General features: G+C 45.8%; 1 long non-coding RNA gene and 3 pseudogenes across 2 annotated transcripts; all 4 read right to left on the bottom strand.

Annotated features, from left to right (window-relative positions):
- Positions 1-18880: 18880 nt before the first annotated feature.
- On the bottom strand, positions 18881-26768 carry LOC144299110 (uncharacterized). The gene is made up of 4 exons (XR_013365890.1): positions 26490-26768; positions 23739-23794; positions 20471-20676; positions 18881-20256 (listed from the first exon to the last, which is right to left on the bottom strand). It is a non-coding gene; the product is annotated as an uncharacterized LOC144299110 (long non-coding RNA).
- Positions 26769-30788: 4020 nt separating this feature from the next.
- On the bottom strand, positions 30789-66951 carry LOC144299601 (immunoglobulin lambda variable 1-40 pseudogene; annotated as a pseudogene). Its single transcript, XR_013366284.1, has 3 exons — positions 66767-66951; positions 33088-33422; positions 30789-30890 (listed from the first exon to the last, which is right to left on the bottom strand). The product of XR_013366284.1 is annotated as an immunoglobulin lambda variable 1-40 pseudogene (transcript).
- Positions 45466-46056, bottom strand: LOC144299542 (ATP synthase peripheral stalk subunit d, mitochondrial pseudogene; annotated as a pseudogene).
- LOC144299541 (large ribosomal subunit protein uL11 pseudogene) lies at positions 48836-49455 on the bottom strand (annotated as a pseudogene).
- Positions 66952-72089: the final 5138 nt, after the last annotated feature.

Genomic DNA, 72089 nt, shown 5'->3' with positions numbered 1-72089 from the left:
ATGAGGAGGTAAATATTAGAATTTATTGATCCTATGGTGTGTTTTTACCAAGTTCATGCTTATGTAAGCAAATGACAATTTTCCTGGTACCTGGTTTGGTGAATTGTCAGCAGATGGTCATACACCTGACCTGTATGTTGTAGTTCATTTGCTCAAGGACATTGTCTTCAGTGCTCAGAATATGCTCTATGATCCAGCCACTCCCTCTGGTTTCTTCAATCAGCAGCTGGAGGCTAATCATGTCCTTTCTTCTTCCCTGCAGGAACCCATTTAATCCAGTCCATGGGACTGTCACCTTCACCAAGAATGAAGTCTGTGTTCTTCTCTTGTTCTGTCCTAATATCAAGTGCTTAGTTCCCAACACTTATTTGATCAATTCAGCCCTCCAAATATGAAATGTTCCACAAGCAGAAGTCATTGTCTTTGCCTTAGATCTATTCCTCTTTTTTTTTTTTAAATTGAAGTTCGATTTGTCAACATATGGTATAACACTCAGTGCTCATCCCATCAAGTGATCTATTCCTCTTCATGGGAATCCTATTCCGGTGAATTCACACATTCATTCAAGAACCTGGTGTTGACTGTTGGGGGTTTACCCCAAAGATTCAGGTGCAATGAAACGCCGGGACACCTGCATCCCGATGTTTATAGCAGCAATGTCTACAATAGCCAAACTGTGGAAGGAGCCTCGGTGTCCATCGAAAGATGAATGGATAAAGAAGATGTGGTTTATGTATAAAATGGAATATTACTCAGCCATTAGAAATGACAAATACCCACCATTTGCTTCAACGTGGATTGAACTGAAAGGTATTATGCTGAGTGAAGTAAGTCAATTGGAGAAGGACAAACATTGTATGTTCTCATTTATTTGGGGAATATAAATAATAGTGAAAGGGAATATAAGTGAAAGGAGAAGAAATGTGTGGGAAATATCAGAAAGGGAGACAGAACATAAAGACTCCTAACTCTGGGAAAAGAACTAGGGGTGGTGGAAGGGGAGGAGGGTGGGGGTGGGGGTGAATTGTTGATAGGCACTGAGGGGGGCACTTGACGGGATGAGCACTGGGTGTTATTCTGTATGTTGGCAAATTGAACACCAATCAAAAATAAATTTATTATAAAAAAATAGAGACTTGTTGAATTCGTCCTTGGTGTCAGGCTAGGTTTTGAGCTTCGTGGATACAGTAATAACACATATACACAAAAGGAAAAAAAATCAAATGTGGGACACACAGCAAAGACAGTCACAGAGAAACATCTCCACGTAGGTGGTATTACCCGACCAGTGATCATCCTGAGTATCTGGAGCCCACTGACTGCTTAGAACCCCTCTCCTCCTACAGAACATCAACAATGACCTCCTCCATGCTCTCTCTGCAGCTTACCCTTTGCCTTCACACGTCCCTGCTCCATTCCAGGTGCCTGAGTGAAGATGTCCAGCCCTGCTCACCTGGTGTGGGTTTCCAACGCTCTAGGGGGCTTCGCAGGTATGAGCAGAAATGTGCCCCTGTCCTCAAGGGAACAGAGACAGGAGAAAGAGGAAGGCTACTCCAGGTCAGCAGATGACTAATAAGCAAAGGAGGATTGCATACAAGGCTTGTGTTGGTCAGCAGCAAGACAAATAGATCCTCACACACATCCACTAAGTCTTATGTTTATGAAGATACTTTTACTATGTTGAGGCCTGTGTACAGCATATAAACACCACATCACTGTTTCAAGGATACATTCTTGGAGCACACTCTGGGAGCAGCTAAGTCAAGCAGAACCCACCATCCACAGACAAGGACAGAGTTGAATTACCTCAGAGTGCCTGAGTCCAGCTTCTGAATCAGTCTGTGATTACAACTTTTTACAATATTCCCCAGCAACTGGCAATGCAGTGTTCGTCCTGTGTCCTGTCTACCAATTTCTCATTTTATTTTTAATTTATTTATTAAAGATGTTATTTATTTATTCATGAGACACACACACACACAGAGAGAGGCAGAAACACAGGTAGAGGGAGAAGCAGGCTCCATGCAGGGAGCCTGATGCAGGACTTGATCCCAGGATTCCAGGATCTCGCCCTGGGCTGCATGCAGGCGCTAAACTGCTGAGCCACCCAGGGATCCCCAATTTTCTCATTTTTAATCTGTTTTTAGGAATGTGTAATTAGGGGGTGCCTGGGTGGCTCAGTTGGTTAATCATCTTTCAGCTCAAGTCATGATCCTGATGTACTGGGATGGAGTCCTGTGTTTGGCTCCCCACTGAGCAAGGATTCTGCTATGCCACCTCCTTTCTCTTCATCTCTCTCACAAATAAATAAACAATAACTTAAAAGGAAATAATTTCGTATTAGGGCTCCAGTTAAGAGGCAGGTGATAAACTGCTGGAAGCGATGGTACAGGGGTAAGGCCTGGAAGAGGCTGGTTCTTGGGAGACAGTGACCACTCTTCTCACTTGGCCTGTGACTACATGGAGGAGGGAGACAGGATTCCGTCCATGGTGGAGACACCAGCTCTTGGGCCTTCAGGACCCACCCGAGCCTTGGATCCCAGGTCTTATACCCTCCGCACAGTGTTGAGATGGACTGGCACCTTCCTACCCATCTGCTTCCTCCAAGGTTGGTATTTAACAAGAGTGGAGGTGCAGACTGAGAACTCAGTTCTCTCAGATTCGCAGCCTGTGCTTCTCCCTCATGGCTGCACACGGACTTTATCTCTCACATGCAGACATGGCCTCCCCAGGTGCCTGCACCAAAGCCTGTTTATGGAGCTCACCTGCAAGTGCTTGAAAGTCCTCAGGTCCCACTTCTGATTTCTCAGGTGTCCCCCCAGGACTCCTGCCCCTCTGTGTCCCACCACGGAATGAAGCCCCTGAATCCACTATCCTGGAGTCTGCCCAACGCCCTGTCCCAGATCTCATCTTCCATGGAAGAGTCCTTCAGCTCAGACTCAACAGACACCTACGATGTACCTCCCTTGGTCCAGTCCCCATCCTTGGCTCTGGGGTGAGAAGGGAAACAGAAGACCCAGTTCTGCCCCATGAAGGCTCAGTTCTTCCATGGACTAACTCCATACAACTAGCTCTTCATGTGGAGAGTTGCCCTTCTCAAGGAGAGGAGACATTTCTGGTCACAGAGGAGACCCCCTTCTCTGTGCCTCTCCAGACAGGCCCTGATGTGGAACCCCAGAGGTGGCAAGTGTGACTGTGGACACGCTGCAGGCAGAGTGGTTCTTTCTCACTGTCCCTGTGCTCCAGCTAGGGCAGCAGATATAACTGATCACAGATGTCATCAGATCACACACCTGACAGATCTGAGCAGGATCCTGACCCTCACAGGCCTGTGGGGACATTGCCAGCATCCCTCAGGATCTTGAACCTCCCAAACCCATACTTCCCCCTGATGGCAGGAAATGTGTCCACTCGACCTGGAAGGGCTCCTGCCTTGAAGCCAGAGCCCAGGGCTGCTTTCTGCAGACATTCCTGCCCTCTTCAGAGCTGCTAGTCTCGGTTTCCAATGCAGGGAGTCCCGTGGATTTGGTTTGGAAACATGCCAGTCAGGAAAGGCAGCTGTAGTAGGTGAGGGGATGTTGTGAACAGGCCCGGGACTCAGAGGGAAGGGAAAACATATGAATTCCACTAAAATATCATTGTCACTGTGGGTGACACCATTCTTACTAAAGAAGACTCGCTGTCCGGGCTTATGCTTGAAAATTTAAAAATCGCAGAAGGATAAATGTAGTGGTCTGACGGGCCTGCCATAAGAAGATGACTGTCCACACGTTCAACCCCTTTTCCTCCGTAGACCCCAGGGATGGCAGATGTCTGCCTTCTCTTGGAAGATTTGCCTCTTCTAAAATGTGATTAAACTGTGATCCTACAATGAACATATCATGTTTTATATGTGGGCCTCTTCCTGGGTAACATCTTAGTTGGTCCCAGCTTTGGGTGATTAGATACAAACTTGGAATTAATATCCACATGTGTATTTCTAGGCACTTGCAGTTTTTAGTGGTTGTGAATGAATCTGCTGTAATTATTCACATGGAGGTTTCCCTATGGCAAATGTTTTGGATGTATTTATTTAATTTTACACTGACATCTATTTAGAAAACACCCCTAGATTAGAAACTGGTCAATGCCAGTTATACTCATGTAGATAATAATATCAGATAAAATAAGGGCTGACTTAGTCTTCAAGCACTTCATGGGTACCGCTGAGGTCCCATGATATTTTCAAGTGCAAAATAATTTCTTTCATTTAATTCAAATCAAAAAGAAAAAAATGAATATAAATCAGCATAGAAGTAAGTGTTCCCCAGCTGATAAAGACAAGAAATTTTTGTTTTCATGAAGCATCTTTGTCTACAAATGGGCTGCTATGAGTAGCTTTGAGGACAGAAGGGACAGGAGGAGCCTCTTTTGCATGTGGTTCCCCTGGATGGGCGTTGGTCCATGGCATCAGTAGCAGGAGCATAAGAAGCAGAAATACAAAAAATAGGCATTCCCCTGAAGACTAATGGGAGGATAGCATAGCATTGAAACTTGAACAAATAGGTAAATGACCAAGCATAGGAACCCCAGATTCCTCAGATGTCAGATGAGAGATGAACACAGTGGGCTTACCACTCCCTTGTCTCTGAATTGAAGTCAAAGAGATTCTATGTCCCAACCAGATGGGAGACATAGCGCTTCTGTGTCTTCTGAGACCCCTTGTCTAGGTAGGGGCTGCTATGAGTTCTGGGGGAAGTGAGGGAAGGAGGAGCCCTCATTCCCACATGGTGTCCTTAGAAAGATGTGATGGTGGCAGTAGCAAGAGCATCAGAAGCAGAAGACAGAGGATGAGTCTCGCCAACACCTGGAGACCCATTCTGGCAGATGAAAAAAGGGTTCTGATCTCAGTTATGACAAGCCAGGGGATCTTCATGAACCCTGAGATGCTGGCACAGGAGCTATAGTGGGGGGCCCTTCATCCTCTGTTCTCAGCCCACAGATGGCCAGAGAGCCAGAGTTGCTGTTGACCAGGTGCTCCAAGGGTCTAACCACCATAGTAGATGAGAATTTGGGGGCCTATTCTTGGGAGCTTTCGGTCTCAGGATGTCTAACATATTAGACATTCCTGATGTTCTTGACTCAGATGCAGTTGAATTCTGTGCCCCTGGTTCTTCCTTTACATCCTGGACTTTGTCCACTGTCTAGATAGTCCCTGGCACCAGGAATGTCAATTCATTTTGATAAAATTCCCTATATGTTGGTGCCAAGGACAGGGTTGGTAGATAGATTTTAAGCCAATGGGGACATAACTGTATGCAAAATTCTCTGCGGTGAGCCTCAGATCTGGATTTCAGCCAAAGAGAAAGGAAACAGCTGACTTGGCCAGGAAGTCTGGGCAGCATAGGGAGCCCCACTGCTGTGGGAATAGCAGGTTTTTCTCTAACAGCCCCACAGGGCTGGATCACTGGAGAAGCACTAGTAATCAGCCCATTTTTCAGTCTGGAGCCCGTAGGTGGTCAAGGAGCCAGTGATGCCAAAACCAGAGCCAGAAAATTGATTGGGGATCCGAGGATCAATTGCTATTGCCATAGATGAGGAGTCTGGGGTCTGTCCTTGCAAGCTGCTTGTACCATTTCACACCATAATCACCAATACTGGGACTCTGCCAGGGCAGGAGAGGGTGACCCTCTGGCCAGGGCCCCAGGCCCTAACAGTGGCTGAGTCAGCACAGACTGGGCCCACGACCCTGCAAGGAGGAGGGACATAGACAGGGTGTGCAGGCATGGTGAGCAGACCTCGGGGTGGGTGTGGTCGTGTAGGGGGGCAGGAACCTGAGTCGGGACCCTGGATCCCCTCCCCTAGTGCAAGATGGGGGACAGGAGTCCTGCAGGCCTGATCCCTCAAACCAGGCTGGCTCCAGGGGCTTTCCCTGCAGCGTCCCTGGAGCATGTGGGGTAGTGAGTCCTCCCATCTGCTGCGAGTCCCCAGGGGTGAGCCGTGTGTCCAATGAGTTGAGACCTGCCCCTCTTCATGTCCCGCAAGGGAATTTTCAGGGAGGATTGAGGACAGTGAGTGTGTGTTGGGAAGGATGTTTGCAGACCTTCAAACCCCAGGGGGAGGAGGAGTCACGGAGGAGAACAAGCTGAATGTCCAAGGTCAGGCTGTAGTGCCTGGACATCAGGTGTCATGAAGAAGTGGGGATGGAGATGAACCCCAACTTTCGCACCCACCTGCACACCCCCAGGTCCCCAGCCACAGGGAGGCAGAGCTGGGGGTCTCGCTCATCCCTTCATCCCCCTGGGGAGGAGCACAGCATTCTGGTCACAGCTCCCCACTCTCACACAGTGTCACACCTCCTTGGATCAGTGGATGGGATGATGTCACCCTGTGCCCCATCACAGCCCCCAGAAACCTAGATAACATTGTCTGCCTGAACAAAGGTGCTGTTGCTCTGGGGTACAGTTTACTGAGCTGTGACAGCACAGCAGTGTGGTATGGCCGTGGTCACAGTGCCGTGGAGGAGAGTGACATCACCATAAAAATAGTCACTCACACACTCACCTTCCTCCTTCCTCCACCTGCTGTCAATCCCTGGCCTCCTTACCACCTCTAGATTCCTGTCTCTTCCAAAACACAATGAATTCCAGTGATGTGGAATGTAGCCTGTGGTATGTTCTTCTACCCTATGAAATGTTCCTTTAGAGGATCCCCAGGTGGCTCAGCAGTTTAGCACCTGCCTTCGGCCCAAGGCATGATCCTGGAGTCCTGGGATTGAGTCCCATGTTGACCTCCCTGCACAGAGCCTGCTTCTCCCTCTGCCTGTGTCTTTGCGTCTCTCTCTCTCTCATGAATAAAAAATAAATAATAAAAAATGTGCAGTTAATACTCATGCATATTTTTGAACTTCAAAACTTATTTCCTTTAAATGCTGATTAATATCACCCTTTATAAATATTCATAATGATGGAGGATGGTTTTCTTACCTCAAGTCTGATCATTTAATAAAAAGCTGGTCTAAGAATTTTGTGCAGATATTTATTGCTTTCACCTGAGGTGAATATGAAAAAAATTTCCATAAAGAAGCACATCAGGATTTTTCTCTAGAAAGATTTTTTTTACTTTATATAATTTTCAGTATGGCATTGATTTATGTGTTCAATACAACATCAAATAATGAGAACTGGTCATCTGGTTGAAGCTAAGGGAATAATGGTCCCAGCTGCACAGAGCGCTTACATGTGCATCTGCAGAGCAGGAAAGGGGCTGAAGGACCATGATAGCTTCGTGACTTATGAGTGTTTCATTTACTGAAACATCAGTAGATGATAAGTGAATGTTCACTAGTCTAGAAGAAACTGTCCCAGCTCATGAGGAAAAAATTTTCGGTATTGTTTAAGACTCGTTGTGTACAAATGGGGCTAATCTGAGTGACTCTGAGGTCAGAGACGATGAAGGAGACTCCATTCCCAGGAGGCACCCCAAGGTGCACCTGGACCCGAGCATTAACTGAAGAATAAGCAAAAACCCAGGGGGAGCCTAAGCAGGCAGCTGCTGGGGTGCTCACACACTTTGCCTATGGGTAAGTAGGTTTTTGTCTCACTTCTCCACAGGCCTGGAGCACCGTGTGAGCATTGAGACTGCTGTCATAGGAAGAGCAGTAATAATCAGCCTCGTCCTCAAACTGGAGTCCAGAGATGGTCAGGGTGGCTGTGCTGCCTGATTTGGAGCCAGAGAATCGATCAGGAACCCCAGAGGGTCGAGTATTGGTATTATAGATGATGGTTCTGGAGCCTGTTCCTGGGAGCTGCTTGTACCAGCCCACATAATAGCCATAGCCAACGTTGGAGCTGCTTCCAATGCAAGAGATGGTGACTCTCTGGCCCAGGGACCCAGACACAGAGGCCGGTTGAGTCAGCACAGACTGGGTCCAGGACCCTGCAAGGGGGAGAGACACAGAGAGGGTGATGCTGGGTCCTGGAGACAAGAGAAGGATGCAGGACGGCATATATCCTCCCAGGCCCCCTTCACGGTCTCCACATCCATTCACCTGTGAAGTGAGCAAGGAGGGTGAGGAGCAGAGGGGACCAGGCCATGGTGGAGGTCTTCACTGATCCTGCCTTCTGTGGTCCCACAGCTGAGCAGAGCCTCCCCTCATCTCTCCCTTCCCCTCTTCATCCTCTGGGAGAGGGAGGGGCCCTTCCATGCAAATGAGACCCCAGTTGTCTGGTCGGTCCCTCAGTGGCCCTGGGTCAAGTCCCTCTGCCTGGGGATGTGAAGGGTGTGGGCAGGGGAGGGGAGGGGCTGTGTAGAAACCTGAGGTAGGGAGGTCCCAGGTGTGAGCCCTCAGCAGAGGGCACAGGCAGTGCCTGGTGGCAGGTCCAAGTTATAATCACCCTGAGTCTTCATAAACGGACCCCATCACCCCCTGGTGTCCAATCCCAGATACACTATTGTGTGACTTGATGATCAGAGCCCATCTAAAACAATGGGTGCCTCCCCACTGCTCTGTCCACTGCTTTAGGGCCAGGACAGGAGTCCCCTTATGTAACCTCCCATTTCCAGAGGAAAAACTTTCTGCTTCACTTAGATTTCTCATGGATATGTGTCCATAGCTTCTTGGGTGTTTTTCCCTCAGAACTGAGGTGGTATCTATACAAACTCTTCTTGGATCAGGATCAAGTCCAGAGCATTGACGGGTCCCTATGCACATTTGGAACCTTCTGTGCAAGATGCTGTGTTCTCTCCTGTTATGTGACTCCTCCCTGAGTTCTAGAGGATTCCTTCCTCGGAGGTTTGTACATCAATGAAGAGACAGGGAGAAATCTGGCCACGTTTTGGGTAGAAGCTCTTGAATTCATTCCTAGTAGATAATATACTGAGAATCTTCGTCACCTGTCCCTACTTACACTTGGTTGTCACAATAGTTTCCCACACACTGTTGGCAGGGATTCCCTCCTAGGGACTCTCTTCCCAGCACATGGTCACAAGACTGCAGGAGCCCAGCCTCATGAGGTTGCGAGTGTCGCTGACATCAGAGCAGAGGGATAAAGATGCTGGAAGTTCTTGTAAGACAGGAGTGACTGCTGAAGTTGCTCTGACAGAGACCAAGGGACAGAGTGATGTGTGAGTCACCAGTTAGTCAACTGTGCATTTAAAATGGATGTGGCCTTTTTACACAATGTTCCTCACAGTAAGATTTATTTAAACTCAGTGACAAAGTCATTGTGAGGCTGCAGGTGGAAACACTATACACCTGTCCCAGATCTGCGCTTAGTGAGAGGGAATATGGATAGAAACTCTGGCCAAGAAATTGGATGCAAAAACAACTGTAAAAGATGGCCTTCTGTTCTTGGTTGAGAGGAATCAACAAACTTTTTATGAAATCGACTTTCTATTTTTGGTTGTAGGTTTAGTATTATGAGTTTTATTCTATAATCAGGAAAGTCCAAAGTGATGGCTAAGGAAGCTCAAGGAGAGCCTATGCCTACAAAGTTCAGAGCCATGTCAGCCACCGAATCACCAAAGACATACAGAGCTTCCAGGGCAGAGCAATCTGAGGTCAGACTTGACTCTGGGGTGGACACAGCTGTAGTCCCTCTGCCTGGTACCCAGCATGTTCAGGACAGATTTCTTGGTCATTCAGCCACCCGTGACTACAAGAAGGGATTTCTAATACCCAAGGGCAGCTGCACCCAAAGTTTCTGTCAAAGGTCCCACATGTGAGTGGTGGACACATGGAGATAAGACCATGTGGTCCAGAGCTGGGAAAGAAGTTTTCTCCATAGAAGTCCAGCCTCTTTGGAGGTGTCAGGGGAGTGACTCAGTGTGTGAAAGCCCAGTCCTGTGAGTACTGGGAGTGTGTGTTCCACGTCACCATGGACTCTGAGAACCGTGGGAATAGTACTGATGCTGGGCTCCAGAATCAATGTATTGATTGCCTCAGGTGCTGACTGGAGCCCAGGGATGGTCAGGGGATGATCTGCCCATAAGGACAGAGATGCCTTTGGGATTCCTGAGAATCAGCCTTGTCCCAGGAGATCAGGTGTTCAGGGCATGTCCTGGCTGCCCCGCTGACAGGAACCCAGTTATACAGGATGTTGCTGGTGTTTCCTGGTGACTGGGAATCTGCATTCCAGAGATTGTGACCTTGAGGATGGTGGGTGAGCACAGGGTTACTCTGAACTCTGGAAGCACAGAGAAATTGAGAAACTGCAGAGCCAAGGATATTGTACAGAGAAGAGAGAGAGGAGGACACTTTGCCCCTTTTTCTACTTGTGACTTCTGATGGATGGTTCTCCCTGGAGCTGATCCTAGAAATAAAAGGCATGTGTCTGAAAGATCATTTCCTGGAGGGGAATTTGTTTCTGGTGGTGACGAATCATTTGAGAGGAGACCTTGCAACAATCCGAAGTCCAGGTTTATGTTGGGTGACATAAATCTGTGCATTTATCTCATCTGTCTCGATCCACTGTATCCCATAAGAAGGACTTAGAGCAAAATCCTAGAAATGGAGACTTTGTTATTTGACCCAGTGGATCTCCAGATGGTTTTATTTATTTATTTTTTTTTAATTTTTATTTATGATAGTCACAGAGAGAGAGAGAGAGAGGCAGAGACACAGGCAGAGGGAGAAGCAGGCTCCATGCACCGAGAGCCCGACGTGGGATTCGACCCCGGGTCTCCAGGATCGCGCCCTGGGCCAAAGGCAGGCGCTAAACTGCTGCGCCACCCAGGGATCCCCAGATGGTTTTATATTGTCGCCCAAGGTATCTGGAAATTACCTATGCAGTGAGGGAGGGATGTGAGGAACAGGGCAGAGACACACAGACCTGGATCCTGAGCCTCACGTCCAAGCCTGGGCCTACCAACCCATTCTCTGTGCTCTCCTGATACTCACATTTTGGGGAAGGTTTCTCATGCAAACTTTCCTCTTTTCTAAGGTTATACAAGCTCCTCCTTTGACTTTAGTTAGGGCTCCAGCTTAGCATAAGAGAATATAGGAGTCGGGGTAGGGCTTCACCCAGAAGTGACACAGGAGCACCTGCAAAATGCCCAGAGACAGACACTCCCAGGGGATGTACAAGGGAGCACCACTGCTCTCTGGTGGTTGCAAGAGACATGTGGACCTTGGGCTGATCTGGTGTCCAGGGGTCCTTTCCCCCATTCCTCCATGCTCACTGATCTAGTCTCTTCAGATTGGCTTCTTTTACTTAGAAATATACATGGAAATCTCCCCAATGTCTTCCTCTGCCCTGAAAATTTATGTCTTTGAATTGTTGAATCACATTCCATGTATGGACATACTAGAATATCTTTACCCATTCACCATTTGCAGGACATATTTGTTGGCTTGGCAATCATCAATAAAATAGGAATAAATATTTAGGGACATATTTTGGGTGAACACAAGTAATTCATTTATAGAATTACCTAAGAGCATGGATTTTGTATTATATCTCTAAGATTTTGTTTAGCTCTGCAAGCAACTGCCCAGGCATGTTCCAAAGTGGCTGGGGCATTTGGTATCCACCCCCAGCAGTGAAGGAGAGTTCCTGCTGCCCCACATCCTGGGCACCATCTGATGTTGATGTGGTATTGAATTTTCGTCATGCTTATGGGAGTCTGGTGCTACCTCACTGCTTCAGTGTGTAATCTTCCCGTGAAACATCATGTGGGAAATCTTTACACATGTGCAATAGTTCTCTGTGTACATTTTTTTTCTGTGTACATTTTTTTAAATGTTTATTTATTTATGATAGTCACACAGAGAGAGACAGAGAGGCAGAGACACAGGCAGAGGGAGAAGCAGGCTCCATGCACCAGGAGCCCGACGTGGGATTCGATCCCGGGTCTCCAGGATCACGCCCTGGGCCAAAGGCAGGCGCTAAACCGCTGCGCCACCCAGGGATCCCTCTGTGTACATTTTTGTAAGGGATCTTTTCGCATCTGCTCACTGGGAAAACATGACCCAGCACCCATGAATTCTGGAGCTTGCAAAGCTCCAATATGAAAAGAAAGAGAGAAAATCAATATCACCAAGATTCCAGGACTCAGGGAATTCTACTAAATTCTTAGGAATGCACCAGGGGATAGGCAGGGCCTGGGCAGAGGCCACATGATTCTTCTGTGTCACACAACTGGCCTTCTTTTCATTGCAGCCCAGCAACAGTGGGGTCATATCGGTTCTGAAATCCACATAACTATTTTTTCATTGGGAGATGAATATGTTCAAAAGGAGGTATTTTCATTAACATTTTACACTTAAAAAAGTCTGAACTATCAATCATTCTCTTTCTTGCAAGATACAAAGCATTTGTAGCCCGATTCTGAGCCTCTGTTGGTCACAGGCAGGGACAGGGGAGTGATGGAATAAGACGTGGAGGATAGACGTTAACACACGTCCCCAGGAAACAGAAGTTCTCTGAGTGATAATGGTAGTATGCTGCTCTACAGCAATGATGACCAATCTCTCCTCAGGCAGCAGCCCAAGGTGGTCGAAGGTGTTTTTGTCAACACACCCATACCTGGAAAATCAGACTTGCACCCCTGGCTGGTCATTCAATGCTGTTCTGGGTCACAATGTAGGATCTCTGCCTGGGAGCTGTGGTACCAATGCCAGGGTAACCTCTGTGTTTCTACTGTTCTCGTGCAAGAGAAGGGGACCTTGGATATGGGCTCATCAAGAGGTTCCCTAGGGGAGGGACACATGTACACATGGGAGCGTTCTTACTCTTGACATCCACAGCCCTCACATCCCTGGATTATGGAAAAGCTACAATGGGACTAAGGAAAGAGGGAGACAGAGTCAGTACTTTTGGGCTAAGGACACCCACTCACAAGAGTCTCCATTAACCTGTTGGCAGCTTTAGCAGATGCTCATTCACACACCCACATCACCCAAATTCACTGATGCACGCTGAGCATTTTCCCAGTAATGGTGCAACATCCCCCAAATCTCATATTCCATAAAATGGTTCATGGTCCCAAATTCCCTCTTTGACTGAACCCTTCTCTTCAATTGCACAATGGAAGCCTCAGGTGCTGAGCAAATGATCCCATCCAGCTCTGAGAATGGAATTTCCCAGGGCCTGTGTCCTCACACAACATCCCAGATCCTAGTGCTCAGGCCTAAGACACAGTGAACCTTGACCACTTCTGAGCACTGGAGCCTGGGAGGGAAGGGAAGGCTCTGCTCTGAGCCCTGGAGGTGCTGAATCCATGCTGGGGAGGACAGCACCCTCTGCTTAGATAGTCTAAGACCTCTGAGGGGGATAAAGTCAAAGAAAGGCTCTTTGTCCTCATTTCAGGAGAAAAACATTTACCAGCAGAGAATCCGGTTTTATGACATTTGGAAACCCAGGTAACATGAATGTTACAACATATAAGTGTTTTGTTTTATTTTTGTTTTATGTTTTTTCTAAGGACATAGAGACACTGATGAGATAATTGAGAATAAACCCATTATGAACCAGGTGGCACTTGTAAGTATGCAATATATATATACAACTTATTTTACAGGTATAAATTTTCATGAAAGAAGAATCTGAAGAGATGAAGGATTTTGTCCCATGTCCTGATTTGCCACTGTCACTGTGAGAAGCATTATTGTTTCTGATTAGACAGTGAAGGTCAGTCTAGTCCTCAGGCTGTAGCCCAGAGATGAGGGAGCCCTGCCTTTCCTGAGGCATCCTTGGATCAGGGGAAGTGGCTGCGGTCCCCAGAGCCCTGGTGCTCATCTGAGTCTGAGAAGTAGTACAGGACGTACCGGGGAGGGCTCCGTGGCTTCTGCTGGAACCAGTGTTTGTAGTAGCTGCCAACACTGGGGCCACTGCTCTGGGTGCAGATGAGTCTAACTGTTGTTCCAGGAGATTCAGAGAGGGAGGGCACTGGGTCCGCAAAGGTTGGGACAGGGACCTGCAAACACAGACACTGATGGGTAATGGAGCAAAGACCAGAGAAAACTTCCCAGTAGCTGAGCCAGAGGGGCTGATGGAGCCTAGGAACTGGGACCTGGTATGTGAGGCCTGTCTGTACCTGTGCACTGAGAGAAGTACATCAGGAGACAGGAGTCCAGGACATGGTGACGGTCCCCACACCAGGTGGGCTTCTGCAGATGCCTCCTTTTACCCCCATTATTTTCTACCAGAGGGTGTCCATGCAAATGAAGTCCATCTAGTGATTTCCCAGCCCCTCCCTGAGCCCTGGTGCTGGAGCTCAGCTCACACCCCATTGTGGAGGTTGGGAGTTAGCTTCCCCCCTGGGGAGAGCCCTGGAGGAAGAACCTGCTGAGACCACACGCAGTCCCTGCTCAGGGGACTCTTCCAGCCTGAGAGGACACAGCTGTTGAGTCCCCATCAGTGAGCAGAGGGCTCAGCACACAAACCCAGGCTTCCTTAAGTGAAGGTTCCTCCCTGAATAGTTATGTAGGGTCCACACCTACAGGTCCACAGCTCCCCCTGTTGGTCACACACCCACCCCATCTGGGATCAAAGCCCTGGGAGCCCAGGGGCTTTCACCAGCTAACCAGGGCCCTGTCCACACCCCCATGTCTTATCTCTAGATACCATGATTTGTATACACAGCACACGATTACTCTGGTCTCATTCTGTGAAGTGATGCTTCCTTATCTAAAGAACAACCATGTGCACAAATAGCCAATTAATGTGTCACCAGAGAAGTTATCACAAAAGGTGAAAGTTAAGCGTGTATCATGTCAAGCATCACTGATCAGAGGACAGTGGAGCTGGTTTAAAGGGCTGGTAGGTGCACAGGACACATTCATAGATCAATATTTAACAAGTATTCCGAGATATCTTTATGGAAGTTAGTGTTCAAAAGCATCTATTACTATATTTTTGAAAATTTTTAAATTTTTAATTGGAGTTCAATTTGCCAACAAATAGCATAACACCCAGTTCTCATCCCGCCAAATGCCCCCCTCAGTGCCCATCACCCATTCACCCCCACCCCCTGCCCACCTCCCTTCCACTACCTCTTCTTCATTTCCCAGAGTTAGGTGTCTCTCATGTCGTGTCACCCTCACTGATATTTTCACACATTTTCTCTCCTTTCCCTTTATTCCCTTTCACTATTATTTATATTCCCCAAATGAATGAGACCATTTAATGTTTGTCCTTCTCTGATTGACTTATTTCACTCAGCACAATACCTTTCAGTTCTATCCACGTTGAAGCAAATGGTCGGTATCTGTCATTTCTAATGGCTGAGGAATATTCCATTGTATACATAGATCACATCTTCTTTATCCATTCATCTTTCGATGGACACCGAGGCTCCTTCCACAGTGTGGCTACTGTGGACATTGCTGCTATAATCATCGGGGTACAGTTGTCCCCGCGTTTCACTGCATCTGTATCTTTGGGGTAAATCCCCAGCAGTGCAATTGCTGGGTCGTAGGGCAGATCTATTTTTAACTCTTTGAGGAATCTCCACACAGTTTTCCAGAGTGGCTGCACCAGTTCACATTCCCACCAACAGTGCAAGAGGGTTCCCATTTCTCCACATCCTCTCCAACATTTGTAGTTTCCTGTCTTGTTAATTTTCCCCATTCTCACTGGTGTGAGGTGGTATCTCATTGTGGTTTTTTTATAATAAATTTATTTTTTTATTGGTGTTCAATTTGCCAACATACAGAGTAACATCCAGTGCTCATCCCGTCAAGTGTCCCCCTCAGGGCCCGTCACCCATTCCCCCCCACCCCCCACCCTCCTCCCCTTCCACCACCCCTAGTTCGTTTCCCAGAGTTAGGAGTCTTTATGTTCTGTCTCCCTTTCTGATATTTCCTACCCATTTCTTCTCCCTTCCCTTCTATTCCCTTTCACTATTATTTTTGATTTGCATTTCCCTGATGGCAAGTGATGCGGAGCATTTCCTCATGTGCTTGTTGGCCATGTCTATGCATTTCTGCTGTTCATACACACCTCCCCCCTTTGTAGGGAGTGGCCATGATCTGTCTGAAACCTGCAGAGGAGTCCTTCTTGCCTCTCCATAACTGTAAGAAATTTGAGGACAAATTTTGGGGATCCCTCTCTGCAGCTGCAGAACCACATTCTTTGTCTCCACCTTCCCACGGATCCCTGCTTGTCTCCATCTGACTGTCATGGTACAAGCACAGGAATCAATTGAATTAGGAGGCCACCCCACCCCCTTAATCACTGCATCTGTACTAATTACATCTGCAGTACCCGTTTTCCATATAATGTCACATTCGAAGTCCTGAGCTCTACAATTTCAACATATGTTCTTTGGTAGATAGAATTTAAATGAGAATGTTAGGAAAGAAGAATCCTTTCCCAAAAGATTTATAAGTATCACTATTTTATTTATTTATTTATTTATTTATTTATTTATTTATTTATTTATTTATTTTAAAGTTTTTATTCATTCAAGAAAGACACACACACAGAGAGTCAGGGACACAGGCAGAGGGAGAAACAGGCTCCATGCATGGAGCCCAAAATGGGACTCGAATCCAGTACTCCAGGATCAAGGCCAGGGCTGAAGGCAGGAGTTCAACCCCTGAACTAAGCAGGCCTCCCTTTAAAAAAAAATTGCTATTATTATTTTTAAGTATGCAACACAGTTTCATTGCACTGAAATGCAACCTGATAAAGGAAGCATCAAGAAAATACTAAATGGGGATCCCTGGGTGGCGCAGCGGTTTGGCGCCTGCCTTTGGCCCAGGGCGCGATCCTGGAGACCCGGGATCGAATCCCACGTCGGGCTCCCTGCCTGGAGCCTGCTTCTCCCTCTGCCTATGTCTCTTCCTCTCTCTCTCTCTGTGTGACTGTCATGAATAAATAAATAAAATCTTTAAAAAAAAAAAAGAAAATACTAAATGAACACTTCTCGATTTTTCATTTTTTTCTGTAAAGGAAATGTATTTAGCCTCAATCTATAGTCCTGATCCAACAGACATTTTGTAATACAAAATATCTGATTTTGGGTTTTTGTGAACTAATGCCTCCTGAGTCACTCATATACTTTTCAATGTTAGCATTCACCCAGGGATGGAAATCAGACCAGACCCTTCCCAATGCCCATCTCCCCATGACCAGTCTGCATTTATAGTGCTCTGGGCTCATGTATTTGGCCATGAGATGTCAGTAATCACATGATACTTGTATCCACACTTGATGAAACAAAGTGTATGTGTCCCTTCCTCATCTTGGTTTCTCACTGGGCCCAGCACCACTATAGTGTAGCCCCCAGGGGTACTCATCCTCGTCCTCAGGCTGGGCACTAGTAGTTGGTCAAGTCAGATTTGTTCCCAAGAAGGGAGCCTGAGAAATCAGTATTTATTGTTTTTATTATAAATAAATGCTCCAAACTTGGCCAATCTTTGCCTAGATCCAGTATGGATAGAGTCCTGTGCTGGAGGCATTCCTGAAAGTGACTGTCCCTCCTGGGGACACTGCCATGAAGTCTCCTGAGTCACCATGATCTAAGAATTGGTCCCTGAAATGAAAATAGGCACATGTTAGGAATGAAGAAGAAAGGTGGATGGATCCCTCCTAAGGATGCCTCTGAGATCCCCATGAACATGGGAAGTGGCTGAGGAAGGGGAGAAGAAGGAGAGGAGTCAAGATCATGCTGTGGAATTTCCACAGATTCCCTGGCCTTAAAACTGGCTCTGGTCTCTGGGATGTCTCTTTTTTATTTAAGTTTTTCTTTACATTTCAATTATTAACACAATGTGTAATAGGAGTACAATTTAGTAGTTCAAGACTTAAATAAATGAGACTGTGCTCATCACAAGTGCACTCCTAAACCCCTGCACCACCTTTGTAACCCATCCCTCCACCCACCTTCCATTTAGTAAGCATTAGTTAGTTCTCTAGAGTTAAGGGTTCGTTCTTGTTTTCCTCTCTTTTTCCCCTATGATGCATTGTTTCATTTCTTAAATTCTTCATGAGTGAAATTATATAGTATTTGTCTTTCTCTGATTGACTTACTTCACTTAGCATTATATTCCCTAGCTCCATCCACATCTTTGCAAATGATAAAATGTGATTCTTTTTATGGTTCAGTAATATTCCATCATATATATGTGTGTGTATATATATATATATATATATATATATATATATATATATATAACTTCTTTAACCATTTATCAGTGGGGCTCACTCTGGTATTGCTCAAAATGCCACTATGAACATCAGGGAGCATGTATCCCTTTGAGCTATTATTTTTGTATTCTTTGGGTAAATACCAGGAGGGTAATTGCTGAATCACAGAGTATTTCTATTTTTAACGTTTTGAATATCCTTCAAATTGTGTTCCAAAGGATCTACATAAATTTGCACACCCATCAATAGTGCAAGACGTTTCCCCTTTCTCCACACCATTGCCCACACCTGCTGTTTCCTATGTTGTGTCTATTAGCTGTTATGACTGGTGTGAAGTCATATCTCAGTTTAACTTTTATTTCTTTTGGGATGTTTTGTTTATCTCCTCCTCAGCTCCAGGGATGAAGGGTGCGCTTGGGGGTATGTTGTGTAAATAGGAGCCCACAATTCTATCTGATTCTGGACCCTCAGCCCAGCTAGTGGCTTCCATCCATGGTGGATTTCTGGGGTGGTGAGAGCTATGGGTTTGTCCCCTGGGAGGAGACAGCTGCTGTCATCTCTCCCTCTGGCAGTAAGCACCAGTGCAGGGCCCAGGCAGGTGGAAACTTTTCAGTGGGTTTCAGGCCTGGCCAGCTCTGAGCAGGTGCACAGAGCCCCCTGGTGACAGCCTCAGCAGATCAGTCAAGGAGGAGGGAACTGTGCAGGAGGAATGGAGCCCATTATTGGTTTCAACAAATAAGCAAGAAAACAAACAAATAAGAAGTGTTAAAAAAAAAAGAAGTGTTACCTACTGTTCAGTCCCTCTGGAGAGTTTCCTTTCTGTCAATGACTTCTGTTATCTTTTTCAGTTCTAAAATTTCCATTTGGTTTGTTTTGATGATTTCTCTTTAATTTCTGCATTTCTATTTTTTCCATTTGTTGTAGAGTGCTTGTAATTTTACACCACATGGGTTTTATGAGAGTTGCCTAAAACTACCTGTCCAATAATTACAGCATGTGAGTGATCTCAGTGCTGGTGTCAGTTGATTCTCCTTTCTTATTCAGGATTTTATCTTCCTGGTACTTGACATGTCATACTTTTTTATTGGATCCTGGGTATTATGGCTATTATATAATGATATGCTTGATCCTCAGTTATTTTTCTTCAAACAAGCGATCCTCCCGCTGAGGTGCAGCAGCAAGGGGAAGGGTGTTCATGTCAGCTTCCAGGTGGCTCAAATGAAAATGTTTACCACTCTGCTGCTTACTCTCTGCTGGAGAAGGTGGGGCAGTGATTGCCACTTCCCAGCTCTTATCAGGTGGGGGTGTGGGACAAGCTCTTTGCTGGGCCCTGTCAACACCATGGTGGGATGCACAGGACTGAATGGAGCTGCTTTCCTTCAGGGAGTGGATCCTCTGCTCCCCACTGCATTCCTTGCCCTCACTGACACCAGGGAGTGGAGGATCAAATGCAGGTCCAGCTCCCTTGCCTCCTGCATCATACTTTAGTGTTTTGAGGCCCAGGGAGAGCCCAGGCTCAGTTACCCAGTGTTCAGACCACCACTAGCAATGGGTTATGGCAATAAACCAGCTTTGCCATGTACCACTGCATTCATTCTCCCTGCTGAGCGAGGGAGTTCATATGATCTCCCCAGTATCTGCCAAAATCATGGGTGAGAAAACCTGGGGTGCAAACTAGTCAACTAGGCCTGCCTTGCCCAGAATTGATGATGTTCCCATGCGATGGAGGCTCAGCTATCTCCTCAGTAGCTGACACCATGGCGGATGGGTATTGGGACACTGCCTGCTTCTGCCAGGAGGATATGGACACCATGTCTCTGCTGAGCAATAATTGAACCCTGCATGAGGATACCCTTTGGGGATTTATTAGTGTGTGCAAGTCATGGGCAGGTTTGTCCAAATATTTCCTCCACTCAGGCCAACTTATCTACATATCCTCTGACCAAAGGAGTTGCTGCTTTTGGAGATTTAGTGTTTTCTTTCTTTTCTTTTCTTTTTTTTTTTGAGATTTAGTGTTTTCTGGTTTGATTTTCTGGATCTCAGCCTTTGAATGTTTCTTGGTTGGAGGAACCTACAGGATCTTGTCTTACATGTAGGGGACCTAACACAAGAAAAGGAACCAGGGTACGCACTTTGGCATTTTCCTCAATTTGTTTGAAGTCTTCCTTCTTCCTCTTTCTACCTTCAAACAATTTTATTTATTTTTTTTAAATTTATTTATTTATTTATGATAGTCACGCAGAGAGAGAGAGAGAGGCAGAGACACAGGCAGAGGGAGAAGCAGGCTCCATGCACCGGGAGCCCGACGTGGGATTCGATCCCGGGTCTCCAGGATCGCGCCCTGGGCCAAAGGCAGGCGCCAAACCACTGCGCCACCCAGGGATCCCTCTTTCTACCTTCAAAAGTCTTCCTATACTTGTTTGTTGTAGTGTGTCAGGACATTTCAGTTGTAAGAGAGAAGACCTGCATGAATGGGAGCACTTCCTACTGTCCAGTGCTGGGGAATCTCATGGTGCCCATTCTGAATTCTTTCTTCCAGGGCTAGAATGGTGGGGAACCTGCTGAGCTGCTGGAAGGGAGGAGATTTATCTTGACTCTCAAGCTGTGTAAATAAAAGACAAAGAACCTGATTGTTATTTTTACATTACTCTTTACAGTGTGAAGAAAAACAAATACATTCCATAACCAAGAACTCAATGTGAAAAGTTTTACAGGCCGGCTGGAAACCAGTAGAGCACAAATATCTGTCTTTCTGTTCTTAAATGCAGAGGAGTGGAGAGAAGAAATTTTTATTCCTTTTTTCTTTTATTTGTTTGTGCATAGAAATTTTATTCTGTAATAAGTTTACATTTATGGAAATAAATACAAATATGGGATAGAGATCTCTATGTTTCACCCAGCTTTTTCTAATGGTAACATTTTGTGTTGTTATGATATGTTTATAAAAATAAGTATTTACCAGTGGTGTGATAATCCTGAAAAAATTGCAGACTCAATCTGGATTTCAAAATTTGTTTGTTTGTTTATTTATTTATTTATTTACTTATTTTAACACTGCTTTGCCTAAAATCAATCCAAGTAATAACATTGCATTTATTCATAAGGACATACTAAAATCCTCCAATGTATGAGTTTCAGGCTTTCTCTGTTCTTGATTTTGGGAATTTGGAGACAGCTGGTGTGGTATATTGTAGAATGTTCATAAGGACATACTAAAATTCTCCAATGTATCAGTTTTCAGGCTTTCTCTGTTCTTGATTTTGTGAATTTGGAGACAGCTGGTGTGGTATATTGTAGAATGTCCCAGAACATGGGTTTATCTGATTTTTTTCTCATGATTACATTAATTTTACGGATTTGGGGAGAAATAGCACAGAAGTGAATTGATGTTCTTAGTGCATCATTGGGAAGATGTGTCATACTAACATGACATATCATTGAGAGTATGGGTGGCGACAATGCATATTCGGTGCTATTTTATTTTATTTATTTATTTTATTTATTTTTTTGAAGATTTTATTTTTATTCATGAGAGACACACACACACATACACACACAGAGAGAGAGAGAGAGAGAGAGAGAGAGAGAGAGGCAGAGACACAGGATGAGGGAGAAGCAGGCTCCATGCAGGGTGCCTGACACGGGACTCCATCCCTGGTCGCCAGGATCACACCCGGGACTGAAGGCACTGCCAAACGGCTGAACCACCAGAGCTGCCCCATTTGGTGCTATTTTAAATGATTCTTTTTCTGTTCATAATCTATCTTATGTCAGTCTACTGGATTTTGGCCATTCTGATAATTGTGCAATGGTAGCTCATTCATATTTGCTTTTGCTTTTCCCTAATGATATATAGTATGGAATAGAATATCACATGTTTATATGAAATCTCCCTATCTCCTTCTGTGAAATATCTGGTAATGTCTTTAACTTACTTTTTAGCCACTTTTTTCTTGTGCTTCGTTTGAGAAATACATTGTATAGCGTTTTTCCTTCCTTCCTTCCTTCCTTCCTTTTTCTTTCTTCCTTTTTCTTTCTTTCTCTGTCTTTATATCCTTTCTTTCTTTCCTTCTTATATATATTTGTATCTGTATATTTATGACTGCTCAACTCTCCAGAAGTTTGGCAATTTATCTGAAATACATTCTGTCTCTGGTTTATTGATTTTGTCTGTTAGGTTTTATTTTCGTCATTTTTCAGGGGAAATGGGACACATCTTCTCTAAGAGACATTTCACATCACATTTTCCAGTCATCCAGATCATACTAGAAGTGGAACTATACCAGTCAGGGCAACAGCTGCTCTCCATTGGCTTCCGAATTTCTGAAACCCCAAGTGTCTTTGTTCTGCTGCTATAATCTTTGCCTATGAGGTTGGCCAAATGTGCCAGCGTTTCTAATGACTTGGTGAAGAGGAAATAACTATGGTATGGGGTGACAACAGGGATGGTAGTAAAAGTCCTTATGAAGATCCCATCTCAAGGCCTAGAGAACACACAGTCTGAATCCATCCATGCTACAAATGAGCTTCCAAACAACAAGCCATTTTGTTCAGGCCCAATGGATTGAGGACAGAACTCAGGAGGTTTGCCTGGTCTCAATTCCCCACATCTGCTTGTCACCTCTACAATGGAATTGTTAAAATTTCTCACTCCTCCCCTCTGCCCTTCCCCACACATTCTCTCTCTCTCACTGAATAATAGTCCTGAAATATAATACATTATATATTTATCATATGTTTAATGCTTGCATATTTATGCAATATATTTCAAGTATATATTATGTATATATAGAGAGATTAGAAATTAGATGCAAATATGAATATTTTTTTCTAAGAGAAAAAATTATCTGTTACCACAGACGACAGCATAGCATATTCCAGTTTAGCCCCCTGAAGAAGAGCTTGAACCATAAGGCAACTGGATGACTGGGGAGATGACCATCCTGTGCAAATAATGAGAGCAAGGGACTACAAATGACCGCCCTATGCATCTTTTCCCTCATCACTGAAAGGAACCCCTTGTTGATGAGGGAGGAGGTAAAGGGAAGAATCAGAACAGGACAGAGAAGCCCCACCACTCTGATCCCTGAGGACTCACTGGTAGCATTCCCATTTGCCCCTCATCAAAGGTCTCTCACCTTAGACACAGGTAGCAATACTGATGATTTTTTAAAAAGCAAATTTGACCAGGTATGGGATTGTCTCCCTCTGCCTGAACATCATCTCTGAAAATGACTCCATGGGGATTGAGGATGAAATGTGCCTGGAGAAATTGAGTCAGAACTGAGAACTCATGAGACTCCAGGGACTCCTGTACAGCACAAAACTTCACTGAGGACACTCCCTGCTCAGTTTGCAGGAATTTGTGTATTTTCTTAGACACCTGGCCCAGAAGTCTGGTCTCACAGGACCCATGCGACAGAGCCCCCTGTTGTGCTAATATGCTTAGCCCACCATCTCCTCTGACTCCACCCAACACTCCTGGAATGGTGTCCAGACTGTGTAATTGGATCATTTTAATGTCACTGCCCAGGAAAGGAGAATGAGGAGTTGCCCTTGTCAACTTTGGCCCTGACACTTATTTTCAAAAAACTAATGGTCTCCAGACAGTTAAATACATGATAAATTGAATTGTGCTCATATTACCAGATATTTCAGAATTACCTGTCATTGAGTTTGCTTCTTCCAGGTGCCTCAGGTCCATACCACTCTATCATCCTCTTGAAAGAAGTAAAGGTCATAAGGTTCTCAGGGTACCAAGGTGGCTCACACCTTGTAATAATTCTATGTGAATTCTTCTTTCGTTTGAACGTTGTTGTTGTTTTCTTGTTACCATGTAGATTTCCTGTCAAGTCTGCATCCCTCACTGCTAAGGCTTTTCAGCCTATATTTGCTATGACAATATAATGCCATCAGGGGAAATGTGTCTTCCACTCCACTGATTTGTCTGAGATCAATTTTTCCCTTGAATGTTAGCCAGAAATTCTAATTTGCTTGTCCCTCTGATATACTTTGTATTTCTAGGCTCATTCTGTTATTTACTCAGCATGATGATTCCTATTAAGAGAACCTTACTATAAATGAACCTATCCTCACTTCTGAGGTGTTCTTCAACCTCCCCTGCACTGACACCATCATGGTCCTGCACTCTAATTACATTGGACTCTAACCTAGAAATATTGCTCAGAGTTCCATGGAAGTCACTGGAGTTGTGTGTCTAAGATCTGAGTCCAATAAACAGCTATTGTCTAACATCTTGCCTAACAGGGAACCAGAGGAGATGAACAGTAGACAGTGAAGGATTGAACCAGGAGAGTGTCCAAATGGCAGGATGACACCAAGTGTGTAGATGTATTTCGATGACGGTGGTTGAAGCTTCACTATATTAAGTCATCCAATCCATTGCCACCGTGTCTTCTCACTTACTGAAATCTGCTTAATTTTTGGCAATCTTTTGTAGTTTTCAGTTTACATTTTTTTTCCTACTCGTTATATTACCTCCTAAATGTTTTATTCTTTTTGATGCTATCCTAAATAGAATTGTTTATTAGTATCTTTTTTGGGCTTCCTCATTTTGGATATAGACAACACTACCTGGTTGGGATAGGGCATTACCACTTGAACTCCTGTGGGAGATACTAGATAGATCTCATTGAGGATTGATGATAGAGTTTGTTCCCTATTTTGGAAGAGTGGGAACAAGTAATGAAACAGGAAGCTCTGCAACTGTGACCTTAAAATAAGCAATCTAACATGATTGACTGTATGCACAGGAAAAAGTAGATGACTAAATAAAATGGCTGTTGCCTCGACCCCTTATGGGGAAAATAGAAAACTCTAAAGCTTTTTCTTCTTTTCCAGTTTGACATACATCTGATTTATGTTTTCTAGAACCTATGTAATCATTTGTGAAACATGTATTTCACAAGGACCAAGAATTCTCCGGTTGATGCAGTCAAAGGAGTAAGAGATGGGGTGAGGAAGGAGCTTCCCTCTTTGTTCCTGACACAGTGATTTTGGCAGGAGGGAGAGGAGAGTTATGCTTCCAGCTCTTTGCTTCCTCAGGATGTGGCCCCTGGTAGAGGACACCCTCCTCCCTATAAGGAGCCTTTCTCTGCTGGTTCCCCAGCTTCCACTCCCTCCTCCAAGCTCTAACATCTCCCCCATCTCCTCACTGGACCATAATTCCCCTTCTCTGAGAACAATGATATCTAGGGAATAACCCTCAAGTTTTGACACACACCTACAACTGCTGGATTATTTGAAGGTTGATTTTTTTAAAAGTATATTTCATTCCAATTAGACATCCTTATTGTCTATTCATGCTGGAAACATGCAGTGAGTAACTATAAGTTTCTGGTAATAAATTATTTCCCATATAATGGTACCTTGTTTAATTGATTCATATGTTCCACTACTGAGACTTCTTCAGTTACAAATAAAGAAGTTATAGAAGTTATTCAGTATTGAATCTCTAAGACCCAGATATTCATAAAGTACATAATTTTAAAATACGCTGTAATATCTGAAATGTATATAAATATCTAAAATACATAGATATAGATGGGATATGACATATGAATAACAAAAAGGTCAGATTTTGAAAATAAGGGTAATTTGTGTTGAGGAGGACGGGGACCATCTAAGTGAGTCCTTAGGGGAGGAGGTTGTCAAAGACCAGCAGTCCTCCCCTGAGATGTGTGGGTCTGCCCCACCTCTGAACTCTCCAAGTGAGGAAGGATCTGAATGAGGATTCTAGGAAAGATTCATGGACCTTCAACAAAATTAATGTTCCCTTGCAAAGATGCATCTTCTCTATATAAGGTAGTGGCCTATCCCCATACATCTACTCCACATATTTGCCCGTCTCTGCTTCTGGTCTTAGACAAAGGCAAGTGTAAGAAGAAGAAATCAGAGACAGAATTATGAAACTCTGTCATAGAAAATTGTGGTTCAGGGAAAGGCCCTCTCTCGGCCTGTTGAAGAATGAGAGAGGCGTTTTTTCAAGGAATCCCAGATGAAGGGGAGATTTTAACCATGTACTCTGAAAATGGAGATGATTCATATTTGAAGAACCAAATCAATAACAGAGGGATAGGAAGTCAAAAGTTACAAGATGTCCAGGAGAGGAGAGAAGGTTAAGCAAAAAGTGCAGGGTGAGAGAGGACTATCTAAGGCAAAGGAAATGGACCTCCTCTGCCTAGATCATTGCGGGTTCTCCAGCATAGGGCCCCTGCCCCTCCAAAGGAGAGCTATCTGAGGAACCTGTGGAATGTGTTAGAATGAATGGATGAGGGCATGAGGAAGCTAGATAGATACAAAAAACCTGGGAGAAGATTGATCCTTTCAAAGCTCAGGCTCCTGTCAGGTCAGAGAAGCCCCTGTGAAGTTAACAACTTGTCATCTGCCACTCACCTTAATCTTCCAGTTTGAGGGAACTCCCCCACACTCCTCTCAGGACACCCCCCAGTTATTCTTCCCATCACAAGGGTCCTATCCTCAGTTGCCCTCTCTGACATTTGGTCACCTGAACAAGGACCTTAATCATGCTGACTTTGTAGTTCCTGGAGCTCATGTGTGCAGACTAGAAACAGGTGGGTATTCTGGAATCCCACACCGTGGAGGGGTGGCATGGTGAGCACCACGTCCTGTAAGTGAAGGCAGGATCTGCTCTCTGAGCTACACTGGGGTAGCAGACGGTGTTCTCATGTGCATTGTAGGTCACAATGGGGCATTGAACCATGAAGGAAATGACAGTGCAGCCTCTTGGGCACAACGATGAGATCTGCGGACAGAGTCTTACTCCTTCTTTCCTTTTGCTCTTGGGAATGGAGTCACTCATGACATATGGGGTCACATTCCCCATGACTGTTCCCTACATGATTCTGGATTGGTGATGCCTTTAGTCACAGGAAGAAGGAAGAGATGATGTAGGTTTCCATGAGGGTTGAGAAATGCCACCATCCAGTTTCACCAGGGGGTTACAGAGTCACAGCAGAGGAGAGCCTCAAATGGGTGGAGTCCTGCTCCAAGTCCCACTGAAGCAGGTTCAGGCCCTTCTCATGTGTCAAGAAAGTGGGCATCAGTCCTTCTAACTTGCCAGTCGCAATGGCCCAGAGCTTCCTGGTGTCCACACAATCATGACCTGTATTTAAATCAAAATAGTGCTTCATAGTCAGGTTTATCAATTTCAGAATAAGATAAACCTCTTGAAAACTTTTATTTTATTTTTTTTAATTTTTATTTATTTATGATAGTCACAGAGAGAGAGAGAGAGGCAGAGACACAGGCAGAGGGAGAAGCAGGCTCCATGCACCGGGAGTCCGACGTGGGATTCGAACCCGGGTCTCCAGGATCTCGCCCTGGGCCAAAGGCAGGCGCTAAACCACTGCGCCACCCAGGGATCCCTCTTGAAAACTTTTAAATGAAAATGTATCATATGCAAATATGGAAATAAGTAATGAAATGTGGACAAAAATAAAGAATGATAAATATGGGTTAATAATAAATAACAGGTACAATTTATTAAGAAGAAGAAAAAAGTCCAAAAATGCTTAAATAAACCATTTTCCTTAGAAAAATTACACAATGTTATTAGGAACTTTTCCTCAAAAGACATAAGATACAGGGAGCTTCCAAAGAGAAACTAACTAAAATAAAGATACAACCATTCTAAATCTTTGGGAAATGGCATAGCAGTTTTTCCCTATTTCCCTAAGAGGGAAATACATTGCAATAGAAACATCCCTCAAAATTTTTGAAAAAACCCTAATACACAAGATAACCTCACACCTAAAGAAACTGGAGAAGAACAGCAAATAAAACATACACCAAGCAGAAGAAGAAAGCAAAACTCAATGAAGTAGACCAAGAAGAACTGTAGAAGAGATCAACAAAACAAGGTGTTGGTTCCTTGAAAGAAGTAATAAGAAACATAAACCATTAGACATCCTTATTTAAAAGAAGAGAGAAATGACTCGAATTAATAAAATCATAAATGAGAAATGAGAGATCACAACCAATACAAGGAAATACAAATGATTTTCAAAACATATTATGAGCAGCTATACACCAATAAATTAGGCAATCTAGAAGAAATGGACACATTTCTGGAAAAATGCAAATATTTTATTATAAAAATGCACAACTATAATAGGAAGAAACAGAAAACCTGAACAGGCCAATATCCAGGGGGGGAATTGAAGCAGTCATCAAAAACCTTCCAAGACACAAGAGTCCAGAGCCAGATGGCTACCCTAGGGAATCTATCTAACGTTTAAAGAAGAAATAATGCCGTTTCTACTAAAAATGTTCCAAAGAATAGAGAGGGATGGGATACTGCCAAACTCATTCTATTAGTCCAGCATCACCTTAATCCCAAAACCAAACAAACCCCACTAAAAAGGAGAAGTATACATCAATATCCCTGATGAACACAGATGCAAAAATTCTCAACAAGATATTAGCCAATAGGATCCAATAGTACATTAAGATTATTCACCATGACCAAGTGGGATTTAATCGGGGAATTCAAGGTTGGTTCAACAATCATACAACAATAAACGTGATACATCACATCAACAAGAGAAAAAACAAGTATCATATGATCCTCTCATTAGATGCAGAGAAAGCATTTGACAAAATACAGCATTCATTCCTGATCCAAACTCTTCATAGTGTAGGGATGGAGGGAACATTCCCCAGCATCTTGAAAGCCATCTACGAAAATCCCACAGCAAATATCATTCTCAATGGGGAAATACTGAGAGCCTTTCCCCTAAGATCAGGAACAAGACAGGGATGTCCGCTCTCACCACTGTTCTTTAAGATAGTACTAGAAGTCCTAGCCTCAGCAATCAGGCAACAAAAAGAAATAAAACGCACTCAAATTGGCAAAGAGTATGTCAAGCACTCCCTCTTTGCAGATGACATAATACTGTACGTATAAACCCAAATGATTCCACCCCAAGGTTGTGAAACTCATACAGCAATTTGGCAAGGTGGCAGGATACAAAATCAATGCCCAGAAATCAGTGGCATTTCTATACACTAACAATGAGACTGTAGAAAGAGAAATTAAGGAGTCATTCTCTTCAGAGAGTTGGAAAAAAAAATCTTAAGATTTTTGTGGAATCAGAAAAGACCCCAAATAGCCAGGGATCCCTAAATTTAAATGAAACATTTCTCTTTCTCCCTTGCAAAGGCTACACATTATTTTATTTTTTTAAAGACTTTATTTATGGGATCCCTGGGTGGTGCAGCGGTTTGGCGCCTGCCTTTGGCTCAGGGTGTGATCCTGGAGACCTGGATCAAATCCCACGTCGGGGTCCTGGTGCGTGGAGCCTGCTTCTCCCTCTGCCTGTGTCTCTGCCTCTCTCTCTCTCTCTGTGTGTGTGACTATTATAAAAAAAGACATATTTATTTATTTATTTATTTATTTATTTATTTATTTATTTATGAGAGACACAGAGAGAGAGAGAGAGAGGCAGAGACACAGGCAGAGGGAGAAGCAGGCTCCGTGCAGGGAGCCTGATGCGGGACTCGATCCCAGGTCTCCAGGATCAGGCCCCAAGCTGAAGGCAGGTGCTAAACCACTGAGCCACCTAGGCTGCCCTCTACATTATTTTTATTCAAAATTAAGAGAGTAGTTAAACAAGATCTAACAAGAGTCAGGAAAGTTAATTTGTGATGCAAAGTGGGGCAAAGTATGGGAAAAAAAAAAAATATATATATATATATAAACTCTACTTTTATTTCACAGGATTATATACCACTCATTGAAGAAGCCCTGGGAATTGTGTACTCAAATGGATGGTGCATTGGACTCTAAAATGAGAAGGAAAAAACAAACACAAAGAAACAACAACCACTAAACAAAGTGTGAGGTCCTTGAGGTGAGCTCCCAGGGCAGCTTACATATTTGACCCAGAGACAGGATTTTATGTTAAATACAGTACCTCCAGACAGTTTGGTTTCTCAAATCTGGACTCACTGCCAGTTTCCACTGGGGAACGTACACTGGTTATTGGAGAAATCTCTGTTATGGAGGGAGGCTCGTCATGAAATTCATCTATTTAATTACCTTTCTCCTTTGGAGGCAAGAGGCAGGCCCTGGGCTGGGATCAGCAGCAAGTGACACTCGGTGTTGAAAATATGCATCTAGAGGGGCCTGACTGACTCAGTCAGTAGAGGGTGGGACTCTAGATTTTGAGCTTGTAAGCATGAGCCCTACCTGGGTGTGGAGATTACTGAATAATTAAATCATAAAAGAAAAAATGAAAATAAACATATATGTGTAACATTTTCTAAAACATAATATGATGGTATGTGCTGTCATAGGGATGGTTTTCTACTTCTGTTCTACACGTTTGATAAGGGAAAATACTTGAGTCGATTCCTTTTCATTATAACCTGAACTTGATCCTGATTTTCTCTAGCTTCCTAGGATCTCTGGGTACAAATCTGAAAACTAGCATGTTGATTTTTCTCCCACCTTTGGAAGTGCATTCATTTTTTTAAATTTATTTATTTATGATAGTCACACACAGAGAGAGAGAGAGAGAGAGGCAGAGACATAGAGGGAGAAGCAGGCTCCATGCACCGGAAGCCCGACGTGGGATTCGATCCCGGGTCTCCAGGATCTCGCCCTGGGCCAAAGGCAGGCGCTAAACCGCTGCACCACCCAGGGATCCCTGGAAGTGCATTCAAACTGCCCTATATCCTGAAGTCCTGAAAAGTAAATGTGAATCCAACGATAGAACCTTCAGAGAAGTCACCAAAGCAGCTCATGTAGAGGTGGTTTTCATGCCAGTAGATCTATGGGACAGACAGAGATCACCAGACACATTTGAACTACAAACCAGGAAAGTCTGTCAGATTGTCACAGACTTCTGTCACTCTACCTGAAGACGACATGAGCTTGACATCAAGAAATCTTCTCCACTGGTTGCCCTCAGAACTCAGCAACTGCCTACAATTTCATTTGATCATTTACCATCCTTTTCCCCCCCTACAAATGCTTCTTGTTTAATACCTGATTTCTTGACTTTGAGAATGCACCTCCATCAACCCCTTCTGAAATGAGTTTAAATAAACTGGCCTATCGTCAGGAGAGGGTCAACAAAATGAACAATCTGCTAGCACAAGTTTTAACACATGTATCCTTGGGAAATTTCAGAGAAGAGAGGGAACTGGCTAAAGATAGGCTGCCCCAGATTGAACCCCATTGGCATGAACATTAGTTTCACTTTAAACAAACGAAACTCAGCAGATTTAGGAAAAGCTCTTTAATCCCCCCAAACTGCCAGCTTGTACCAGGAAGAGAGCTATTACCAGGCTCCCTCTTTACCTAAGTCATGTATCTACACAGCAGGACAACCTCTCTTTTCCAAACAACTCCTCTCACCTTCCCTCTAATGCACTTTCTCCTCTTTGGTTATCAGACCCCTGCCCCTCTCCTTCACTCACATATGTGTCATGGTGCCTGACTGTCTTTGGAATTCTCCACGTCTGTGTGGATACCCACTATGTAGGCTATGAAATTTGATTTTCTCTTGTTAATCTGCCAAATGTCAATTAGATTCTTATTAAAACAGAGGGGCCTGAAGAGCACAGGAAATACTTACCTCCACAGCAACAGGCACTGGTGAAGTTTCATCAAGGTCAGTCAAGAGTAACCAGAGATGTGCATCACTAGGACTCCTGATCAACATTTCCCTGGATCAGGGGCTGATCCTATATCCTGGAAACATGATGTAGACGTCATCCTGCATCAGATATGGATCCTCACACTGTCCTAGCTGGTGGAGGCTCCTCCCCACACTGATCCCAAGAAACCCACCTCCTTCCCCTCCTTCCAACTCTCATCCCAGTCCTGGCTTCCTCTATGTCATGAGGACTCTGACTTTCCTCATCATCATCCCCTTGTTCAGAACTCCTAGTCTGACTGGGACAGAGTCCATACGCCTGCCACGTCCCCCCTACATGCTCACGCCCTGCTCCATCACTATCCGGACAGGACTGGGGTGTCATTGTGGGACATCACATTCTGGGGTTCCCTGGGAACTCCTCCAATGCTCCAACTCCACCCCACCAAGCTCACCCAACCTCAGTATCCAGGGACAAGCTTTCCTTATTATACGTATTCTGTGTCCTCTCTCTTCCCCCAGACACTGTCAGCTCCTTGATCATGGGGACTCTGCCATGTTCACTAGTGTCCCACATCCCTAGGCTCACATGGGGCACATAAAAGGTGTTCAGTATGTGGTGTGAATGCACACTGTAAGGACAGTGCTCCATCCTCAGTCAGACGCAGGTGGACTCTGTGTCTCCTGTTCTGTCCTGACTTGTCACAGTGATACAGGATTGCCGATCCCAATGGCCAAGAACAAATTCTCAAGATATATAATGGTGGTAACAAGTGATTTTATTATAGCAGGAACAGGACCTGTGGGCAGAAAGCTGCACTGGGATTGTGAGGAGGGACTGATGATATGCTTTTTAATAAGTGGAGGTCGGGGATAGTGTAAAACGCTAAGGAATTTGGAAGCAAGGCTTTCAGGACCTTCATGATCTAGCTGCTGTTAAGGTGAGGTTATTCTCAATATTTACTAAAGATAAACATTAAGGCACGAAGGCAGCCATGAGTTCCTTGAGCAACTCACTCTCTGCATATATGTCAGGTCTCTAACAGTGGGCTGCAGGCTGTAGGACATTTAATTTAATCTACATTTTCTTGTCTTTCTTTCTTCATCAACAGACTGTGAACAGAGCATCATGCTCCTGACAACAAGGAATTTTTCCTCAATATGAGAAAACCATAGAATATGTTTGAGCCAAAGACAGGGTGCAGGGGCTGAAGTGAAGAGAATCAGGATCATTTTGGAGCCAAAGTTCCCTCACGTTGACCACAGACTGCAGTTTACACCAAACAAAGGGGGAAGCTGAATTGGCCAAACAGTGGGTGTTGCAAAGCAAAATTCATTTCTGGGGGGAGAGCAGGTTTGTGTCTCACTTCCTTCCTGGCCCAGAGCACTGTGTGACCATCGAGGTTGTCATCTAAGGACTGGCAGTAATAATCAGCCTCGTCCTCATCCTGGAGCCCAGTGATGGCCAGTGTGGCTGAATTGCCAGAGCTGAAGCCAGAGAATCGATCTGGGACCCCCGAGGGTCGATTGCTATCACCATAGATGATAGTTTCAGGGGACTTTCCTGGGAGCTGCTGGTACCATTGTACAGCATAACCACTGCCGATTTGGGTGCTATTTCCAGTACAAGAGATGGTGACCGTCTGTCCCAGGGCCGCAGACACTGAGGGCAGCGGAGTCAGCACAGCCTGGGCCCAGGACACTGCAACAGGGAGAGACACAGAGAGGGTGATGCTGGGGCCTGGAGACAAGAGGAGGAAGCATGTCCCCACATGTCCTCCCAGGGCCCTTCCAATGTCCCCACATCCAGTCACCTGTGCAGTGAGCGAGGAGTGTGAGGAGGAGAGGGGACCAGGCCATCGTGGAGGTCATTACTGATCCTGCCTTCAGTGTTCCCACAGATGAGCAGAGCCTCTTCTCATCTCTCACTTCCCCTCTTCATCTTCTCTGGGAGGGATGGCCCATCCATGCAGATGAGACCCTGGCATTTGACACCCACCTGGCCTTGGGTCAGGTCCCTCTGCCTGAGATGACAGGGGCATGGGCAAGGGAGGGGCTGTGTAAGGCCAGAGAGCTGTGATCTCTGAGCAGAGGGCACAAGCAGTGCCAGGTGGCAGGTCCCAACTCTGATCACCCTGACTCTTCAGAAATGGAACCGGAATGCACCCTGGTGTCCAGACGCAGAGGCACCACTGTGTGACAAGGTGACCAGGGCCCACATCTCCTGCTTCCCCAAATCTTTGCCTACTGTTCCTTGCATTAGGGCTGCATCAGGGCCAGGCCAGTCCCCGTATGCCAGCTCACATTACTTCAGGGCTCACTATTTGCTCCACTGGGAATCTTCAGAGAGAGTTTGTCCACAACTCCCTTGACCATTCCTGGTCAGGGTGAAGGTGGTATCTCTTACACAAAATCCTCTTAGAGTTCAGAATCCAGTCCAGAGCAGTGACACATCTGCATGGGCACACAGCCCCTGCTATGCAGGATGCTGGAACTTTCCTCTAATGAGGCTTCTCGGATTTCCAGAGTTATCTTCCCCTGAGTTCTGCACAGCACTGAGGACATGGGGACAAAATTACAAACAGAGCTTCTTGGACAAAGGGATTTGGAGACAGACCACAGCTTGAGCCTCTGCAACTTGTGTCCAGCATGTTCAGGATAGAACATTATTCGTGAACCCCCCATGACTACAGGCATGGGTTTTTCCTCCCCAAGGTCCCCTCGACCCAGATTTTTGTCAAACTTCCCACGTGTGATTGGAGGAGAGTTGGTGCTGAGGGGAATGATGCCCCTGAGCTCACAGGTCCTGTGGCGCTGGGATGGGTCACAAGACTTTGCATCAGAGTGTGGCCTGGTTGGATGTGGCAGTTGGGTGACTGAGGGAGTGACAGCCCAGGCAGACAGCACAGGGAGGGGTATCCCACATCCCAGTGGCCTTGTGCTCCGTGGGGGCAGCCCTGAGGCTGAGGTCCCAGGATGAATGGAATGATCAGGCTCAGACACTGAATGGTGCCAAGAGATGCTCAGAGACTGAGCTGCTCATGGGGCCGGACACTCCCCCTGCGTATACTGAGCATCAGGCTCACCCCAGAGGAACAGGCTTAGTGCACATCCAGGCTGTCCTGGTGACAGGACCCCAGTCACACTAGATGTCACCAGTGTTTCTTGTTGAAGAAGCTTCTGTCTCCCAGAGATTGAGGCTCTGAGAATGGCTGACTGAGGACAGGATGGCTCTGGAGGGATTCAGAAGCCTGGAAACTGCAGCATCCAGGATGCTATTCACTCAGGCAGATGAAAGAACTGTGCGTGTGTGTGTGTGTGTGTGTGTGTATGAGAGAGAGAGAGAGGGAGAGAGAGAGAGAGAGAGAAAGATAGAGAGACAGTCAGGCAGAGGGAGAAGCAGGCTCCATACAGGGAGCCTGACTGGATCCCAGGACTCCAGGGTCCCACCCTGGGTTGAAGGAGGGGCTAAAACCCTGAACCACAGGGGATGACTTGAAAAGTTTGTTAGCCAAGAGGACTGCTGTGAGAGCAAACGCTTAACAATCCACTGAATCAGGAGTCTAGGACCTGTTGAGTGACAAGAAATCTGTCCATTCCTTATCTCCGCAGACACTACACCTACCTCTCTAGGGTTTCCAGGTGTCATGGAGCGCAGGACAGGGGTGAGACCCAGCCTCTTCCTTCTTACCCCACAACTCAGCCACACCCAAAGTCCCCTGAGTTTCTCTGGTGTCCACCAGGAGTGAGAAAACATACTGCTGTGAGTTTTGTGTCTGTGTATGTGAAGAAACGATACAGCCTGGGACTGTTTCTATGGTAGAAAATGTTTCTGTGGTGGATCTACTTTCCACAGAATTCTCAGAATGAAAGTCTGGAGCCCAAGAAAAAAAATGACTTATCTTAAAATATGCAGGCAAACCTTTGTCTATGGATTCCTCCAGGATTCCCCATGAGTGAGGGCATCGGATAATTCTGAAGTAGGTAAAAATCATTACATCCATGTGCAAATACCTAAAAGTAGATAAACACATCCTTTTCAAGAAATGTAATAATTTTACTTTCATATTAAATACAATGGAGTAGGGAGTGCATCTAGGAGGTGCAGGTCATTGAGCATCAACTCTTGTTTTTGCTGATGTCCTAATCCCAGGATAGTGAGCTCGAGCCCTGCACAGAGCTCTGCACTGAGCCCAGAGTCTGCTTGAGCCTCCTTCCCTCCTCTGCCTGCCCACAACCCCCCAATGCATGCCCTATCTCTATATAAAAATAAAGAAACCTCTAAAAATATTAAGACTGACTAGGAGTGCTGGGTTAAAAAAAATGGAGCCTAGATCTTAGAGCAGGAATGAGAATGTCAGGAGATTCTTGCAACTCTATTTTCTTATCATTCTCCTCCAAGAGTTGGACCCCTCAGACTAGAAACTACAGCAAGATCATTTCTGGTTTTCTCTGAAATCCTGGTGGAGACATAGCTCAGACCTGAGGAGCCAGAGGGAGAGACCAAAGCCAAAGGACAGAGGAACAGAGGGGAGAAGAGAAGAGAGGGGGTGTTGTCGGGCATAGCCAGCAGGATCTGGTCCAAGTTCCCATGGAGATGGTTCTGAGAAAGGAGACTGTGTCTGTGACCAGCGTTATGGTCAGTGTATCCCCTGTGGATATAACAGTAGTGACACAAGGTCACACTCTATAGAATGAGATGATAGAACTGAGTGTGGAAGAATGTTTGGAGTCTGCACGTTCAGGTGGAGCACGGTGTTTCATCCTGTTCATCTTCTCCATATTGAGAGGGGAGGTGCCTTGGGCTCTTTTACATTATATGTCTGTGTCTCCTGGAATGTTCCAATTTCTCTTGGTCTATGCGCTTTACTGGAATGTTTCTGTTTCCTGTGGAAGCATAGATCATCGTGCAGCAGAGCCCACCCTGCTCAGTCTCTCCAGATAAGTTTCTTCCTGAATGGGGGTTCAGAGACAAGATCCTTGGGTCCAGAGATTTGTCTCACTCCCCCCTTATCTGAGACCCTGTGAGTATCTTGTCAAGGAGGACAAGCTGACAAAGTCCGTGGAAGAAAGTCAGGCTGTAGCCTGGAAGCTCAGTCAAGGCTGTGCTAGCTCACAACTCAGGGCTTCTGCCAGAGAGCTTGTCCTATATTAACTCCCATTTTGCTTCTCTTCACTCCACAAAAGGTAAATTCTACATTCACAACAGCCTCACAGGCAAAGGGTTTTGCATCAAATGATCAGATTCCTCCTCCCTAGACATCCAAGCCATACTCCTCCACCCAGGACTATTGCAAAGCTCCACTGTGTACCAGAGGAGAGGAGGCCACAAGCAGGCACTGGGGGATCAGGAACAGGACCCCAGAGGATGACCATGGTCCTGAGTGGTGTCAGCTGTAGGAAGCCACATCCACAGGACTACTTCAACCAGTGTCCCTGGAGCAGGGTCAGGGTTTTTACAACATTTCAGGACCCCAAAACCCCCATTCCTAACCACAACTCTGATGTCACAACTGAGGGTCAAGTCCACAGCTATGGGCCATGAATTCCTCTTGGGCCTGGTTCTCACCCAGCATCCCCACAGCCTAGTGTCTCATACCTGGGATTCAATGAGCCTTGGCCTGTTCTGAGAGCAGAGGCCTGGTAGAGAAGAGGAGGTTTCTGCTCTGACAGCTGGAAGGGCAGAGTCCACCCTGAGTAGGACTTTCAAACTGCTGGGATTGTCATTTGTTCTGAATATTTTTTTTTAAATTTTTTTTTAAATTTTTATTTATTTATGATAGTTACAGAGAGAGAGAGAGCGAGAGGCAGAGACACAGGCAGAGGGAGAAGCAGGCTCCATGCACCGGGAGCCCGATGTGGGATTCGATCCCGGGTCTCCAGGATCGCGCCCTGGGCCAAAGGCAGGCGCCAAACCGCTGCGCCACCCAGGGATCCCTGTTCTGAATATTAAAATAATAAAAGTAGACGTTCTATGGGAAGAGAAAAGGACCACCATGACAACAGGATCTAATTTTTCTTTTATTTGTGTATTTTTTATTGGAGTTCGATTTGCCAACATATACCACAATAACACCCAGTGCTCATCCTGTGAACTGCCCCCCTCAGTGCCCGTCCTCCAGTCACCCCCAACCCCCACCCACCTCCCTTTTCAACACCACTTTTTCGTTTCCCAGAGTTAGGAGTCTCTCATGTTCTGTCTCCCTGTCTGGTATTTCCCACTCATTTTCTCTCCTGTCCCCTATAACCCCATTTACTATTTTACATTCCCAAATGAATGAGATCATATCATGTTTCTCCTTCTCTAGTTGACTTGCTTCACTCACCATAATACCCTTCAGTTCCATCCACATCGAAGCAAATGGTGGGTATTTGCCATTTCTAATGGCTGAGGAATATTCCATTGTATACATAGACCACAGCTTCTTTAGCCATTCATCTTTCAATGGACACTGAGGCTAATTTTTCAATTTGGATCACTAACAATATTTCTGTATCTATTTCTTCTCAGTTTTTATTTCTTCTGTGTCTTCAGAAATGTGTAAATAGAAAACTAGGAGGAAGGATATTGTGACCCAAAATCTACTTCCAGGAAAATTAGTGTGTATTCAAGTTATCTTAAATTGGGAGACAAAGTCCAAGGCCATAGGCAGGCTGAGGTGTTGCCCCTCATCCTCTTCTGTGTGTGTCCTTGTGACCAGGACCACTGAGCCAGATTGTAGAGTAAGAGTCATTCTTATCCTCACCCTGCAGCCCAGAGATGAGCAGAGGCGCTGCTTTGGCTGAGGTGTCTTCAGATCCAGAACAGGGCTGGGGATTTTGAGCCCTGGTGCTTATCTGAGTCTGAGTAGAAACTCAGGAGATATGGGGGGAAGGGGACTCCCTGGCTTCTGTTGGAACCAGTATATGTAGCAGCCGCCAACAATGAAGCCACTGCTCATGGTTCATGTGAGTCTGGCTGTTGTTCTTGGAGGTGCAGAGGGAGGTGGGGGAACAGCTGGGCCATCCCTGGCTGGGACAGGGAAACTGTAGATACACAAACTCCCAGGAGGTGGGGAATTTTTGGTGGTAGTTTCCAGGGGATGTTAATATCGAGGAAGGTCCCCCAGAAGACAGATGATGTCCCTTCCTGGGAAGAAAGACAAGAAATGGAGGAGGAGAGGAGTCCAGGCAATGTTGACAAATCCCCTGTCCCAAGAATGGAGCTGCACTCTGTTAAGCTTGTCTAATTCTCCCTACAGTCTCCCGGCAAATGACAGTGCACTTTATGCAAATTGTCACCCCTTCCAGTCTCTCTCTGACTCCATCTGGTCAGTAATTCAGGAAAACAGGGGACAGAGGATGCTGAAGGCAGGGACTGCTCAGAGTGGACATAGGAAAGATGGAGGGAGCATCTGTGGGAAACGCTCAGGACCCTGCCCAGGAGACTCTGCCAGGCCCTTAGGGAACCAGGCTGTTGGGTCTCACCAGGGGCCCAGAGTGCAGCTCGGCCTCTGCCCAGCTGTGAGGCCAGGGGGGCTCCCCCAGGTGGGAGGGTCCCCTTGCAGGGCCCAGGGGATGCACATTGCCCTTTGCTGATTACATGTCCCTTTCAGGGTCCTCAGTGTCCTGAAGGTATCATCCAGAGCTGTGATCCCAGCACTCACCAGTGACCTGAAGGACTGGGTGGAGCACCCTGCATGGTCTGCTGTAAAGAACATGGATACAGCGTCTGTGATTTGAGAGCTTCCCACATGGAGGGAAGAGTCCTTACAAAATAAGCACTCCTGTGAGAGGGGGAATGTCTACAAAACATAAATCCTGCAAAAGACTGAGCCTATCCTAACCCATGGAACATTTAGGGAGCTCCTCATGGGACGGCCTTTCATATTAATCTCAAGAGAGGAGTGGCAGTGTTCTGCACAAAGAGTCATCGAGAAAATATTAAAATATTAAAACAATGCATAAAGATCTTCAAACCATGATGGGAGGTGGTGATTTAACAAAAGCATCACCACCTGGTGAAACTGTGGCCCCGGGGGATAGGAGGGGGGACAGAACAGGGCAGGACTGAAGATAACCAGGTGTCAGGGCAGAGCACATGAAGCAGGAGCACAGCCAGAGGGGATGCTGGTGGCTGTGGTCCCAGGAGAAGGCGGGGAGGGAAGCGGGAAAGAGGACTGTGTGAACTGGGGTCTCTGCTATGCCAGGCCCTTCAGAGGTGCTGCTGTCACGGCAGGGGAGCCTCAGGTAGGGAGAGGCTTCTCTGAGCATGTAGGAGTAGAAGATCTGGGGAAGGAGCACAAACACTGAATTCCTAGCTCAGAAATGGGAGACCCTGACCTTGAGCGTCAGGATCAGTGCCCATAGACTGAGGCAGGTATGCAGCCCTGGTGAGCAGGCCCTGTGGTGTATGTGTCGTGTAGGGGGACAGGAGCCTAGATTGGTACCCTGGACCCCTTCCCTGGGTACGGGACAGGGGACAGATGTCCAGGAGGCAGCGTCCCTCAGTCCAGGCTGGCTCAGGGGGCCTTCCTTGCATCATCCCTGCAGTGTGTGGTGATGTTAGTCTTCCCCTCTGCTCCAGGTCCCCAGAGGTGAGCCAGGTGTCAATGATAAGACATATGCTCCTCCTCGTCTCCCGCATAAAAATGTTCCAGGAGGGTTGAGGCCAGTGACCATGTGTTGGGGGTTTGCAGACCTTTACAGCCCAGCAGAATGAGGAGTCATGGAGGAACATGACCTGAATGTCCAAGGTCAGGCTGAAGTGCCCGGGATATGGGGGTCATGAAGAAATGGGGTGGAGAACCCCAACCTCTGCCTTGAAATGCACATCCCCAGGATACCAGCCACAGGGCAGCAGAGCTTGGGAATCTTTCTCAACCTTTCAGCCCCCAGAGGGAGGAAAGTATCATCTTGGTCACTGCTCCCCACCCCCCAGGTCCTCTCCTGGTGCCTGTAATGTAACCCCTCTGAGCTCAGGGTTTCTGAGGCTGACAGCAGGTGGGACCTGGGCCCAGACTCAGGCAAGGGATGCACAGCATCCCATGGAGCTGAGGGACAGGCTTCCAGGCTCCTGCTGCCCCAGTCCTGGTCCACAATGGCTGAGATCAGGGAAGAGGATTGCAGAGCAGAGCCCTCTGCCTCCAGTGCTGTGGGTCCCCAAACCTTGTGCATGGAGGACAGGCCATACCCAGGTCCCACCCACCCTCCTGAGGCTGCACCTAATGACTCCAAATGGCTCAGAACCCCCTGCTGTGGCTCCTTCCTGGCGACTGTCTCCTACTGTCCCCACTGCTCCACTGCTTCTCCAGGATTAGAGTGAGGCTTGGGGTCAGGACCATCCCCAGGGCAGGGAGCACATGGACAAAGACATCAGGGATGCTGCCCCCATGGACTCCAAGGTGGGTCCTCGAGGCCTGGTCTCTGTCTCTCTCTGTCTCTGTCTCTCACCCCAGCTCCTCTGTCAGCTGAGCCTCTGTCCACTCTCCTGGGGGGGAGGATACAAGCTCGCTCTGTCTCTACGATGACCTCTGTCTGTGGCCCCAGGTGTGTGCTGTAATTTGCAGGTTCATAAATAATCAACCATTAGTTTTCAAACTATTCAGTGTTGTAGCTGTATCCAGTGTCCTAGGGCAATCGTCTCCAGAACCATAAGGGCGGGTCCGATCTCCACACTTGCTATGGAGAGGTTGAGACTCTCACAACACAGGACCTTCTGTTCCTGAAGGGACAACGATGTCTACCATCACCTATGACCTTGGACGTTACGGTTCAATTCCAGGCCCGGCCCTGACACATGACAAGGACTGAGCCCTCAACCAAGGGGACACACTCTGTCATCCTAAGGGGCTCACGTGCAGTTTCCTTGCTCCCTTTTCAAATTTCCTGTTCACACTCCCTGAGGTCTCCACCTTCCTGTCCTCCCCCTTTGGGGACAAGGGTCACACCTCCTTGGGGAAGTGGATGAGATGATATTCCCTGTGAGCTGTCATGGACCCCAGACTTCTAGAAGACATTCTCTGCCTGCATGAAGGAGCTGTCACTCTGGGGTACAGTTTACTGAGCTGTGACAACACAGCACTGGGGTGCGGCTGCCTTCACAGTGCCATGTAGGAGAGTGACATCACCTCGAATAGAGTCGCCTAACACACTACCCCTCCTCCTTCCTCCACCTGCTGTCAATAACTGGCCTCCTTGCCACCTCTAGATACCCACATCTTCCAAATTACAATTAAATTCCCATGATGTGGAATTTAGCCTTTTATGTGTTATTCATCCTGAAGAAATATGCAGTTAATATTCATGCATGTTTTTGAACTTAAGAACTTATTTCTTTATTTTTTTATTTATTTTTTATTGGTGTTCAATTTACTAACATACAGAATAACACCCAGTGCCCGTCACCCATTCACTCCCACCCCCCGCCCTCCTCCCCTTCTACCACCCCTAGTTCATTTCCCAGAGTTAGCAGTCTTTACGTTCTGTCTCCCTTTCTGATATTTCCCACACATTTCTTCTCCCTTCCCTTATATTCCCTTTCACTATTATTTATATTCCCCAAATGAATGAGAACATATAATGTTTGTCCTTCTCCGACTGACTTACTTCACTCAGCATAATACCCTCCAGTTCCATCCACGTTGAAGCAAATGGTGGGTATTTGTCATTTCTAATAGCTGAGTAATATTCCATTGTATACATAAACCACATCTTCTTTATCCATTCATCTTTCGTTGGACACCGAGGCTCCTTCCACAGTTTGGCTATCGTGGCCATTGCTGCTATAAACATCGGGGTGCAGGTGTCCCAGCGTTTCATTGCATTTGTATCTTTGGGGTAAATCCCCAACAGTGCAATTGCTGGGTCGTAGGGCAGGTCTATTTTTAACTGTTTGAGGAATCTCCACACAGTTTTCCCGAGTGGCTGCACCAGTTCACATTCCCACCAACAGTGTATGAGGGTTCCCTTTTCTCCGCATCCTCTCCAACATTTGTTGTTTCCTGCCTTGTTAATTTTCCCCATTCTCACTGGTGTGAGGTGATATCTCATCCTGAAGAAATATGCAGTTAATATTCATGCATGTTTTTGAACTTAAGAACTTATTTCTTTAAATGTTGACTACTATCACACTCTACGACTATACATCAGGTTGGAGTAAATCTTCGTTACTTCAAGTCTGGATATTTCATAAAAAGCTGGTATAAAAATCAGTGTGTATATTTTTTATTGCTTTCAGGGGTGCTAATTATGAATAAAGTTTCCATAAACATTCACGTGGGAATTTTTCTCTAGAAAGCTTTTTTTTTACCTTTTATATTTCTGAGTGTGGCATTGATTTATGTGTTCCTTGCAATCATCAAATAATAAGAAGAAATCATCACCTGGTTGAAGATAAGGCAATAATGTTGCCAGCTGTAAAAAAAGCTGACATGTGCATCAGCAGAACAGGGATGGGGATGAAGGACCATGATAGCTTCGTGGCCTAAGAGTGTTTCTTTTACTGAGAAATCAGAAGATGACAAGTGAATGTACTCTAGCCTAAAAGAACCAGTCCCTGATCCCAAAGGCAAAACTTTCTCATTCCTTTGACACCCTCTGTGCACAATGGGCTACTCTGAGATACTCTGAGGTCAGAGATGATGAAGCAGGTGCCATTTCCAGGAGGTCCCCAAGATGCACTTGTGTTCAGGGCATCAACTGAAGAATGAGCAGAAACCCAGGGGAATCCTAAGCAGGCAGCTGCTGGGGCGCTCACTCACTTTGCAGATGGGTAAGTGGGTTTTTGTCTCACTTCCCCACACGCCTGGAGTACTGTGCCACCACTGAGACTGCTGTCATAGGATGAGCAGTAATAATCGGCTTCATCCTCAGCCTGGAGCCCAGAGATGGTCAGGGTTGCTGTGCTGCCTGACCTGGAGCCAGAGAATCGATCAGGGACCCCCAAGGGTCGGCTACTACTATCATAGATGAGGGTTCTGGGGCTTGTTCCTGGGAGCTGCTGGTACCAGCCCACATAATTGCCATAACCAACATTGGAGCTGCTTCCAGTGCAGGAGATGGTGACCCTCTGGCCCAGGGACCCAGACACTGAGGCCGGCTGAGTCAGCACAGACTGGGCCCAGGACCCTGCAAGAAGGAGAGAATAGACAGGGTGATGCTGGAGTCTGGATTGCATATGTCCTCCCAGGGCCCCTCGCCCTGTCTCACATCCAGTCACCTGCGCAGTGAGCGAGGAGGGTGAGGATGAGAGGGAACCAGCCCATGGTGGAGGTCATCACAGATCCTGTCTTCAGTGGCCCCTCAGCTGAGCAGAGCCTCCCCTCATCTCTCCCTTCTCCTCTTCATCCTCTGAGACAGGGAGGGGCTCTTCCATGCAAATGAGACCCCGGCTCTCTGACCCCTCCCTGGTTCTGGGTCAGTTCCCTCTGCCTGAGCATGTCAGGGGGGGTGGGCAGAGGAGGGGCTTGGGGCTGGTGTGCGGTTCAGGAGGTCCCAGCTGTGAGCCCTGAGCAGAGGTCACAGTCAGTGCCAGGTGGTGTTCCCAGCTCTGATCCAGCCTGAGCCCTCAGAAATAAGTCTCAACTGTGTTCTGGCATCCTGACACCACCTCACCCTGCATGACATGGGGATCAGTTGGCCATGGGACACAGGTCCTGTCTCCAGAGCTCTGACCACTCTCCTCCTATGATCTGGACGAGTCTCCCCACATGTGGTCTCCCCTGAATGTGGCATAGATTTTAGGCTACACTCTCATTTCTTGGTGTGAGGGACTCCTGAGTCACTCAGGGGTTAAGTGTCTGTCTTTGGCTCAGGGTATGATCCTGGAGTCCTGGGATCAAGCCCCCCATCAGGATCTGTGCAGGGAGCCTGCTTCTCCCTCTGCCTATGTCACTGCCTCTCTCTCCATCTCTGTGTTTCTACCACAAATCCCTTGGATTTTCATGGGCCACTCAGGACTGAGGTGGTGTCTACACCAATTTGTCTGACATCACTGTCACATCCAGTGGAATGAAGGGTCGCCGTGTACAAGTGGCCTCCTCTGCACAGGATGCTTAGAACTTCCTCCTATATGATGACCCTGGTTGCAGCCCTCTCCTTCTCTCAATTTCCTGAAATACTGAAGACCCAGGGAGCTAGATTTTCCAGGTTGTATGTGGAAGGCCTCGTGTGCTTTCCTGGAAAGGTTACACACTGAACATCGTTGTCATCTTTCACTGTTTTCACCTTTTTTAAAATTTTTTTAAATTTATTTATGATTGTCAGAGAGAGAGAGAGAGAGAGAGAGAGGCAGAAACATAGGCAGAGGGAGAAGCAGACTCCATGCACTGGGAGCCTGACGTGGGATTCGATCCCGGGTCTCCAAGATCGCGCCCTGGGCCAAAGGCAGGCGCTAAACCGCTGCGCCACTCAGGGATCCCTTCACCTGTTTTAAACATTAGTTCTCCCCACCCCATGGGCAAGAACTCCCTCCTAGAGTCTGTCCTCCCCGCATATGGACACAGGTCTGCAGGAGCCCTGCCATTTGAGGTTGTCTGTGTGCCACTGACCTCAGAGCACAAGAGGCAGACCTGCAGGGTGTTTTAGCAGGAAGATGTGACAGCTGGAGAATTTCTGGCAAGAATCCAGAGGAAGAGATTGCGTATTGGTCACTCCCTAGACCAACTGTACACATAAATTGGATGAATGTTCTTTTTTTCCATATCATTATTTTTAATATCCAACATTTATAATATGAGGACCAGGGCTTTCTCCTCAACTCAAGTTTATAAATTTTCAACTGGCTTGTGAAGTCAATAGGGATACTTCTTGTCTAATTTGGTTTCTGGGAAGACTTCATTCAGATCCTCAATGGTCATTTGATCAAATGGAATGATGTTCTTTATCATCTCCAGCTCTTTTTCATATTCTTCAATCCTGGCCTTTGAGAGGGATAAAAACTCAGCACAGCTCTTCACATCTTCTTTATCCTCAGCATCCACCTGGACAGTGTATTTATCCTCTGGCACAGGAAACTTCAGGGCATTAAACTTCTTCTCAAAGTCACCTACCAAGCCAACCTTTGCCACATTGGCCTTGTAGTAAGCCCAGTCGGTAGCAGGTGGTTTCTCAGGAAGAGTAGCCAACCTGGAGGTAAGCATCTCATTCCAGGATTTCAGGGAGTTGGCAATGGCCTTCTGGTTTCAGGGTATGATCTCCACAAAAGGTACCCAGTCAATGGTTTTTAGAGCAAGTTTTTGCCCAGCCATCTTGAGATCCTTCACCGACCTCATCAGCCCACAGTCCTGAATGTTCTTTTTAAGAAAATCTTCTCAATGTGCATTGACTAAGACTCAATGATGATGTCACTGTGAAGACACAGGCGGAATTACGAGTATATTGTTCACAGATCTGTGCTGACTGCATGGAAAATAACGATGGAAGTGGCATTGAAAATCTCAGTGCAGTTGCACTTGGTGGCTCAGTGATCGAGCATCTACCTTTGGCTCAGGTCATTATTCCAGGGTACTGGGACCAAGACCTGCATCAGGCCCCCTGCAAGGGCCCTGCTTCACCCTCTGACTCTGTCTCTGCCTCTCTCTATGTGTCTAATGAATAAATAAATAAAACTTTTTTTAAAAAAGAATGACTTCGTCTTTCATTTAAATAGACATTTAGAAACATTTTATAGAATCATTTGTCTCTTTTTTTAACCTTATGATTATATCATGGGTCTGTTCATGCAGGCAGGAAAATCTGAAGGGGTGCCCATGAGTCCCCATGAGGACCCTTGTTGTATGAATTTCACAGCTATCTGAGTGACCTGCATTGGCCGAGGTGTCTTTGAAGCCAGAGTAGTGGCTGGGGACACTGGGGCCCTGGTGAGTCTCAGTAGACCATCAGCAGGTACTCAGGAGGCCTCCTGGCTGCTGGAAGCAGCATATGGTCACCGCTGCAGCCACTGCTCAGTGTGCAGGTGAGTCTGGCTGTTGATCCCAGGGATGCAGAGAGGGAGGGCGGCTGGGTCAGCACAGGCAGGGATGGGGAACCTGCAGACACATTCACGGGTGATGGATCAGAGGCCAGACTGAATTTCCTCAAATCTCTAAGCTAGACCAGCAGACGTAGGTTGACAGTGGCTCTGTGTCCCTGAGGTCACTCCTGACCTGTGCACTGACAGAGTTGAATGAACATTAAAGATCACAGGTCAGGGTGACAAAGTCCCTGGTCCCCTCCATGGGCTGGGCTGCCCCACGCCTCCTCTTCTACTCCCCCCTCTACCAGAAGGGCTGTCCATGCACATAGGCTCCACCCACTCACTGCCCAGCCCCTCCCTGGGCCCTGATCCTGGAGCTTTGCTCACACCACACACTGAGGAGGATGGGGTTGGCTTCAGCCCTGGGAGAGCCCTGGGGGGAAGCATCTGCTGGCACCACACACAAGTCCCTGCTCAGGGTCCAGGCCTGAGAGGACACAGCTGCTGAGCTCTCATCAGGGATCAAGGGACCAACACACAGGCCCAGGCACCCTGAGTGAAGGATCCTCACAGAGCAGCCCTGTACGGACCACAGGGCAGTCCCTCAGCGCCCCCTCCTGGTCACAGGGCACTCACCTCAGCAAGGCCCAAAGCCCTGAGAGCCCAGCTGGTTTCCAGGGCTCACCAGTTCCCTCCCCATTGGCATGGCCAGGTCTGACTCTCAGAATGGGTTCCATCTCTTGGGCATTAGAGACATGAGTTCCACATGTTCTCACAGAAATGTATTTGTGTTTTAAACTCCTGTTTTTGTCATTTTTGTGTATTTTTTTGGACTTCTATTTGCCAACATATAGTATGACACCCAGTGCTCATCTGTCAAGTGCCTCCCTCATTGGCCATCACCCAGTCACCCCGTTACCCCACCCACCTCCTCTTCCATTACTCCTTGTTCGTTTTGTACCAACATATTTGGTGTATCAGTGACAAATCCGAGAAGCACAGTGTGTTCACAGATGAGCACTAGTGTGGCTCCCATCAGGCCATATTGTATTAGAATACAGTCTACACTATAGGGACATATTCAAACCCTCATTCATTGTCTCCATCATTCATGTCTCCCTATACAGATTCTTTTCTTTTATGGACAAACCTCATTTTTTTTCACATATTTTGCTGTGGAATCCACTCAGTAGGACTGTGTTGAAATATGGAAATTATATATACTACCGAAGATGGCGGAAGAGTAGTGTCCCCAAGTCACCTGTTCCCACCAACTTACCTAGATAACGTTCAAATCATCCTGAAAATCTATGAATTCGGCCTGAGATTTAAAGAGACAACAGCTGGAATGCTACGGTGAGGAGAGTTCACACTTCGATTAAGGTAGGAAAACGGAAAAAAAGAAATAAACTAAAAGCATCCAAGGGGAGGGGCCCTGAGGAGCTGGGCTGAGGCCGCAGCGAGCACCCCCAGGTCAGGAGAGCCCTGTCGGAGGAGCAGGAGCTGCACCAAACTTCCCGGATGGACAGGCGCCCACAAGGATTCAGAGCATGACCCCAGGAGGGTGGGGATGCCCTCAGGCTCCCGGGGGTACGAAAAAGCCCCTGCCCCGGGGAGAGCCCCACACCCTGTGACTGAGCTCTCTAAAGGGCTGCAGCATGCCCCGTGGCCTGGGAGCAGCTCGGAGGGGCTCGGGCGGAGGCTCCGCAGAGAGGGGGCTGCACGGCCGTGAGCCCGATTCCAGCAGTGCAGGCCTGGGAGCCCAGGGCGCCGGGGACACAGCCCAGGATCCGGCCTCCACCCGGGACAGGCGGAGGCGGGAAGGCCCAGGCAGGACAGCGAGGACACCTGCCGCTGGGGGCCCCAAGCTGAGCAGATCAGGGGCCCCGCCCCAGAGCATCCAGTCCCCTGCAGACTGGGAGTTGCAGTAGTTACTGCGGGAGCTGACTCCAGGGCTGGGGAGCTGGCCACCGCCACTGCTATTGTTCCTTGTGTCACCTTGTGCCAGGGACAGAGCAGGGCTGCCGGGGAAGAGGGACCTCACAGGATAAACAGCTCCCACTGAGACGACCTGGCAGGGGGCAGGACAGCTCCCCAAGTGCACAAACCTGAGAGTCAGCACAACAGGCCCCTCCCCTAGAACCAGCTAGAAGGACAGGGGAAGAGCAAGTTTTTTATTTTTTATTTTTTGTCAAATGATCCTTTGTTAAAATATTTTTCTTTGTAGTCACCTCGCTGGGCATTCCACTGCATAACTATTGATGTCATCTATGATGTCATGAGGGTTACGGCAACCAACATTGCAGCCCACAGACTGGGCAGTCCCCAGGATCTCTTTAATGGTTCCAGAGAGGTCTCTGGCTAGAGATCGGTGTCACGTCTGTCAGGCAATATTGACAAGCTCATCAAAAGTGATATTTCCACTGTGCTTAATGTTTTTCTGCTGCTTTCTGTCTCTTGGTGGTTCCTTCAGGGCTTTGATAATCAGGGCAGAGGCAGAAGGTATCACTTCAATCTGGGCCTGTCTGTTCTGAATGATCAGTTTCACTGTAATCCTTAGACCCTTCCAATAACCGGCTGTCTTGACGATGTCATAACCAACCTTTTTTGGAGACAGACCCGGCAGTCGATCTTCAGGGCCAGGGCAGACATGGCACCGACCTCGCCACCGGTGCACCTCAAGAACATGACGTTGATCTCATTGGGATCGAACTTAGGCGGCATGGTGGAGGCAGCTGGTGTTGGATGACCCTGGATTCAGGAGGACCAAAGACAGTTGCACCTTTGCTTCCTCTGAGCCTAAAGCCAAAAGCAGAAGAGCAAGTTCTTGACCAAGCAGTGCTGGAAAACAACAGGGGAAATCGGGGGACTTCCAGTATACAGAACAGGGGATACCCCTCCTTGTTTTGTTTTGTTTTTTGTTTTTTTGTTTGTTTGTTTCTGTTTGGTTTGGTTTGTTTTGGTATGGTTTTTTGTTCTTTATTAGTTATACCTTATGTTTTTTCCATTCCATTTTCCAGTATAACTTGATTTTAGCCACTCTGCACTGAGCAAAATGACTAGAAGGAAGAACTCACCACAAAAGAATCAGAAACAGTACTCTCTCCCACAGAGTTACAGAATTTGTATTTTTTTTAAATTTTTTTATTGGAGTTCAATTTGCCAACATATAGCATAACACCCAGTGCTCATCTGAAGTACCCCCCTCAGTGCCAATCACCAAGTCAACTCAAACCCCTGCCCAAATCCCTTCCACTACCCCTTGTTCATTTCCCAGAGTTAGGTATCTCTCATGTTTTGTCACCCTCACTGATATTTTCACTCATTTTCTCGCCAAATTACAGAATTTGGATTACAATTCGATGTCAGAAAGCCAATTCAGAACCACAATTATAAAGCTAGTAGTGGCTCTGGAAATAAAAGCATAAAGTATTCGAGAGACTACATGACTGCAGAATTTAGATTTAATCAGGCCGAAATTAAAAATCAATTAAATGAGATGCAATCCAAACTGGAGGTCCTAACAACAAGGGTTAACGACGTAGAAGAACAAGTGAATGACATAGAAGACAAGCTGATGCCAAGGAAAGAAGTTGAGGAAAAAAGAGAAAACCAATAAAAAGATCATGAGGAAAGGTTAAGGGAAATAAATGACAGCCTCAACAGGAAAAAATCTACGTTTAATTGGGGTTCCAGAGGGTGACGAAAAGGATAGAGGAGCAGAAGGTGTCTGAACAAAACGTAGATGAGAACTTCCCTAACATTGGGAGGCAAACAGGCATTCAGATCCAGGAGATAGAAAGATTCCCCCTAAAATCAAAAAAATAAAATAAAAATTCAACACCTCGACATTCAATAGGGAAACTTGCAAATTCCAAAGATAAAGGAAAAATCCTTAAAGCAGCAAGAAATAAGAAATACCTAAACTTTATGGGGAGAAGTATTAGGTTAACAGAAGACCTTTCCACAGAGACCGGGCAAGCCAGAAAGGGCTGGCAGGATATATTCAGGGTCCTATATGAGAAGAACATGCAGCCAAGAATACTTTATCCAGCAAGACTCACACTCAGAATAGAAGGAGAGATAAAGAGCTTCCAAGATAGGCAGGACCTGAAAGAATATGTGACCACCAAACCAGCTCTGCAAGAAATATTAAGAGGGACTCTGTAAAAGAAAGAGGAAGTCCAAGGGAACATTCCACAAAAACAGGGACTGAATAAGCATCATGATGACACTAAATTCATATCTTTCAATAGTAACCCTGAACGTGAATGGGCTTAATGACCCCATCAAAAGGCGCAGGGATTCAGACTGGATAAAAAAGCAGGACACATCTATTTGCTGTCTACAAGAGACTCATTGTAGACATAAGGACACCTGCAGCCTGAAAAGAAAGGTTGGAGAACCATTTACCATTCAAATGATCCTCAAAAAAAGCAGGGGTTGCCATCCTTATATCAAATAAACTGAAGTTTATTCCAAAGACTGTAGTAAGAGATGAAGAGGGACACGATATCATACTTAAAGGATATATCCAACAAGAGGACTTAAAAATCATGAATATTTATGCCCCGAATGTGAGAGCTGCCAAGTATATCAATCAATTAACAACCAAAGTTAAGACATACTTAGATAATAAATCACTTATACTTGGTGTCTTGAACACAACGCTTTCTAGAATCGACACATATTCTAAGTACAACATCTCCAAAGACACAAGAGCTTTAAATGATACACTGGACCAGATGGATTTCACAGATATTTATAGAACTTTACATCCAAATGCAACTGAATACACATTCTTCTCAAGTGCACATGGAACGTTCTCCAGAATAGACCACATAATGGGTAATAAATCAGATCTTAATCAATACTAAAATTGAGAATGTCCCCTGCATATTTTCAGACCATAATGCTTTGAAACTAGAACTAAATCACAAGAAGTTTGAAAGGATTACAAACACATGGAGGTTAAGGACCAACCTGCTACAAAAAGAAAGGGTCAACCAGGAAATTAGGGAAGAATTAAAGAGATTCATGGAAACTGATGAGAATGAAGATACAACCTTTCAAAATCTTTGGGATACAGCAAAAGGACTCCAGAGGGGGAAATGCATCGCAATACAAGCATCCATCCAAAAACTGGAAAGAACTCAAGTACAAAAGTTAACCTTGCACCGAAAGGAGCTAGAGAAAAAAGAGCAGATAGATCCTACATCCAGAAGAAGAAGAAATTAATAAAGATTATAGCAGAACTCAATGAAATAGAGACCAGAAGAACTGTTGAATAGATTAAGAAAACCAGGAGATGGTTCTTTAAAAGAATTAATGAGATAGATAAACCATTAGTCAGCCTTATTAAAAAGAAGAGAGAAAACACTCAAATTAATAAAATCATGAATGAGAAAGGAGGGATCACTACTAATACCAGGGAAATACAAACAATTTTAAAACTTATTATGAGCAGCTATACGCCAATAAATTAGGCAATCTAGAAGAAATGGATGCATTTCTGGAAAACCACAAACTTCCAAAAATGGAACAGGAAGAAACAGAAAACCTGAACAGGCCAATAACAAGGGAGGAAATTAAAAGAGTCATCAATAACCTCCCAAGACACAATCTCCAGGGCCAGATGGCTTCCCAGGAGAATTCTATCAAATGTATAAAGAAGAAACCATAGCTATTCTACTAATGTTGTTCGGAAAGATAAAAAGAGATGGAACAGTTCCAAACTCGTTCTATGAGGCCAGCATCACCTAAATTCCAAAACCAGACAAAGACCCCACCAAAAAGGAGAATTATAGACCAATATCCCTGATGAAAATGGATGCAAAAATTCTGGACAACTGTGTGAAGTTTCCTCAAAGAGTTAAAAATAAATCTGCCCTATGACCCAGCAATTGCACTGCAGGGGATTTACACCAATGATAGAGATGCAGTGAAATTCCAGGACACCTGCACCCCAATATTTATAGCGGCAATGTCCACAGTAGCCAAACTGTGGAAGGAGCCTTGGTGTCCATCGAAAGATGAATGGATAAAGAAGATGTGGTCTATGTATACAATGGAATATTCCTCAGCCATTGGAAACGACAAATACCACAATTTTCTTTGAAGTGAATGGAACTGGAGGGTATTCTGCTGAGTGAAATAAGTCAATCGGAGAAGGACAAACATTATATGGTCTTATTCATTTGGGGAATATAAAAAATACTGAAAGGGAATAAAGGGGAAAGGAGAAAAAATGAGTGGGAATTATCAGAAAGGGAGACAGAACATGGGAGACTCCAAACTCTGGGAAAAGAACAAGGGGTGGTGGAAAGGGAGGAAGGCAGGGTGTGGGGGTGACTGGGTGACGGGCACCAAGGGGGCACTTGATGGGATGAGCACTGGGTGTTATGGTATATGTTGGCAAATTGAACTCCAATAAAACTAAACAAACAAACAAACAAACAAACAAACAATAAATAAATAAATATTTCGTTTAGCTCTTGAAGAAACTACCCAGTTATGTTCCCAAGCGACTTGGACATTTGGCATTCCCCCCACCCAGCAATGAAGGAGAGTTCCTGCTGCCCCACATCCTGGGCACCATCTGATGTTGTGGTATTGAATTTTAGCCTTACTGATGGGAGTCTGATGCTACCTCACTGTTTCGGTGTGTAGGCCCTAGTGACTTATCACGTGGGAAATCTTTACACAGGTGCAATTGTTCTCTGTGTACAATTTTGTAAGGGGTCTGTTCACATCTGCTCACTGGGATGACACGACCCAGCACCCTGGAATTCAGGAGCTCCCAAAGCTCTGATCTGAAAGGAAAGAGAAAATCATTATCACCAAATACCAGAACTCAGGGAATTCTCACTAAATCCCTAGAGTGGTACCAGTGGACAGGCAGGCAGTGGGCCAACTGGTTCTCTTGGGTCACACATCTTGCACAACTGCCCTTCTTCTCATTCCAACACAGCAATAGTGTGGGTCATATCGCTTCTGAAATCCATGTAACTATTTTTTCATTGGGAGATGAATATCTTCAAAAGGAGGTATTTTCATTGGATTTAAACAAGTCTGGAATTTAAATTTAAACAATTCTGTTTCTAGTGAGATACAAAGCATTCAATGCCAGATTCTGAGCCTGTGTTGCTTAGAGGCAGGGACAGGGGAGTGATGGAATAAGAGGTGAATAGTAGGGCAGCCCACCTTTAGCCCCAGGCGAGATCCTGGAGACTGGGATCCAGTCACACTTTTGTCTCTCTGCATGTAGCCTGCTTCCCCCTCTGCCTGTGTCTCTCCTCTCTCATTGTGTGTCTCTCATGAATAAATAAATAGAAGAAAATGAAATATGTGAAGAGTAGACGTTATCACTTGTCTCTGGAAAACAGAAATTATCTGGGTGATATTGATCGTATGCAGCTCTACAGCAATGATGATCAATCTCTCCCCAGGCTGCAGCCCAAGGTGGTCAAAGACGTTTTTGTCAACACACCTGGGCCTGGAAAATTAGGTTTGAATCCCTGCTTGTTCTCTCAGTGCTGTAATGGGTCACAATATAGCATCTCTGCCTGAGAGCTGTGGTAACATTGCCATGGTAACCCCTGTGTTTCTACTGCTCTTGTGAAAGAGAAGATGACCTTGGATCTGGGGTCATCAAGAGATTCCTTAGGGCAGTGACACATGTACACATGGGAGAGTTCTTACTCTTGATATTCACATATCCTACCACCCTGGATTATGGAAAAGTTCCAATGGGGACTAAGGGAAGAGGGAGACAGAGTCAGTACCTGTGGGCTCAGGACACCCACTTACAGGAGTCTCCATCAACCTGGTGGCAGCTATAGCAAAGGCTCATTCATGCACCCACATCAACCAACTTCACTGAGGCAGGCTGAGCATTTTCCCAGTAATGGTGCAACATCCTCCAAATCTCATAGCCCATAAAAGGGTTCATGGCCATAGGCCCCAAATTCCTACTTTGATGGACCCCCTTCTCCTCAAGTGCACAACCCAAGCCTCAGGTGATGAGTGAGGGATCCCATCCAGCTCTGAGAATAGAATTGCCTATGACCCGTGTCCTCACACAACATCCCACATCCCAGTGTTCATGCCTAAGACACAGTGAACCTTGGTCACTTCTGAGCAGTGAAGCCTGTGAGGGAAGGGAAGGCTCTGCTCTGAGCCCTGGAGGTGCTGAATCCATGCTGGGGAAGACTACACCCCCTGTTTAGATAGTCCTGGACCTCTGATGGAGACAAAGTCAATGAAAGGCTCATTGTCCTCATTTCAGGAGAAAAAATCTTCGCAGCACAGATTCTGGTTATATGACATTTGGAAACCCAGGTAACATGACTGTTACCACATTGAAGTGTTTTGTTTTATTCTTGTTTTATTTCTGAGGACATATAGAACTTGAAGAGATAATGGAGAATAGGCTCATTATGAACCAGGCGGTAATTTTAAGTACACATTAGATATATCACTTATTTTACACGTTATAAATTTTCATGGAAGAAGCATCTGAACAGATGAAGGATTTTGTCCCATGTCCCAAACTGTCAGTGTCACTGTTAGAAGCATTATTGTTTCTGATTAGACAGTGAAGGTCAGTCTAGTCCTCAGGCTGCAGCCCAGAGATGAGGGTGCCCTCCAATGACCGAGGCATCCTTGGATCAGGAGAAGCAGCTGGGGACCCCAGAGCCCTGGTGCTTATCTGAGTCTAAGTAGTAGTACAGGTGATACTAGGGAGAGCTCCATGGCTTCTACTGGAACCAGTTGATGTAATAGCTGCCAACACTGGAGCCACTGTTCACGGTACAGGTGAGTCTGACTGTTGTTCCAAAGATGTCAAGAGGGAGAGCGACTGGGTTAGCACAGGCTGGGACAGGGACCTGCAAACACAGACACTGATGTGTAATGGAGCAGAGACCAATGTAAAACTTCCCAGCATCTGAGCCAGAGGGGCTGATGGAGCCAAGGAACTGGAACATGGTATATGACGCCTGTCTGTCTGTACCTGTGCACTGAGAGAAATACATCAGGAGACAGGAGTATAGGCAATGATGACCATCCCCACACCAGGTGGGGTCCCCAGACCTCTTTTTGTCCTCCATTCTTTTCTACAAGAGGGGTGTCCATGCAAATGAAGTCCATCAGGTGATTTCCCAGCCCCTCCCTGAGCCCTGGTGCTGGAGCTCAGCTCACAACTCATTGTGGAGGTTGGGAGTTGCTTCTCCTTTGGGGAGAGCCCTGGATGAAGCACCTGCTGAGACCACATACAGAGTCTGCTTGAGGGACTCCTCCAGGCCTGAGAGGACACAGCTGCTGAGCCCCAACAAGGAGCACAGGGCCCAACACACCATGTGATGGGTCCTCACTGAGCAGCTATGTAGGAATCACGGGCCCATAGCTCTCCACTGGTCACAGGCACCCAGCCCACCTTGGACCAAAGACCTGGGATCCCAGGGGCCTTCACCAGCTCACCAGGTCCATGTCTATTCACAGTCCCATGTCTTATCTCTAGATACCATGATTTGTACACACTGCACATGATTACTCTGCTTCCTCATTCTCTGAAGTGATGCTTCTCTATGGAAAAGACAAACATGTACACAACTGACCTATTCAGGTGTCACTAGAGAAGTTACCCCAAGGTGAAAGTTAAGCGTCTATCAGGTCAAACATCACTGATCAGAGGACAGTGGAGCTGGTTTGAGGGGTTTGAGGCAGATCATGAGGGATTGATGGAGTTGAATACTGTCCAGGAAGTAAGGTTCTAGGCTTATTGCCAAGACAGCAGTTCAGCAATGATTTTAAAGCTCAAGTGATGCTGTTACAATCTGTTCGGAATCAGATATGACCGAGTGATTTGTGAAAAGCAAACAGCTTTGCCTGGTGGAACATTTACTGGTGAATATTAGACATAGCTCTTTAGGTTTGGAAGTGAGACATATCTCGTAAATTCATGGTTTGTGTGCATTTGTGTTTTCCAATTCCTCTCAGATATTTGTTGCTCCACACACTGTTTATATTGTACCCAATTATTTTTTCTTTTTTTTAAATTCTTTTTATTGTAGTTCAATTTGCCAACATATAACAATAACACCCAGTGCTCATGTCATCAAGTGTACACAAGTATTTTCATTTATAGTTTCGTACCCTTTACTTTCCTTCAATTGGAAGATGAGTGTGAAGTTTTATCGTTGTTTCCACATGCCTGGGATTAGCGTGCAGAAATCATGTTCTCAATGGGCCCCAAACAACTTTGGTATATGTGCAAATAGCCAAGAAATCTCTAGACTCATAAGGACCTGAGGTAAAAGATATATGACCATGATCACCCTCTTCCCTCAGGTAACTTTAGGATGAATGTTTCAGATGAGTCATGGTGCATTTATTTAGATGGCCATACCTTTTAATTTATTCTCTTATAAAATTTATTACATGGACTGTTTTCCTTTTTTTATGATTTTATTTATTTATTCATGAGAGATACACTGAAAGGGAGAGAGGCAGAGACACAGGCAGAGGAAGAAGCAGGCTCCATGCAGGAAGCCCGACGTGGGACTCGATCCAGGGTCTCCAGGATCACACCATGGGCTGAAGGTGGCGCTAAACCACTGAGCCACCCGGGTTGCCCTGATTTTCTTTTATACATTTATAAAAGATTTATTTATTTGAAAGAGAGAATTGGGATAGTAAGAGAGAGACAGATGAGTGGGGGGCGAGTGGGTGGGTGAAGCAAGCTCTCTCCTGAGCAGGATACCTGACAAGTTGATTGATTTTAAATGTTACAAAAATTAAATGTCTAAAATGACCACTCTTGATAATCTGTCACTTTGCATTTGCAAATATTTCATTATAATTCAGTTCCTATCTTCATGAAACTTATGGATTTTTAATATCTTTTATTTTGAAATTTGAGTCTGGGTATAATAAATGAGGAAAATAAGCTTTATAATGTATACTCAAAGTTGTTCATTCCTCCCTGCTTCTCTGTAGTATTCTCATTATTTCCTCCTTAAATGTTTGAAGGCATTCTCTAGAGAAGCCTTTGAACCTGGAGTTATCTTTGTGGCAAGGATGTCAGCAGAAGATATGAACAAATAATTTGGTATAAGTGCTGGTGAGCATGAGTTAAACAAAGTGATTCCTCATTCCTTAAACATAATCTACAGTGCATAAATTGTGTCTGTGGCTCCACTTTATATGATTTTAATTTTCATTTACCTTTAATATTATTGTTTCTTTTGTTTTTTATTTTATTTTATTTTTTTTAATTTTTATTTATTTATGATAATCACACAGTGAGAGAGAGAGAGGCAGAGACACAGGCAGAGGGAGAAGCAGGCTCCATGCACCAGGAGCCCGACTTGGGACTCGATCCCAGATCTCCAGGATCGCGCCCTGGGCCAAAGGCAGGCGCTAAACCGCTGCGCCACCCAGGGATCCCTTGTTTTTTATTTTAAATACTTTATTTATGTATTTGACAGAGTGGTCTCTGACTTTAGAGAGTGCATACAATCAGGAGGAGAGCCAGGCATAGGTCAAGGGAGAAGCAGGCTCACAGCTGAGCAGGGAGCCGGATGTGGGGCTCAATCCCAGGACACCAAGATCATGATCTGAGATGAAGACAGATGCTAAACCAAATGACCCACCCAGGTGCCCCCTATATCACTGTTGATGTAAAAAGAACTAAAATACTAATTTTATTACAATGAGATTATTTTAGTAATATTTAATAAATATAATGTATTTTAAAGCAAAATAAACAGAAGCCATCCAAGTATAATGTCAAGTGTTGCACAACATTATTTAGAAGGAGCCATCAGACAGATAATAATTACGCTATCCTATGTCTCTTGATATTTCCCTGAGAGCCCACGGTCATCAGGAACCATGATGCTCAAATCGTACAGTCTCCAGGCTGAATTACACATTGACATCTACTGGTCACGTGTTGTCCCTCACCTCTTCATGTCACAGCATACACTGCTCCAAAGCAGGCTGTGGTGACCACAAATGGATTGCAATTTTGAATCTGTTTCTCAGTGTTCTTGAATCGTTAGTGGGATGTGGGAATGATTAAGTTAGAAGATATTACTCTCTTTACATGTAAGGGGATATTTTCAGAACTAATTTCATATTAATACAATAACAGACGCTTCTTAACACTAACTTGCATACGAGTATCTTGGAATGCTTGTTAAATACACATCTATGAACAATGAGAATGGTTTCTGATTTAGAAATATAACATGGAGAATTATAGTTTTATCAAGCTCCACATGATGAAAATATTAATTTGGTCCTCATCATCAAATTAGTGAATAAAATGAGATCTACCAAGCCTCTATGTTTAATAGACCATATTGAAAACTGTCGATTTAAAAAAAAAGAAAACCGACGATTGAGGCTCAGTATTTGTTTATGTATAATGGAAATGAAGCTCCTCACTCTTCAACATTTTAGACAGAGAGGGAGCGAGGAAGCACAGTCTTGGAAGGTCACATTGGATAGATGGACATGCCCTGGGAGAGATAAATGGGGTTCATTTCATGAACCACTGAACAGGAGAATGGGGTCAGGGAGCTTCACTTCCCATGGTGTTGTTGACTCTTTCCCCATCTCACTCTCTCTCCTGCCTTTATTTTTTTTAAGATTTTATTTATTTATTCATGAGACACACAGAGAGAGGCAGAGACATAGGCAAAGGGAGAAGCAGGCTCCATGCAGGGAGCCCGATGTGGGACTCGATCCCAGAACTCCAGGATCACTCCCTGAGCGGAAAGCAGATGTCCCTCTCCTGCCTTTAAAGCTGAGCTTTTCTGAGCCCATGAGGAGGTTTTGGTTGCACCTCCCCATAGATTTAAATCACTGTGTAAATGTACTACCCATATGCAGTGAACAATAATAGTCTCATCCTCAGGCTGGGCTCCTGTGATGGTGAGGGCAACTTTGTTCCCAGAGATGGATCCAGAGAAGCGATCAGGGACCCCGGGGGGGCAGCTGCTTGTGCTGTAGATAAGCATGCGAGGAGCCGGCCATGGGTCTGCTGGTACCAGCTGGGGTAGTTACTTGTAAAGACTGACCCAGAGCTGAGGCCACATGTGAATGTGACTGTCCCTCCTGGAGACACTGAGAGTGATGGATCCTTGGTGACCACAGTCTGAGAATCTGCTCCTAAATTCAAGAGGAGAGAAAGGTGTTGATATTGGAGGCAAGGGTCGCATGAGTCCCTGTTTTAAGTGCTCCCCACAGATGTAAAGTCTTTTTCCTGACCTGAGCCATAGACAAGGAGCCCAAGAAGAAACACTGTCCAGGCCATGGTGGGGACCCTCACAGACTACAGCCTCCTTAGACTCCTAGGATGGAATGGGGTGTCCCTGGACCTTTTCATGTCTCCTGTCCCATGAGGTTAAGAAAACACTTCATGCAAATCAGCTTCCTCTCTATCCCTGCCCGAGAGTCACCAGCATGTCCCCTAGGAGACTTTGAAAGGAGCAGAAACTGGGACTTCACACACGCAAGTGACTGCAGGGTGACCTGAGACACTGGGTGTCAGGAGGACATCTTCCAGTAAATGACCGCCATACTGTCTCTAGTGACCTCTGCCCCAAGGCTCTTCTCTGGAAAGCCTGAAAGCTGAATGAGGAGGTGGATGTGTTCTCACCTCCTGGCCCCACATCTACCTCATCTCAAACCTAACCCATCCCTGGAACATTTTCTTCTCTCCCCAGTGACATTCCCTCTTCTGTCCTTGGAGGGTCTTAGTAGTGCCCCTTCCAACAGTGAGGACACTGGAAATCTCAGAGCCCCTGTGACAGAGGTAGGGGCAGTGGTCTCCTCTCAGTTAATCATGGACCCGGTCTGCAGTAGTCCCCGGGGAGCTGAACAGGGATGTCTTTATTAGAAATGAGGATGACATTGTGTGAACAGGTGATGCTCATGGAGCATGTTGAACTCCATTCCCCTTTGTGTTCTGCTGTTGATTGTATTGCATGATTGTCCTGTTCATCTATCATTCCATGAAAATCATATCTGGACAGGTTATCCCATGCTTTAGTAGAGGATGAATTATGAGGCCTGTGTGATTCAGAGCTGAGAGCTCTTGTGGCTCCAAGGCCATAAGTTCAGGAAAGTCACCCACAGTGAGGTGGCCACTTGCTTCCTCTAGTGTGCAGGAGCCAGTCATAGATTTTCCTGGTCTTCCTCACCCAGACCCTGAGTCTCACGATCAGCCCACTAGCGCCCCCTGCTGACCTCAGACACTATGTCGCCAGCCTGAATTAACCTTCCCAGACCTCCTGGAAGGGCCTCTGACCTTTGCAGGTGGTCCTCTGATGTCACCACCCAGGACAGTACAATGAGCAGGTCAGCTCTGTGGGGTTGAGCCATTCATTTTTGCAGGGCATCGATTCCCTCAATTGGACAGCTAACTGGAATATTTATGTCTCAGTATGTTTCAGGTTTTCTGGACACTTGAGTTTGCATCTGCCTTGTCCCTGGTATCATTACTGGGACTTAATGCACTTGAAGTAAGCTCAAGATTTAAAGTCTCTAGAGAAGCCCATTGGTTCAACCTTGGTAATAATTCTCCTTGGGTTACCCGTATAGGCTGACTTACTTGGTTATTGCTGTTGTTGTCAGGGTCCCCTGCTAGGTTCACCAGCCTCCACTTATTCCACTTAATCCACTTATTAGTGACATTTCGTAGATCTATATATTGGTTTTTAGATACACTTTTTTCTAGGGCTGCCATAATAAAGCACCACAGAATCGGTAACTTAATACAATAAGAGTGCATTTCTGCTGTTCATACACAACTCCACAGTCTGTAGGGAGTGGCCATTATCTGTTTGGAACCTGTAGAGGAGTCCCTCTTGTCTCTCCATAAGTGTAAGAAATTTGAAGACAATTTTTGGGGTTTGCTGTCTGCAGCTGCAGAACCACAATCTCTGTCTCCACCTTCCCACGGATGCCTCCTTGACTCCATCTAACTGTCATGTTACAAGCACAGGAATCAATTGAATTAGGAGGTCACACCACCCCCTTCATCACCGCATCTGGTCCAGTTATATATGCAGCACCCCTTTTCCATAAAAGGTCATATCCTAAAGTCCTGAGTTCTACAATTTCAACATATGTTCTTTGGTAGGATACAGTTTAAATGAGGATATTAGGAAAGAAGAATTTTTTCCAAAAAGGCTTATAATTATCACTATTTATTTATTTATTTATTTATTTATTTATTTATTTTAAATTTTTTATTTATTCATTCAATAGAGACACACAGAGAGAAGCAGGAACACAGGTAGAGGGAGAAACAGGCTCCATATAGGGAGCCCGACATGGGAATTGATCCCAGGACTCCAGGATCAAGCCCAGGGTGGAAGGCAGAAGTTCGACCGCTGAGCCAAGGTGGCGTCCTTTTTTTTTTTCTCAAAACATTATCATTACTATTTTTAAATATGCAAAGCAGTTGGATTGCACTGAAATGCCATCTAATAAAATATATATTAAGAGAATACAAAATGAGGATTTTTCCATTTTTCATTTCTTAGCTGTAAAGGAAGATTTTTTAATGTTTCTTTCTGTCTTTGAAGAAATGTATTTAGCCTCCATCTAGTTCTGATCCAACAGACATTTTATAATACAAAATACCTAAATTTGGGTTTTTGTGAACTAATGCCTCCTGAGTCACTCATACACTTACTCGATATTAGGACTTACACAGGAATGGAAATCAATCCAGACCCTTCTCATCCCCATCTCCCTATGGCTGGTCTGCATGATGCTCTAGGCTCAGGTGCTTGGCCATGAGATGTCAGTAATCGCATGATATTTGTATCCACACTGGATGAAACAAAGTGTATATCTCCCTTCCTTATCTGGTTCTCTCACTGGGCCCAGCACCACTATAGTGTAGCCCCCAGGGGTACTCATCCTCGTCCTCAGGCTGGGCACTAGCAGATGGTCAAGTCAGACTTGTTCCCAAGAAGGGAGCCTGAGAAATCAGTATTTACTTGGGCAATCTCTTCCTGGATCCAGTATGGATTCTCCTTTCTCATTCAGGATTTTATTTTCCTGGTTCTTGACATGTCATATATTTTTACTGGCTCCTGAATATAATGGCTATTATATAATGTTTTTCTTGGTCCTCAGTTACTTTTCTTCAAACAAGTGATCCTCCCGCTGATGAGCAGCAGCAAGGGGAAGGGTGTTTGTGTCAGTTTCCCAGTGGCTCAAGTGAAAATGTTTACCACTCTGCTGCTTACTCTCTGCTGGAGAAGGTGGGGCAGTGATTGCCACTTCCCAGTTCCCATCAGGTGGAGGTGTGGGACGAGCTGTTTCCTGGGCCCTGCCAACACCATGGTGGGATGCACAGGACTGAATGGAATGGCTTTCTTGCAGGGAATGGATCCTCTGCTCCCCACTGCATTCCTTGTCCTCACTGACACCAGGGAGAAGAGGGTCAAATGCAGGTCCAGCTCCTTTGCTTCCTGCATCAAAGTTCAGTGATTTTATGCTCAGGGAGAGCACAGGCTCAGTTCCCCAGTGTTCAGACAGTCACTAGCAATGGGTATATAGCAACAAACCAGCTTTGCCTTGTACCACTGCATTCATTCTCTCTGCTGAGCAATGAGGTTCAGATGGGGTCACCAGGACCTGCCAAAATCATGGGTGGGAAATACTGGAGTGCAAACTGCCAACTAGGCTTGCCTTGTCCAGAATTGTTGATGTTCCCATGCGATGGAGGCTCAGCTATCTCCTGAGTAGCTGACACCATGGCTGATGGTATTGGGGCACTGCCTGCTTCTGCCAGGAGGATATGGACACCATGTCTCTGATGAACGATAATGTAAACCCTGCATGAGGGCACAGTTTGGGGATTCATTAGGTGTGCAAGTGATGGGCAGGTTTGTCCAAATATTTCCTCCTCTCAGGCCAACTTATCTCCATATCTTCTGAGCAGAGGAGTTGCTGCTTTTGGAGTTTGGGTGTTTTTTGGTTTGATTTTCTGGATCTCAGGCTCTGGATGATTCTTGGTTGGAGGAAGCTACAGCATCCTGTCTTACCTGTGTGGGACATCATACAAGAAAAAGAACCAGGGTATGCACTCTTGTGTTTCCCTCAATTTGTTTGAACTCTTCCTTCTTCCTTCTTCTACCTTTTGATGTCTTCCTATACTTGTTTGCTGTCGTGTGTCAGGACATTTCATTTGTAAGAGAGAGGACCTGCATGAATGGGAGCACTCCCTACTGTCCAGAACTGGGGATCCTCATGGTGCCTTCTCTGAATGCTTTCTTCCAGGGCTAGGATGGCGGGGATCCTGCTGAGCTGCTGCGATGGAGGAGATTATCTTGACTCTCAAGCTGTGTAATTAAAAGACAAAGAACGTGATTATTATTTTTACATTATTCTATACAGGGTAATAAAAAGTAAATACATTCCATAACCAAGAACTCAATGTGAGACGTTTTAAAGGCCAGCAGGAAACCAGCATAGCACAAATGTCTGGCTTTCTGTTCTTAAATGCAGAAGAGTGGAAAGAAGAAATTTTGATTCCTTCTTTCCCTTATTGTTTGTGTGTAGAACTTTTTTCTGCAATAATTTCATATTTAGATAAATAAATGCAAATATTGGATAGATATCTCTATATTTCACCTAGCTTTTTCTAATGTAACATTTGTGTTCCTATGATATGTTTATAAAAACAAGTACTTGCCTGATCATCTTGTGAAACTACAGAATTTATCTAGATTTCAAGGTTTATTTATTTACTTATTATTTATTTATTTATTTATTTATTTATTTACTTACTTACTTACTTACTTACTTACTTACTTACTTACTTATTATAACACAGTTTTGCCTGAAATCAATCCAAGTAACAACATTGCATCTATTCATCAGGACATATTAAAATCCTCCAATGTAGGAGTTTTCAGTCTTTCTCTGCTCTTGATTTTGGGAATTTGGAAACAGTTGGTATGCTATTTTTTAAATGTCCCAAAATATGGGTTTATCTCATGTTTTCTTATGATTATGCTAACGTTATGGATTTGGGGGAAAATAACCAGAGATGAATTGATGTTCTTAATACCTCATAGGGAAGATGTGTCATACTAACATGACATATCATTGAGCATATGGATGGGGACAGTCCAAATTTGCTGATTCCTTTTCTGTTCATAATCTATCTGATGCCAGTCTACTGGATTTTGGCCATTCTGATAGGTGTGCAATGGTAGCTCATTCACATTTGCATTTGTTTTTCCCTAATGATATGCAATATGTAACAGAATATCACACGTTTAAATTCTATCTGCCTATCTCCTGTGAAATATCTGGTAATGTCTTTTTTCTAATAAATTTATTTTTTATTGGTGTTAAATTTGTCAACATACAGAATAACACCCAGTGCTCATTGCATCAAGTGCCCACCTTAGTGGTAACAATTTAACTTACTTTTTCTTCTTTTTTTTTTTTCTTGTGCTTTGTTTGAGAAGTTCATTGTATAGCTTTTTTCCTTCTTTCTTTCCTTTTTCCTTTCTTCCTTTTCTTTATTTATGTACCTTTCTTTGTATCCTTTCTTTTATTCCTTCTTATATATATTTGTATTTTTCTATTTTTTTATTACTGCTCAACTCTGACGAAGTTTGGCAATTTATCTGAAATACATTCTGCTTCTGATTTATCGATTTTCTCTTAGATTTTATTTTTGTCATTATTAAGGGGAAATGGGACACATCTTCTCTTATAGACATTTAACATCACATTTTCCAGTCAGCCAGATGATACTAGATGTGTTACCATACCAGTCATGGCACCAGCTGCTCTTCATTGGCTCCCGTGTTCCTAAAACCCGTGTTCTGCTGCTATAATCTTTGCCTATGAAGTTAGCGAAATACACCAGTGTTTTTAATGACTTGGCAAAGAGGAAATAACTCTGCTCTGGAGTGACACCAGGGTTGGTAGTAAAAGTCCTTATGACGATCCCATCTGGAGGCCTAGAGAACACACAGCCTGAATCCATACATGCTGCAAATGAACTTCCAAACAATAAGCCATTTTGTTCAGGTCCAATGCATTGAGGATAGAACTAAGGAAGTGTGCAGATTTATGATTGCTTTGAATTGTGTTGATTATGAATAAAATTTCCATAAATATTCATGTGGGGATTTTTCTTTACAAAGCTTTTTTTTTTTTACCTTTTATATTTCTTAGTGTGCATTGATTTATGTGTTCCATGCAATAATCAAATAATAAGAAATCATCCTCTGGTTGAAAGTAAGGCAATAATGATCCCAGCTGCAAAAAGAGCTGACATGTGCATCAGCAGAACAGGGATGGGGCTGAAGGACCATGATAGCATCGCGACCTAAGAGAATTTCTTTTACTGAGAAATCAGAAGATGACAAGTGAATGTTCACTAGCCTAAAAGAACTTGTCCCTGATCACGAGGACAAAACTGTCTCTTTCCTTTGACACTCTCTGTGTATAATGGGCTACTCTGAGTGACTCTAAGGTCAGAGATGATGAAGCAAGTGCCATTCCCGGGAGGTCCCCAAGATGCGCCTGGGCTCAGGGCATCAACTGAAGAATCAGCAGAAACCCAGGGGGAGCCTAAGCAGGCAGCTGCTGGGGCACTCACTCACTTTGCAAATGGGTAAGTGGGTTTTTGTCTCACTTCCCCACAGGCCTGGAGCACTGTGCCAGCATTGATACTGCTGTCATATGCTGAGCAGTAATAATCAGCCTCGTCCTCAGCCTGGAGCCCAGAGATGGTCAGGGTTGCTGTGCTGCCTGACCTGGAGCCAGAGAATCGATCAGGGACCCCCGAGGGTCGGTTACTACTATCATAGATGAGGGTTCTGGGGCCTGTTCCTGGGAGCTGCTGGTACCAGCCCACATAACCTCTACCGAAGTTGGGGCTGCTTCCAGTGCAGGAGATGGTGACCCTCTGGCCCAGGGACCCAGACACTGAGGCTGGCTGAGTCAGCACAGACTGGGCCCAGGAACCTGCAAGAAGGAGAGAAATAAACAGGGTGATGCTGTAGTCTGGACCCAACATGCCTCCCAGCCCCTCCCCTTGTCCCACATCCAGTCACCTGTGCAGTGAGCCAGGAGGGTGAAGAGCAGAGGGAACCAGCCCATGGTGGAGGTCATCACGGATCCTGTCTTCAGTGGCCCCTCAGCTGAGCAGAGCCTCCCCTCATCTCTCCCTTCCCCTCTTCATCCTCTGAGAGAGGGAGGTGACCTTCCATGCAAATGAGACCCCAGGTCTCTGACCCCTCCCTGGCCCTGGGTCAGGTCCCTCTGCTGAGGATGTCAAGGGGTTAGGTAGGGGAGGGGCTATGTGGGGCTGGGGTGTGGTTAGGGAGGTCCGGCTGTGAGACTTGAGAAAAGGCCACAGTCAGTGCCAGGAGGTGTTCCCAGCTCTGATCCAGCCTAAGCCCTAAGAAATAAGCCTCAATTCCCTTCTGGCATCCTGACACCACTTCACCCTGCATTACATGGGGATCAGTTGGCCATAGGACTCAGGTCCTGTCTCCAGAGCTCTATCCACTCTCCTCCTATTATCTGGACATGTCTCCCCACATTTAGTCTCCCATGACTGTGGCATAGATTTTAGGTGAATTTAGTCTCCCATGACTGTGGCATAGATTTTAGGTTACAATCTAGTGTCTCGGTGTGAGGGACTCCTGGGTCGCTCAGTGCTTAAGCATTTGTCTTTGGCTCAGGGCATGATCCTGGAAGTCTGGGATCAAGCCCCACATCCGATTCTGTGGAGGGAGCCTGCTTCTCCCTCTGCCTATGTCTCTCTCTCTGTCTCTGTCTCTCTGTGTCTCTGTCTCTGTCTCTCTCTGTTTCTGTGTGTGTGTGTGCGTGTGTTTGTGTGTGTCTGCCACGGATCCCTTGGCTTTTCATGGGCCACTCAGGACTCAGGTGGTGTCTCTACACCAATTCGTCTGACATCACTGTCACAGCCAGAGGAGTGAAGTGTCCCCGTGTACAATTGGCCTTTTCTGTGCAGGATGCTGAGACCTTCCTCCTATATGATGACCCTGGTTTCAGCCCTCTCCTTCTCTGAGTTTTCTGAAATACTGAAGCCCAGGGAGGTAGATTTTCCAGGTTGTGGATGGAAGCCCTCATGTGCTTTCCAGGAAAGGTTACACACTGAACATCGTTGTCTCTCACTGTTTTTTGGCCTGTTTTAAACTTAGTTTAAATAAATAAAACATTTTTAAAAGGCTTTCATTTAAACAGACATATGTAAACATTTTATAAAATGCTTTGTCTTTTTTTTTAACATCATGGGTCTGATCATGCAGGCAGGAAAACCGGAAGTGATGCCCAAGAGCCCCCATGAGGACCCTGTTGTATGAACTTCGCAGCCATCTGAGTACTGGAATTCCCATACACAGATGAGCTTTCTGGATGAGAAATTCCGGGTCCCACTCATATCTGGGGTGGGCACAGCTTGGGCCTGGGCCCAGCATGTGCCAGACAGAGCAATTGCTAATTCAGCCCCCCATGAGTAGGGGAATGAATTTCTATTGGCAAAAAGCACCTGGACCCAGGGTTGTTGTCAAGGTCACCTGTGAGTGGTGGAGAGTGGAGATGAGGGGCCACATCCCTAAAGTCACAGACCCTGTGGTCCTGACTTGGAACAGATGATTTAGCAGAGGTCCAGCCTGGCTGGATGTGTCCCTGTTGAGACTGTGGGAGGGACACCCCAGCCCTGAGAGCATAGGGAGGGTGAGTCCCACATCCTCAGGGGCCTTGACAACTGGTGGAGCAGCACTGAGACTGGGGTCCCAGAATCAATGTACTGATCAGCCTCAGGCTCTGATTGGAGCCCAGAAATGGTGTGGGGGCTGAGCTGACCATGGAGACAGAGAGTTTCCCTAGGAATCCTGAGGATCAGCATTCTCCCGAGGAACAGGAATTCAGAGAATATCCTGGCTGCCCAGGTGACACGACTACAGTTCCTTGTGTTCCCTGTTACTAGGGATTGTGCCTTCTGGAGACTGTGACACCAAGGATAGCTGGTGAGCACAGAGTAGCCTAACTTTTGGACGGCTGGAGAAGCCCAAAAACTGCAGAGTCCAGGACAATATACAACCAAAGATGAGACAATTGTGAGTGTGAATGTGTGTGTGTCTGCATGTTTGTGCACACGTGACCTAAAATTAGGCCAAGTGGCCCTCATTCCCTTCTAAGCCTTCTCCACACACTGGGGGAATGCCCTTTATCTCAGGTCCTGGTACCCGGATTTCAAGGCCCGTGTCTCAAAGCCCTTCTGCCTGGGGGAGGATTGATCCAGGTAGTGAGAACTCATATGAGAGCAGCCCTGTAACAACATCCCTGAATCAGACGTGCAGGTGCTGCCGAGTGACACAAACAGGAAGGAGAATGTAGGGTGTCACATGTAGCCTCAATTTCTGGTCATTCTTCTCATAAATGGACCCTGGGGACTGAAAACATCAGCAAGGTAATTTGTGGTTTTCTCTGAAATCCGGAGGTGGAGACGGAGCTCAGACTTGAAGAACCAGAGGGAGAGACAAGCCTGAGGGACAAGGGAGCAGAGGGGAGAAGGGGAGGGAGGGGATGGGGGTGTTGTCAGGGAGAGTCTGCAGGACCTGGTCCAAATTCACATGTGTCTGGTTCAGAGAGAGGAGACTGTCTGTGACCAGGGTTAGAGACAGTGTATGAGCTGCGGGTACATGAGGAGTGACAAAGGTCACACTTTATGGAATGAGATGATAGAACTGACTGTGCATGAATATTTGCTGGGCAGCAGGTTCAGTTGCAGACACAGTATTTATCCCTGTCCATCTTCTCTAGCCCCCAAGGGGTGTGCAGCTGGGCTCTGATTCCTCATCTCTTCCAGTCTTCCTCCGAAGTCCTGTGATGTGTCACTTTGCAGACATCCCCTTAACATTTATCTTTTGTCTTTTGAATCCAGACCTTCTAGGGCTCTGTGGTGGCTCAGTGGTTGAGCATCTATCTTCAGCTCAGGTGGTCTCAGGTCCAGGGATGGAGTCATGCATCAGGTTCCCTGCAGGGAGCCTGCTTCTCCCTCTGCATATGTCTCTGTCTCTCTCCATATCGCTCATAAATAATAAATAAATAAATAAATAAATAAATAAATAAATAAACTATAAAAAAAGAAAGAACCCAGACCTTCCTACAGATATGTGTCCCTGCATGTATCTCCAGGTAAGTTTCTCTGAGAAGTAGCTCCAGACCATGTCTGTGGGTCCAGGGGTCTTTGTCTCATGTCCTCCTTATCTAAGACGCTGTGAGTATCGGGAGCTGCTCCCACTGCCATGGTCTGTAGCACAGTGACAGTCAGCCTCATTCTCAGGCTGCAGCCCAGAGATGAGCAGGAGCCCTGCATTGGCCGAGGCTTCCTTGGAGCCAGAGAAGATGCTGGGGACCCCATAGCCTAGTGAGTCTCAGTAGACCATCAGCAGGTACTCAGGAGGCTTCCTGGCTGCTGGAACCAGCCTATAGCCACCACTCCAGCCGCTGCTCAGGGTGCAGGTGAGTCTGGCTGTTGTTCCCAGGGATGCAGAGAGAAAGGGCGCTGGGTCAGCACAGGCTTTGACGGGGAACCTGCAGACACATTCACGGGTGATGGACCAGGGGCCAGACTGAATTTCCTCAAACCTCTAAGCTAGACCAGCTGAAGTAGGCTGACAGTGGCTCTGTGTCCCTGAGGTCAGTCCTGACCTGTGCACTGACAGAGTAGAATAAACATTAAAGATCGCAGGTCAGGGTGACAGTCCCTGATCTCCTCCATGGGCTGGGCTGCCCCAGGCCTCCTCTTCTCCTCCCCAGTCTGCCACAGGAGGGGCTTTCCATGCACATGGGCTCCACTCACTGACAGCTCAGCCCCTCCTTGGTCCCTGATCCTGGAGCTCTGCTCACACCACACACTGAGAAGGATGGAGGTGGCTCCAGCCCTGGGGAGAGCCCTGGGCTGAAGTACCTGCTGAGACTGCACACAGGCCCCCAGGGGAGACTGCCAGGCCAGAGGCAACACACATGCTGAGTCCCCGTCAGGGAGCTCAGAACCCAGTTCTCAGTCCCAGGCACCCTGAGTGAAGGGGCCTCACTGAGCAGCCCTGTAGGGACCACAGGGCAGTCCCTCAGCGCCCCCTCCTGTTCATAGGACACACACCTTGGCAAGGCCCAAAGTCCTGAGAGCCCAGCTGGTTTCCAGGGCTCACCAGTTCCCTCCCCATTGACATGTCCAGGTCTGACTCTCAGAATGGGTTCCATCTCTTGGGCATTAGAAGCATGAGTTCCACATGTTCTCACAGAAATATATTTGCGTTTTGACCTCCCGTTTTTGTTTATTTTTGTGTATTTTTTATTGGAGTTATTTGTCCAACATATATTATAACATCCAGTGTTCATCCGTCAAGTGACCCCTCATTGCCTGTCACCCAGTCACCCCATTCCCCACCCACCTCCAATTCCATTACCCTTGTTCGTTTTGTCTTGTTTTTTTATGTAAATTTATTTTTTATTGGTGTTCAATTTGCCAACATATACAATAACACCCAGTGTTCATCCCGTTAAGTGCCCACCTCAGTGTCCATCACCCATTCACCCCCACCCCCTGCCCACCTTCCCTCCACTACCCCTTGTTCATTTCCCCGAGTTAGGATTCTTTCATGTTCTGTCTCCCTTTCTGATATTTCCCTTGTTCATTTGTACCAAAATATTTGTTGTATCAGTGACAAATCCGAGAAGCACAGTGTGTTCACAGTTGAGCACTAGTGTGGCCATATTGTGTTAGCATACAGTCTACACTTTAGGGACATATTCAGACCCTCACTCATTGTCTCCATAATTCATTTCTCCCTGTACAGAGTCTTTTCTTTTTGGACAAACCTAATTTTTTAACATATTTTGGTGTGGAATCCTCTTAGTAGGATTGTGTTGAAACATGAAAATTATAAATTATTGTTCATATTCTGGGCTATGAACTCAATAGGTAACATCTTGTTACAAATGGTGAACTTATATATATATTTTAGGGTAATATTAGGGACAATTACCCAGATTAGCCACACTCTGCACTTTACTTGCTCACAGAACTTATCTCTTGTGCTCAGGATTTGTCCTCTCCCTCCTTCTCCCTGTGCTTTCCTAACTCAGTACAGAGGGCCCATCTTGTCCATCTCCACCTCCTGCAGCGATTGCCATGGTCCTGGGGCTGTCGGAGTGGGCCGAGATTCTGCAACCACAGGGGTGACCATGTGCTGGGTGCCACAGAGGGGGAGTGGTCTTGAGTCTGGGTCGGTAGGTTCTGGCCTCATATTGTAACGGGTTGGTGCCTCTGTCTAGAGGAGCCAGTCTGGAGGCTAGGTCCTTGAAGTCAGCCTGAAACGAAGGTGGGTCAGGAGATTGGGT

This window comes from Canis aureus, chromosome 27 (genome assembly GCF_053574225.1).
Source record: "Canis aureus isolate CA01 chromosome 27, VMU_Caureus_v.1.0, whole genome shotgun sequence".
Lineage (NCBI taxonomy): Eukaryota > Metazoa > Chordata > Mammalia > Carnivora > Canidae > Canis > Canis aureus.
Note: the sequence above shows the minus strand (reverse complement) of the source record. Positions and strands in the feature narration are given on the sequence as shown.